The sequence below is a fragment of the Oreochromis aureus genome, unplaced genomic scaffold (assembly GCF_013358895.1).
Source record: "Oreochromis aureus strain Israel breed Guangdong unplaced genomic scaffold, ZZ_aureus HiC_scaffold_23, whole genome shotgun sequence".
In the NCBI taxonomy this organism is placed as follows: Eukaryota; Metazoa; Chordata; class Actinopteri; order Cichliformes; family Cichlidae; genus Oreochromis; species Oreochromis aureus.
In genome coordinates, this window is record NW_024108802.1 from 88,094 (window position 1) to 160,182 (window position 72,089).

Below are 72,089 nucleotides of genomic sequence, written 5' to 3' on the forward strand. Positions count from 1 at the left end.
TCTCCAAACACTCACACAAAAAGGGAATCCGCTCGGGGAATGCAGAGTCGGGTCCAGGGATCTATGTACAGAAGGAAACACACGTTAGAGGTTTTGCACAGGGAAGCAAAGAGAACTTGCTCAGAGCACTGACACGAGTCACACACAACGATCCAGCGATGAGTAGAAGCCACTCCCTGGCTTAAATGCTGGCTGCACTGATGAGGCCCAGGTGTTTCCTCTTCAGAGGGGCGTGGGCCGAGGGCGTGAACCCACCATGAGTAGAGAGAGAGAGAGACAACACTACTAGTCAGCGGCCTGCTGATCCCCTGGCCGTGACAGTGGGGTTCAAATCCCTTATTCAGATTAAGATTTTATGTGACATTACATTGGCAAAAATTAAATTTACTTGAATAATGTGAGTATTGGAGTAAGTACTTGAGTAATTTTTGAATAACTTTAATTTTGCAATGTGCATATTTTATGAATAATGATGTTTCAATACTTTAATCTACTGAATAAGTAAGAATTAGACTTAATAATCTTTTTACTTTAAAAAGGGAAATTGTGTACAATCTTTTATTCTCCAAAATGCACATAATAAAAATGTTTTGGGGAATGTATATGCTTTTTAAAAACCAATTGCTTCTTACCTGATGCATGCTATAACTTTCAGCAAAACTGAACTAAAATTTGTTAACAAGCTTACCAAATAAGAAATGTTTTGTGAATTTTCTTTGCAGAGCGACTGGAAAGTCGGCTGTTATCAAAGCCCACATGGCCTAAAAAGGAGGGCTGCGCTGGCCAGTAATGAGTTCATCACTAAGTTTAAGATAAGAGTTGATCAGAATAGAGGCGATGATGAAAGTCTGGAGCATCAGTTGGAGGCTGCCAACCTGTCTGATGAATCGTTCGAGGCCCAGACAGAAGTCAACGGACAAATATGATCACAGACATTTTAAAAGCGCGAGTTGAGAGTTAAGGGGAAAAATATTGTAATAAGTATATATTTGAATTGCACACTAAGATATAAAGTGATGGCAGCGAGCACAGTGTTGCAGGATTTAATTAAAACACATCTGACTAAGACCAACTGAAATTTAGAGTTGTGTATAATAAAGTTTATTCATGATTAATAAAACAAATCTGTAATATTTTTCTTTCTCTTTTGTCCATTTGAATCTCGCTACAGCTTAAATAAAAGAAAAGAATGTGTTTTGAATAAATTAAACTCTATTCTCTCTTTTTCTTTCTTTTTTTTTCTTGGTGGGTTTTCATTTGCAATCAAACGCAACATTATACAATTATATAGTATAGTAAGAAATATCCTTTAACTTAATTTCGTATTTGTTTTTTAATTTTGTTTTTATTGTTTCCCCTTCAGTTTTGTGCTTATAACATGTTCTAATCTGACATATTATGCAGTAAATTATTTTTTGCAATAACTTAACAGGCCATTGTGGGAGCCAACATTCACTTATCAAGGACATATTTGTATATTCTGTGGGCTGCTTTATGGTTGTGTCATTTAGAAACATAAGCCACAACAGACTTCCACCGGAGAGTACTTAAAAATGTATTTTTATGTAAAGATATTTTAATTAACTACTATATTAAGAGCGAACCTATTGTTACATGGATTAATTGTACAAACTGTAGAGAAATAAGTTTAAGCGTGCAACTTTTTATTCATTTTTAACTGTATTAATGTTTTGTTGATACAGCCGCCTCATATCTGTTTCCTCAGTGTTTTTTAAACCATGTACTCCATCTATGAGTAAGAACATGAATAAATTCCTTTCCAAATTTGTAGTTCTTTTTTCCAGCTGTTTTAGTATATATGTAACATTTCTTTACACACAAATGCAGGTATTCTTTTGCACCAAGACGTTAAAGAAATGCTAAGAAAAAATGAAAATACTACATTGCAACCTGTGTGTGTGTGTATATATATCTGTATCTATATAGATATATATGTGTATTCGCATACCCTTTTTCATCATCTAGTTTCCTGTGCCAGATCTTCTACTGATCCACTGAGGCAGACATGTAAAAAACATGAACTAAAGCATATTTCTGTATATAAACAGGACTTTAAATCTTTATCAACAGCTACTTTAGAGGAAATTCTTCAATAAACTGCAACCAAAGGCTCAACTCAGAGGACAAAATCCAACCTGTTATAAATAGTGTGACAGCAAACTTTCTCTTGTGTAAAGTTACAAATAGGAGTAATTATCCACAGGAGCTTTTATACATAATGAAGTTATAATTAGGTCCTGTAGAAATTGTACATTTAAGCTATATAGTTCCCGCTGTGATAACTCTGCTATGAATGCCTCTTATTAACTTTTATGCTTTTACAACCCACTATGAGCAAACACTCAGCAACAGTGGGAAGGAAAACTCCCTTCTTGAAGGAAAAACCTCTGGTAGAACCAGGAAATCTGTCTAAACTAGTTGGGGTTAGAGCAACAGATGCAAGTCTTCAGATCATTTGCAGTGTGACTGTCTTTGTGCACACTTTAACCTGATTCAGTTTTCTTATTTGTCAAAATGCACCATGGGTAAAACAAAACAAAAAAAAAAACAAAACAAAATAGTAATGAAGGAGAATCCTCAGCAAAGATGAATTAAACAAGTTTTATTTTGATCAAATTTTACTTTAAGTAAAACACATCTTTATTTTAAAGTCATCACATAAAGACGGTTTTGATGGAGCTCCTGACCCAGCCCAAGCTCTCTATGAAGACGAGGAAAAACTCCCCAGGGGCCAGATCGATGGGAAGAAACCTCGGGAAAGCCCATTCAAAGAGAGATCCCTTTCCTGGGATGGCTGGGGGTTACAGGAACTCCAAAAAGCTAAATTTTATTTATTTATTTTTGAAGATTGACCCATTCTATCTATTCCTGTCCAACAGAAAAAGAAAGGAAGTTACTACAATGTATCATACTTATATGATAAGGTGTGAATTGTGTGTTTGTGTGTGTTATCTTAGCCAGGGGTGAAGCTGGAGCTCCTCCAGTGTTGGGCGCTTCTCCGGGACTATAGCTAAACATGCGTCCAAGAAATTCGGCATTCTTGAAAGAAAGAAAAGATGAAAAGATGAAGATGATAGTTCTAGTGATCCAAGGCATCAGTGAATCTGGAAGTGTGAAGTTTTCTTACCTGTGGACAGACGCTTTTTGATGCTCAGTTTCTTTGTGAGGAACCTCGCGGTACTAAAGTATCGTGCATGAAGCGCTTCATACAACACCACTCCCATTTGCCACACCGTGGTGGGTCCACACCTGTAGCAGCTCCTAATGTACCACTCGGGAGGGATGTGAAGAGGAGTGCCTAACAAACAGACACAATTGCAATTTCTTCTAAAACAAATAACAACAAGTTGTTACATCTGTGAAAAGCAGGAGCAGAATATGTTACCATAGAAGATGCGATACAGAGATCGCTGTTTAACAAAGCAGCTCAGTCCAAAGTCAATGATGCGAACACGAGGCACATCTGAGCCGGTCTCAATCAGAATGTTTTGTCCCTTGATGTCCCGATGAAAGATGTGTTTATCCTCAAGCTCCTTTACAGCATCAACTAGTTGCTTCAGAATGACCTGGAAAAGATGAAAAACACAATAATGAGTTCATGCTTTTCTGCCTTGATTGAATGCTGTACAGTCTAAGGTTCTTCCAGTCAACCTACCTTGGCCTTGTCCTCTGTTAAAGTTCTTCCATTTTCTGCTTTGTATTTTTGCAGGTCCACAGCGGGGACAGGTCTCTCCAGCACCAGGATCAGCTCTTTGCCAAGGTCGAACCACTCCAGCAAGGACACAGGTGCAGATATTCCCACTGACCCTTCTGCTTCACCTGCAAGTTTAACCATAATGGCCACTTCCACTGAGAGCTTCTTCCCGCTTTCATCCTGAAATATTACAACAAAGTGGATGATGAGGAACGCCGCATTCAATCCAGTAATGTAAAACTGATTCAAGTGTTGGACGCTTACCGCCACTTTGCAGTAGACTTTATTTTTGGGAATGTGTTTGATGGCAACCTAGAAGACACAGAGCATTGGTGAGCATTTCCTCAGTATGACATAATGAAAGGTGGAAACACAGCAGACGTCTCAGTTTACGATATTATCCATTATCTGCGTTACTGCCTGTCTTACTACCATCATCTGAACACTTACTGGAAAACGATCTTCTATCCGGTAGCCAGCAAACACTGCTCCGCAGCCTCCTTCTCCGAGCTGGTGCTCCTCCACATATCTGGCTTGAATTCACCTGAACAGACAAAACAACAAATCTTGTTTTATTACAGCTGTGACACAAATTACTCTCCTCTGTAGCCTAAATGTTCCTTTTGCCCTTCCCGTGAATATAAAACCCAAGCTGCTTGCTACTTACGTTTTGGTCTGCCACTGATTTTTGTCCTGGTCCACATTCCTTTTTTTTTTTTCTTGGGTGACTCTCTGTTGTCTCCCCGCGGCCTTTCTTTTGCCATTTTTTTGCGCACACCTGTTTGTTATTCAAGTCTGGAGATGTGGAAAACACCAAAAGCACATCAGCTCACTGGATGATAGACACAAACACTAAACACTAATATCTTAAACCTAGCAACCACACTTAATTTACCCCCTTATTCAACTAATTAGCCTACCTTTACCAGAGTCCAACAAGGAGGATGCTTGCTCCTTGTCACCGCTCATATGGTCGAGAAGTTTAGCCTTCTTTGCTTTCTTTGTTGTGCCCTCTTCATCTTGCACAACCTTGCGCTTCACTCCTTTGACCACATCTGAGCTGGTGGAAGGACCAGCCTGCTCAGCGACCCTCCTCCTTTTTATTGGGGTCTTCTTTTCAGGACTGGCCTTTCTTTTAGCAGTCCTGCTCTTACAATCTATAAACGACAACAACACAGTGGTGAAAAAGAGTCCCCGACATCAGGACTGGAAGCAGTTTGGCAAAGAATTTGAAATTGCTTTTGCTTAATTATCACAAGTTTATTCTTGGGATAAAAAACTGACCAGTGCGAATTGATACTAGGTTTACTAAGTCTTAGATCTTGATGACACTTGTTGGTCTGTTTTTACTGTTGAGTCCAAGAATAAACTTATTACATTATTTTACCAAAAGACCGCTAACCTTTCTTTGATTAGACATCTTGTATTAAAGCTATTTTCAATCAAACATATGATTCAATTGCTCTAAAAATGATTCACACAGTGTCAACATTTCTAGGATTTGGATTTTACCAGGATTTGATTTTATTATTTTACTTACCTTGATCTCCTGAATCTTTCTTATCGGCTGGAGTGGTAATTTTTCTTGTTTCCTTTTTCATTGTAATTTCGGAGAACTTTTAAACTCGAAAATGTAAACCGTAATGAGTTAATATTGAGTTAATATTCCTTCAAATGTAAGCCCTTCAAATGCTTGACTTTTCTAACTGAATTCTGTAAGCGAGCTTTATAAGTAAACTCTGAAACTACGGCAACACAACATAGAATCTTGCCTTTCAGTGACTTCACTGACTGCCAGTAGTTCAAAGTAGTTTACAGAAAAACACTCTGGCAGACAAAGCCATAATATTTCATATAATTCAATCATTTCATATCAATTAAACAGTTTCTTTCATTATCTTTCATCGTTTGTATAAAGACCTCATGTATGGATGACAGTATGAAGAGTTGTGGTTGACCACACACTAATAAACACAGTGTCAGCTACATTGTCATCTGATTTAAAGTATTTATTATTGTACATTTAACTGTCATGGTACTGAGTCTGTGACCCAGTGTTTTGTGTTTGTTCATTTATATTCATTGATTATTCTTATGTATGTTTTGGTTCTCTTTATTGTTTTCTTCTTGTGTTATATTCTTAGGCTTTAGGTTTCTGTTACTTTGCCTTGCCCCTGTGTCCCACGTGTCATGTCTAGTCATTCTTCTTTCCATGTTCCCCAATTTCTCCCCAGTCAGTCATGTCTCTGTGTCAACTCTGTGTCTTTGTAAAAGTCTCTTGTTTGCTGTTTTACTTTGATAGTCTTGTGTGCCATGTTAGTGTTTTCATGTCTGTGAAGGTTCTCAGTCATCTAGGTCATCGTAGTCTAAGGAGTTTGGAAAGAAAGCGTCTGGACTTGAAGTTGCTTGAAGATGTTTCACCTTCTCGGATGAAAAGAACTTAAACTTTGCTTGAACGTCTTCAAGCAACTTAAAGAAGTCCAGACGTTTTCTTTCTAAGCTCCTTAGACTATGTTAGTGTTTTCAGTTTTCCTTCCCCATGGTCTTGTTGTTTGTGATTTGTGGCAGCTGTGCTCTCATCCTGTGTCTTATTCCCTCATTTATCCCTCTGTGTATTTAAGCCCATTGTTTTCCTCTGTTTGCTGTTGGGTTGTCTGTGTATCATCCATGACAATTAAATTAAATAGCAAATGCAACTACAATTTCAATGAGATTCATTCCTGGCATTCTACTGCGGTGGCTGAAAGTAGACACCAAGCATTATCACTGTAACTGATGTAAATATTGGACTTGGAGGGATTCATCTGATAGACTGATGCAAACATTACTGTCAGGAAAATTTTGAATCTCCCAATTTTCTTTTTTCTGAAAGAAAGAAAGTTGGTTACTGTATCACATTTGTATGGCAAGATGTGAATTCAGTATGCGTGTGTGTTTGTGTCAGAGAGGAGTTTATCTGAGCCAGGGTAAAGCAGGAGGTCCTCCAGCATTGGGCACTTCTCCAGGACTTTGTTAAAACTTGTTTTCAAGACGTCTGAAATGAAAGAAGGACAAGAGATATCGAGATGATAATTCCAGTGATCCAAGCGATCACATTGATTTTCTGCAAAATTTTCTTTTTGAGAGTCATTCGGCTGGGCAGGGGTATAACACATCTGCAATGCAGCAACATCTGCTCTCTGGGCCTGTGTGAGAGTGTTATCTCAATGGCGGGAATGAGGATGTTGGAATTTGGCATCTCAGGCACCAACTCATCTCTTTCCTTAACCAGGCTCACTAGAGATTGGTTTCAGCCCTCTCCATGCTTTAAGGAGGTTGAGTTGATAAATCTGACTGGCCCCTCCCTGTCTGACCATATCTCTTCATAGTCAACACCAATGTTCTCACCATGTGACCATGAACGGTCCTTACCACTTGGCAAGTAATTTCGAGCTAGAAGAAGGGAGTAAGACAAGCACTTTATGTCCCTGTTAAAATACAATTACATTTTATCAAATATCACTAAGCAGTCCTTACCTTTAAATACAGCCTGGTTTCTTTCTCTTTCTTTCTATATCTCTGAGTGAAGTTAGCTCTCATTCTTTCTCTTCCTGTGAAATACAGCAAGTGGAGCTTTAGCTAGCAACACACTGTGACACAGTTAGTGTTTGTTGAGGTGATAGAAATGCTGCATTTGAAATTACCTGCCACAACATTTTACTCCCTTTTATGTTCACTCCTTTTTTTCTGAAGTACCGCAAATTATGGGCACGTGGGGTTGTTCTGGTGTTGTGCTAAAATAAATAAATCAAAACTACGGTACATGGTTTGCTCTTTCATCTCTACTGATTAAAAACGCGACTGCCTTTCATGTGTCACTGTTTAGGCTCAAATCTCATTGTTTGAAGGCCTGCAGTGACGTGAAATATTAACTTCCCCAAATGCGTTAAACCCAAAGTAACGAGTTTGTTTTGAAAATATACGGAGTGGAAACTACATATATTTGTTTAAAAATGTAGGGAGTAAAAATTAAGTACAGCAAGGAAGGTTTTTTTTTACTTTTTTACTTCCTACCTGTGGAGCCAATTAAGCTAAATTTAAGAAGCGCATGTTTGTGTATACTTAAAAGCTCTCTTATAGTTATTTTCACTTTGTAGACAAATTAAAGCACAGAAAAGAAAAACACGATACATTAGAGCATGACATCCTTTGACCTGAGGTGGCGCTGCAGTGTGAAAGAGCCTGAACGTCAACCGGAAGAAGACGAGAATAAACTCCGTATAAACAACATGGCGTCTCCCTGTGAGGTGTCATGCCGAGCAGATGTCAGAGTTGAGTTCAAGCAAAGTTGACTCTTTCGGTGATTACAGTTTGTCCGGGCGGGCTGTGCGCCTTATTTCATCCGCAGACACGTCGTTGGATGAGGAACAGCTCATGTTGGCATCAGTGGCAGTCAGGATGGCAGCATCTTCCAGAGGGAAGGTCAGGTCGCTGGTCTCTCTGAGCAGGACGCTGTCCACCAACAAGCCCGGTTCCGCGGCTGGAGATTACCCTCCTCCGGCTGAAGCCCCCGCTTCTCCCCGAACAGCGAGCCAGCCGCGGCGCCTCAGCGGAGAGACCAAAAAGACCCCAGCGGCTGCTCCGTGCTCCTCTTCCCCGGTCAGGGCAGCCAGTTTGTGGGCATGGGCATAGGACTTTTGAAATACCCCAACGTTAAAGAAATGTTCACCGTAGCCCAGAAGATCCTGGGTTACGACCTGTGTTCCAGATCTACTGGCGTTTAGATCAACTGGCGTTAGTCGAACAGATGTGTGGCAGTCTTGCGTTTCAGGAGCTGCTACCGACAAACCAGCAAAAAACGCCAAATGTGTCACCTGTGACACTTGTGAGGTTATCTCAAACACACTCCGTCAGTCTTGATGCTGTTGAACAACAAAATGTTTAAAAATGTGGCGAGTTTACCTGGTGATATCCTCACGCGCGACGCGATCGCGAAAACAGCAAACAATTAACACCACGCCGATGTTGTTCACAGGACACCAAGAGTAAACGATCGGGAGACTCTTGTCGTCGTTATCGTTCCCCTCGCACGGTTTATTTCTCCGAATTCAGCGTTTTTGCTTCACAACTAAAGCGAGCAGTTTACTTTGTGCACTAACATGGAGTCGAGTCAACCAGCGCCACCTCTGGCCAAGTGCCACAGCCTACAGCCAGATCAACTTGTGACACACATCTGCAGCACGTTTGAATTCGTTTCATGCACAACACATTTGTACCTTTCAATTGTGTCTGTTTGTGCGTCATGCAAATAAACCTTTGAAAAGAATGAAATGACACTAATATTTCACTAGTGTTGTAACATCACATGTCGTTAGCGTAGTCTGTCTGTGTCTTTTCTCTGCGAACAAACATTTTAGAGTTGGTTGTTATATACAGTCTGTATAAGTGTGGTTAATCTAATAAACATTTGTAAGGAGATGTCAGTTACTGTGAATGTACAGCAGGTGATTAGTAATAAACAGTCAGACAATGACCCTGACAATCTCATTCAGTCTTGCAGATTGAATGCACCTTCTGTGGAAAGTGGTACCACACAGTGTGTGTGGACTTCCCTGTGCAGAAGGCGACTACAAATGTTGTGGGTGCTAAATAAACAGAAAAAGTGATCCCTGTTGTCTTTGCTTACTGATTGTTTTAGTGTTGACAATCCATATTGCTGCCATTGCATCTTTCAACATGTTTGTGGGTAGATTTGGATGTACCAGGGTAAGTGCAGCCACTCAGCCTCTACTCAATGTGATCATAGCAGCAGGTGCAGATGTGTCACAAGTTAATCTAGTAGTAGGCTGTGGTACTTGGCCACAGGTGGCAGCAGTGGACTGACCTCCATTGGAGACTGCTCCAGCTGCTGTGTGATAGTGGATCTGCTACAAATTGAAGATCATATGCACGTTTTGGAAATTAACCCTTGTATTATGTTGAAAAACAAAAAAATGACTGATTTTGTTGCGGGTCATTTAGATCCGTACTGTGTAAATCCACTCAGAATTATCCAAAAACTGCAATAAAACAATAGCAACGTAACCCTAACCCTTCTCACTCCCGACGCGTAAAATACTGACGATTTGTCACGTCCCTTAACTTCTCATGCTGACGCTGAAGGTACCCTTCCACGTTTTTATGCGACGCTGTGGGTTGTCAATTCATTCCAATATAAACCCGCTCGCGGTGATAAGAGACGCCGAGCAGAGGCTCCAGCCATCCATTTACTCCAATAATAACCCCGTCACGGCGAAACGTGACGCCTTGAAGTACAATCTAACTGGAGAACCGGGGACCCTCTCCACGAACGGGTTTTTCTCCCTAATTTAATGCTTTCTTTTAATGACATCGTTAACATTTCTCAACAAAAACACATGAAAGTAACACTGATAATTCAACAATAAAATCGCTTCATTTTCCAAAGTGATTCACGATCTGAAAGTGCGCAGATTTAACGTACATAATCCTTGGTTGGGTTTATTATTTTTATTTCACACGTAAAACACATTTATAGTTTTATTCACCACTCCTGTTAGTTTTGGATGCGCTCGGCTCCAACCAATCAGACCAATTTACGCTAACGGCGCACTAATCCCGTAACTGCACACTACCCATAAGCCTCAAGCACCGTTGCTATGGAAATGAAGATAATCAACAGCTTGGTGCTACCCGTTATTCCTTTATTTACTCTAAAATAATAACCAGCGATAATACGAAAATAAACTGGCCCAGTGTTTAATTATGTAATTACAAATTGCAAATTTTATTTTTTTTATTTTATTTTATTTATTGCAATATTTATCTACAGCGTGCCTTTAGCGACACGTCAACAGATCTTAAGCAAGGCGATTGGATGGTTTTTACTGCAATGCATCTTGGGAGTCGTAGTAAATAGATCTTTCAACTCACGGTCCAGCGAATTTTTCGACTCGACACGAGGCAGATCTTAGCTAGGTAAGTTGTGATAAACTGTGGGTAATTTGCATGTTCACTGAAATATTAATCAGCTGATATTAAACTTGAAATGTTTTCACAGAGCAGTCTGTGTACCAAGAGAACTACTTCTGCAAAAGTTTATTTAATTTTTTTGTGACGTATTCTCATGTGTAAGACACTTGCTTGGCCACCCAGCTAATGTTAGTACTGCTCTATTTTAGCAATGTATCTTTTCTCTAATTAATTCATTTTTTTTAACCCTATTCTCGTAATTAACTCAATATTAATGACTTTAATCTCGTAATTGATTTTTTTTTCTAAATATGGTGTAATACTGCCTCGTAATACAAGTTATTTCTTTGGTCACAAATTATTTTTGTAACGATTTCACCAAAACAGACCTGAAATAATCCCTACATGTTCCATTTTCATTTGCAGAAATGACAAAGCCAAAAACCAAACCATGCCCTTCCTGTCAGGCTCCAAATACCTGCAACAGGAAGACATGCAGTGGATGCCTGGGCAGCCTGAACGTAAAGGAGGGATTGAAAAAAAAAAAACAAGAACAGCAACTGGGCTGCCTCTGTTAAAATAAAAAAAACAGAAATGCGAGCAGGGTGGTTAATTCAGCCCAGTTATCAGTAAGGTCAGATCTAATAAGTGGTTCTTTATTAATCACAGTTGTCAATTTTTTCTTGTATATCATGAAGTAAGAAACTAACAAGACATGTATATACACATAACATATTTATTTATAAAAGAGCATAAATAAAAAAGTTATTCACATCAGAATAACATAATCACACTAAAGACATCAAACTAGAAAAAACCATTTTTATTTAAGCTACTTCTGATTTCTAATTTAATCAGCTATTAACAGAGAGACAAAACATTTCAAGATGGATTTTATCATTAATTTACAGGTTTGGTTACCATAATTACTTTTTAACTATTTACAACAATAAAACACCAAAGATGTGAAACTTAAAGGTTTGTTATACATCAATTTGCTTACATGAAAGACTGGCTGCATATGTTTTTCTTTGTTGTTCTTGCAGGTTTCAAAACTACATGCCCTGGGCTACCAGCCAATTCTGTTTCTTGGACAGTTTGACCGAAAGGGCCGTATAGTAGGGGACGTGATCACATAGAGCCAGCGGATGGTGCTGCATGTGACATCCTCATGAAGATGAGGAAACTTTATGAACACCTTCTGAGAAGTAAGATATGCTTTGTCCATTATCTGTGTCCTTATCAGGTAGCCTATCCTAGCTGTCTTTGGGTGATACTCATTGTACACCTTACATAAGTAGGCAGTTCACCACGAGATACATAGAGACCAACAAGATGGTGAAGATGAGGATAGTTAACAGTCACCAGCTATTCTATTCTATTCTACTCTACTCTACTCTATTTTGTTCTATTCTATTCTATTATTCAGCCAAGGTTCAGACCAGTAACCTTCTTGCTGTGAGGTGACAGCTGCCCTACATGTCCTGTTGCTAACATGAAAATAGTGTTATATATGCCGTATTACCTCCCCATGTGGCGTTCACATCACCAAAGCTAGCCATACTGAACCTCTGGTGTTACCCACCTGAACAATTTTGTGTGTGTGTGTGTGTGTATAGTATGGTCTTTCACACTCATATATATAAAAATGTAATTTTAAAATCTTCTCGAAAACCAGACCTGATAATTCTCTTGAGACTTTCTAGTATAACAAAAGTCATTAGCTATCTGGATTTATAGTCACACTCATTAATTTATTAATGTACAATGTAGAAAAGCACTACAGATGTCACACTACCCCGAGGGCACTTGTACTGAATGATTTGGGTCAGTGAGAGTGTGTGAGATGACTTATTTGATGCCAATATTTACAAGTTGTAACTTTAGTAAAAACCTAACTGAAAACATGCAAATCACTACTTATTATGTGTTTATGTGTACTGTACATTTTTCAACCCATTTTAATGAATATTTAATATTTAAAATTTTGCAGAATTACAAGCTTCACCTCCTGCTAAAAGTTCTACACCAGCAGCTGGACCATCCTCTGCTGACAGTGTCGATGCTGGACCAGTCCCAGACCCAGAGGCTCTAAACGAGGAATTTATTCTTCATTTAGAGCCTGAACCAACATCTTCCCTCTGTCAGCCTCCTGTATCCTCCTCTTCATCTCTGCTTTTTCCTGCATCCTCTTCTTCATCTCTACTTCCTCCTGCATCCTCCTCTCCATCTCTGCTTCCTCCTGCATCCTCCTCTCCGTCTCTGCTTCCTCCTGCATCCTCCTCTCCATCTCCGCTTCCTCCTGCATCCTCCTCTTCATCTCCGCTTCCTACATTTCCCTCAATTTCTCTGGCGTTCACCTCGGATGTCCCAAACAAAAAAGGACAAGGAAAGGTTAGATGTTACGGTATTGTAAATGTACTGAAACACATGACAGGTTCGTTAAGTTTGTTAAGATTTCTTTTTCTTAATTTTGCATTTTCTCCAGTTTTACAGATCTCATGTAAATATTTCATTTGTTATTTTTCAGAATGCCGAAAACACCGCACACAGAAGATTTTCAAATATGAAGAGATAGTAGACAGGAGAGTTGTAAATGTAAGTAATTTAGCCTGCTGTTGTGCAGATTTGTTTGCGTCTTTGGACTTCCCGGATTTGAACTGTGCCTGACTGACTATCCATGAGCTTTTGTATTTGATGAATCTACGCTAATTCAGCCATTGAGTCTGGATTTCGCTCCAAGTAGGGCATTAAATAGGAACATACCACCTGATACAACCTGGTCGTGCTGCCTTCCTGGTGTTTACGTTCTTTAAAGTCCTCCTGACATCATGCTCAGAAGGAGTGATTGATGTGGAGGTGCTCCTTCCCATTCAGTAACATCTGCTTCAGTTAGTTTTGCTTGTGAGCCACAATGTAAGCAGTGTTGCTTTGCTGACATGCACTCGATGCTGGCAGTACAAGCATTGTAGTGGTTCTTATGTTTTGTAAACTAATTGTATAATATATTGAGCCATTCAATAGTACACAAATGTTTATAAGCTCCTTTTGTATGCAACTTGCATGTCTTTCTTAATTAACTGTTTGTTTATATCATGTTTTTCAGGAAAAAGAAGTTAAAGTCAAGTGGAAGCCCTGCTCGATATGGTATGTAGTAACAACTTTGTTGGACCGGAACAGACATTTATATTGTTGATAAATAGTTATCACCTCAGTTTGAATTCATGTATTTGGACTAAAGTAAATTGGGAGCTTTTAGCTTTTAGCTGAGGAGCTTGATAGCAGTCCACCTCCAAAGTTCATTATGAGATTTGGAGGTGGACATGGTCAACACTTTTAAGAGTAGGCATAAGACTTTACTTCTTTATAGAGCTTATAGTTAGGGCTGGTTCAGGTCAGCCTTTAGCTATGCTGTCATAGGACCAGACAGTTAGTGTCCCCCCCCCCTCTCTCTCTCTCCTCTGTCTGTCTGTCTCTTTCAGGGTTATGCAGGCTCAGTATTGGTTGAAGATGCAGTCACATCTCCTTTTACTAAAAACTCTCCCCTCTCCTCACCATCTGTAAGCATACATGTTTCAGTAATGCAGTTCATGCATGTTACTAACTAAACTTCTTCCCTGGAGTTTCTGTGCTCTCTCATCCAGCAGGTTCCGATGGCTCGTGGCTGCTGCTGTGGTCCTGCTTGACATCTACTACATATATTATTACTCTCTGACTTGATTTGATTAATTTATATTACAATGAAGGTGTATAAAGCATGACATGAATATAGAAGATATTTCATCCTAAAAAATTGTCATATGTCACAACCTAAATTATCCTATTTTGTGTGTGGTTGTCGTTGTTGTTTGTTATGTTTTTCTCCTGACAGTGGCAAAGTGTGGGATGACACATGAGAATCTGCGCAGTTTTTCACACAGTAAACCAGATCCCTGTGTGCGATTGCACAGTTCAGTTTGTAGTTCAGCATAAAAGTTCAAAATAAAATATTTACTATACATTTCAGCCAGTGTCAGTCTCTGTTTCACTCTCTAATTTGTTTCAAGTAAAGTAAGTAACATCTTGTATGATGTGATTAGGGTAAGCAGTACTGTGTATGGGAGCCTAAAGCAAAGTTAACTGCACCAGTACCAGCTTCAGAACATATTGTATATTATGTTTCTACCTTTTGCAATATGTCATGTTTAGATGCAGTGACAATTGCACATTTGGAGTTGTGGTCATGTGGTTTTTATATACAGGGTATTAGAAAATAATTGAAATTTTTTCTTGTTTGTTTACACATTATTATTGTTAATATTATTATTAGATACCAAAGACACAATTTGATTAAGGGTTTTCCTGTCATTATTTCAATAAAAATGCAATTACACACGTAAACAATAGGATCAAAATAAACTTAAAAAGTCTATTATCAAATGCTGATTTTCAAAACATTCTAGAGGAAAATAGAGATAAAATAATCTGAATAATAACAGTGGTCTTGGATGATGATGGAGACTTCAATGGATTATTCTGTTTCAATCAATATTTTCATATCTATGACAATAATTTGATAAGATCAAAGAAGGCAATGACTCCAAAATGGGAGTTATGTCATTATATGTAACAAACCGTAGCATGCATTAATATTACATATCTCACAACAATACATATTTCAAACTTTTTGATCGTTGCGGTGAACAGACATGTTGCATTTAAAACCACATGCAGTGTGTGATCATGATCGGCACACTGTTCACTGAGACCATGAACTCAGTCAACTCGGCTCAACATTATTGACACTCGCTGACTTTTAATAGTCATTCTATAAATGCTGTCCGTTTAAATGGCCTTACCTGTAAACACTGCTGTAACCACCGGATTCCAGCCAGAGGGGATTTTGGAGTCTTCCCATGCTCCTGTTACTGATCCTCCATCTGGATGGTTGATGTGCTAACCCCCAAATGAAGGATGACAGTTTACTGATGAAGTTTTGAAGGTTTAATGGCAGTAAACCATCAATCTCACCGTAAGAGCTGGGGATGTATACATAGAAACAGCATGTAAGCAAAAAATCCACACTCTTACAATCGTAAAACTTATAACATAAAGTAAGTTTCAACATAAAATTTAACAAATGTAGCCTCTGTCTGCTTTAGTCCAACTGCCTCATTAAAGTTACACAACAGCAAGCCCATTACATACTCCTTCTGTGACCCCATGATCTCTTAAATTAACCTCTAAGGCTTCTTTTTAGATCTGAAATACTGTGCACATTCTGTGTATATGTAGTGGACAGCAATTTACCCAAAAAAGTGCAAAGTTTCCAAGTCCACCTCATTTAAATGACAAAGACAGATGTGATCATCTAGACCTGTGAAAATAAATTAATGACAAACCTGCAGTTATGGATGTTATTACAACCACAAGACCTAAACAGTCTGCTCCATTGCTTTTGTCAATTAATCATTTGTTGGTAACACGTCTGAATATTTAGTTTATGCCACCTGCATGCGATCATCAATAGTGCCATATTACTTCTTAAGAAGTACCCTGACACTACAATCTTTATATCATTTGTTCTACAGAGTTATTAAGTTACAATATAATCTGTGGTGTTTCCAGTATGAAAAAATACACAAATGATAACTTACCATTTGACTCCACTGACAAAAATAAATCCCCAGCATCAAGTTTGGCTCCACAGACCTAAAATAAGTAAAATAAAAATATATGTTATAATTATATTGTTGTCGCCATTTATGCGTGTTTGCTAATTTTCTGACATATAAACAATGTTAGTTTTGTTACAAAACAGGGAATGCAGTTAAATTAAAAGGTAAATTATGCAAAAATAAATAAATAAATGAATAAATAAATCAGAAACAACCCAAGGGACTTCTGCAGTATACCATGCCAAAAGTCAGTGTCTCTTATGCCAATTATTTTATCACTACAGCTCTTTCAGTATGGAAACTCACACAATTTGGTCATACTGATCACAAGAGTTCAAAAATAAGTCAAACTGGAGCTGTTGTTAAGCATAAAGCATTTCAGGGTAAGAAATAACTGCACAATATAATTACTGCAAGAAATTAACACACTGGAGGACTATCTGATAAAAACTAATATAATGCTGGTTTGTAGATGTGGGGATTATGTCATTTTTATATCATGTTTATTCTTTTATATCCTTTTTATTAAGCTTTGAGTAGTGGTATTTGATTAAAACATTTATTCAATATATTACACATATAGTTTCAATCATGTTATTACACATATTGCAAAATGTGCTTAGAAAAGTGGGCCTTCTGTCTGGTAAGAGGTTACAAGCTTTATCTGGCGAGGTGAGAGGTGAGACAGAGTGAGTGAGGTCGAGACAGCTCGCCTGCATACACAGACAGTATATAGATTCATTTCTAGGTAAGAGTTAAGACATATTTTGCTTGTAACTGCATTTTGTGCCTGCATAAGCAACAGTTTTTTTGTAGAATGTGCTTCTGATGTTCCAGAGATAAGCGAGAATAAGAAGATCGACAGGAAACACCTGGCGTGGAGACGGAGAAAATGTCTTTTTGAGTGTGTGTCAAAGGTTGTCAACAGAAGAGCTGTGGTTACTGTAACTTATGCATGTTATGTATCTGCTTGACGCAAGAGGGGCGTTATACCCTGACGTATAAAAACATTTTAAGTATGCTTTCTTGGGGATTTATGCTGAGGATTGTGACGGTGTATTTCTTCCACACGTGTTTAATAAAATCATTGTTTTGACGCACTTGGACCAGTGGTCGTTTGTCTCTCACCTCAATCACAAATTCGGGACATAGACCATATTTTGTCTCAGTCCTCAGTGCACTCTTGCAGCTTAGCATGCAGCAGTTAATAACAACTTGATTACATAGGGGTAAACAGATGACAACAAGCATAGCAGTCCTGCCAAAAATTATTTTTGAACCCAGCCAGTTATTGGAAATATTGCCAAAATGAACTTCCACCAAAATACAACAGCCTGTGAACTTGAAAGAAATTTACAAGTACAGAGACAATATGAAATAAGCTTTATTAATTAGCTGAGTTAGCTTGCTAATATCGCAACAGTGGTTGAGTGCACAACCTTAAAGCTAGCGGCACAATACTTGTGATTTGGTCAGTGCCACATTAAACCCATAAAAAAGGCCATATGTCAGTTTATTAGGTTTAGTTTGGTCATGACACACAAGCTGGACCTTGTCGGCTAAAGTTACATTAGCTAAAGCAAACATTTCGGAGAAAAACACACGTCAAGCCATAAATTCAAAACACGTTCCAACTTTTGTAGCTCTCTTTCCTTATAGTTATAACCAATGTTACTCACCTTGAAGCAGATTCCAATGAAGACGATTACAAAATGTCCAAGTAAAGTGAGCATGTCTTAACCGCCAATTCCCCATGATGCACCTCGACAGCAGTCACGTGAGGCAGTTTTGAATCCTGCTGTGCTCAACTTACCCACATTGTCAAGTTCACATAAGTTGCTGATTTAGCTGGACATGAGTTTTCAAGTTAGCTTTTTTTGGTGTAATTGGGACGTTTTTAACTTGTAATTCTATGTTATAACAACAACTTCAGTCATCTATCGTCAAACTGATATAGAATAATATGTTGAAATAACAAACAGCTAGAATTACATTTTACAGTGAACAAAATCAGGCAGGTGGATAAATTTGCAGCAAAAATTTCTGGCACAACTTCACCTACTTCCAAGGTGTATGGAGAGGATGAAAGAATTCACAATGCAGGAACTCCAGCAACACTTGAGGGAAGATGAACAACTTTAATAATTGACCAACTATTAAAGTTGTTCATCTTCCCTCAAGGTGCACAAATTTGGGCACCACAAAAAAAGAAATGAAATCAATATTTAGTAGATCTGCCTTTTGCAGAAATTACAGCCTCTAAACGCTTCCTGTAGCTTCCAATGAGAGTCTGGATTGTGGTTGAAGGTATTTTGGACCATTCCTCTTTACAAAACATCTCTAGTTCATTCAGGTTTGATGGCTTCCGAGCATGGACAGCTCTCTTTAACTCACACCACAGATTTTCAATAATATTCAGGTCTGGGGACTGAGGTGGCCGTTCCAGAACGTTGTACTTGTTCCTCTGCATGAATGCCTTAGTGGATTTTGAGCAGTGTTTCGGGTCGTTGTCTTGTTGAAAGATCCGGCCCCGGCGCAGCTTCAACTTTGTCACTGATTCCTGGACATTGGTCTCCAGAATCTGCTGATCCTGAGTGGAATCCATGTGTCCCTAAACTGTGACAAGATTCCCAGTCCTGCACTGGCCGCACAGCCCCACAGCATGATGGAACCACCACCATATTTTACTGTAGGTAGCAGGTGTTTTTCTTGGAATGCTGTGTTCTTTTTCCTCCATGCATAACGCCCCTTGTTATGACCAAATAACTCAATTTTAGTTTCATCAGTCCACAGCAGCTTATTCCAGAATGAAGCTTGCTTGTCCAAATGTGCTTTAGCAAACCTCAAGCGGCTCTGTTTGTGCTGTGGGCGGAGAAAAGGCTTCCTCTGCATCACTCTCACATACAGCATCTCCTTGTGTAAAGTGCGCCGAATGGTTGAACGATGCAGAGTGACTCCATCTGAAATAAATCAATAAATAATAAAATTGTAAACATGCAGCTGTATGTTAGAAGTCAAAGGGTCCTTAAGTCTTCTGTAAATTGACGGGGATCAAATGAAGGACACAAGTATCTGTTCTTACTCTAATAAATGCTGCTTTAATATCCAACAGACTATTTTCCTTCCTCATCAGCAGTAAACAGCTCGACTCCGTCTGTGCATTTGTGTCCTCCATACTTGTTCACACAGACATCTCAGGCTTGATGCCACGATGCAGTGTAGAAACCTGACAACCCTCTGACTCATGTTCAAATGTTCAAGGACATTTCTCAGGATCATGTATGACCCCTTTTTGAAATTTGGACTTTCATTAATAATATTTGTGTTTCTGGGTCCTTTTTGTGGAGACTTCTGTCCAACGTAGTGTCCAAATGAAGCCTGAAGCTTTTCTTCACCCTCTTGTCAGATGGTCAGCAACAAAACTGTGTTCCAACCAATGTCTGATAAGAGATGAGACACAGCAGCTGAGCAAATGATCATTTCATGCTGAAGACATCCTCAGACAGAATTAAATACATACATAAACACAGCCTGGTGCCAATAACACAGCTAATGACACTGCTGTATCACTGGCTTTACTGATTAAAGACCATATCTGAAGGAAATCTTTGAACACAACAGAAAGTGACCTTTTAAACACTGAGTGTCATCCTCACCTCAGTTCAGTCTTCAGCTGTTCTGTGGTCACCATGACTGTTTCACTGTACTCATCAACTAGTTGTTAAACTGTAAGAGACTTCATTTGAAATTATTTGTTGTGAACAAGTGTAATACTGTAGTTTAAATGTAGCCCATAAACACTACATTATACAAATCTGATGAGCTGCTGATGAAATATTTGAGTGGTAATTTCAGTCGAAACTAAACAAGTGACTAACTAATGATGCTTTGATCCAGTTTACCAGGATCTATGACACAATGCACTTTATGATAAAGGCTTTATTCAGCCTAAAAACATGTCAGAATATAAAACGTGGACAAACTGAGCTGAGGTGCTTTAACCTCCTCTACATCCCTGTTAGCAGGATGAAGGCGCCCTCTTGTGTTGTGCATCACTTTCAGATTTCACTTGTTAACCTGCAGGAAGACAAAACTTCACTGAGCCTTCAGCAGCTTCAACATCATCAGTAAAGACAGATTTAAATATGTGTAATATCACACTGTGTCAGTTTGTTCACAGGAGTCACAACCTGTAACACTGATGCTGCATTCAAGGACCATTACAAACATCTGAAAGGACTTAAGAACATGAAGAAAATGTGACTTGTTTCTCTGTAATGAAGCTGTTTTAGTGAAGAAAGTTGAAAGGTCACAGAGCGACTGCTGAATCTTCTGCTCTAAACATGAACTCTGAACTTTGTGATGCTTCAGGAGGAAAACTGCTTCAGTTATTCTCTCAGATTAGTTTCATATTTTCTGCATCAGATTTGAGTGAGATCCTGGAATGAAGACAGAAGAAAAGACTTTGTTCAAAGTTTGATTTATAGTTAAACCTTCCAGTTTATTCACACAATAAAACATCAACACAATATATGAATTCATTCATTAAAATCACAGTTTTTCCTCATTTGTTTGATGATTTTGACAAACACAAACACACACACATGGTCTGCCATACTCATAAAGAGAAATGTTGACATTTTTCAATACAAATATTCCAGAAACATTTAGAGGATAGAGAAGTTTACATTTTCATGTGGAGAAATATTTTAGTAAATCAAAATGATGATGAGCAGTGATAGCCTCCATAAACAGTCACAGGAAAGATCTCCTTTAAAAACTCAGAAACATCAAGAGAACAACTAGAAGATGTGGAGGTACCACCCATAATGTTTGACTGACAGCTGATCTCTGTGCAGAAATGATGGAGAGAAACTAAAATGAAACTAAAATACAGATTTAAACCCACAATATGAAAGACTTCAGTCTATTTCACTTTAATCAACTCAGCAGTGGCTCCATAATTGTAAACCCTGAGTCCAGCATAGAGCGGCTGAGTGAATGTGGTCTGGACTCTGTGGAGGAGAGTCATGGTTTCAGAGACGCTGTAGAAGGACAAAATACCTGCTCTGTGATCCAGGTACACTCCTACTCTGGAGGAACGAGGACCTGAGACACGAGTTTGGACGTTGTTGTACCAAAATGTATAACTGTTGTTGTTACATTCTAATGACCAAGATTTGTCATTATGTCCAAATTTAGATTCATCCCCAATCCCTGCTCTGCTGATATTCTTGTATGCGACTGCTACATAAACTCCTCCCCTCTCCACTCCACCTCCCAGTAACAACGTCCAGTCAGACTCTCTCTACTCAGGACCTGAAACCATTCAGTGAATCTGTCTGGATGATCAGAATAAGACTGTTGTTGATTCATTAATGTTACTTTTCTGTTCCCTCTGATAATAACATCCATGTGTTTGCTGTGTTTGGATCCAGTGTGATTTCACATGAATATTTTAAGAATCCTTCTCTGGTCTTTGGCTCTGGTGGATCTGACAGTAAAACATCCACTTCAGTGACTGTCAGTGAGATGTTTGTCCATTCCTCTCTCAGAATGTCCTGTAGTTTATCTCTGACCTCTGACACAGCTGCTGTCACATCCTCAAAGTACCTCAGAGGACGGATATTGATGCTGGATGAGTCTGTAGACTCACTGAGTGCTGACAGTGAGGGGTAGTTGTGTAGAAACTGGATGTGATCCTCTGTGTGTGAGAGCTGCTTCAGCTCAGCATCTTTCCTCTTCAGCTCAGTGATCTCCTGCTCCAGCTTCTCCTCAAGCTCTTTGACTCGACTCACTTCAGTTTCCTGCTGGGATCTGATCTGCTGCTTCACATCAGAGCTTCTTTTCTGGATGAGATGGATCAGCTCAGTGAAGATCTTCTCACTGTGCTCCACTGTTTGATCAGCAGACTGATTGATGGCCTCCACCTCCTGTTGAAGCAGCTTCACATCTTTCTCTCTGTCCTGGATTCTCTGCTGGATGTTTTGTCGACTCACCTCCAGCTCTCTCTGCCTCTCAGTCCTTTCTGCTGCAGCTGAGACTGTGTCGTGGCCTTTATGTTCATCCACAGAGCAGAGATAACAGATACTCTGCTGATCAGCACGGCAGAACATCTTCATCACCTCATCATGACGAGAGCAGATGTTCTCCTGGAGCTTCTTGGAGGGCTCCACCAGCTTGTGTTTCTTTAATGGAGCTGCTACATAATGAGGCTGAAGGTGTTTCTCACAGTAAGATGCCAGACAGACTAAACAGGACTTGAAGGCTTTCATTTTTCTTCCAGTGCAGACATCACAGGCCACATCTTCAGGTCCAGCATAGCAGTGATCAGCAGGAGCAGCTTGGAGTCCAGTCTTCTTCAGCTCCTCCACTAAATCTGCTAACATGGTGATTTTCACCAGGACAGGCCTCGCTGTGAAAGTCTGTCTGCACTGAGGGCAGCTGTAGATTTTCTTCTTTTCCTCTTCATCCCAGAAGCTTTTAATACAGTTCATGCAGTAGCTGTGTCCACAGGAATAGTCACGGATCCTTCAGTAGATCCAAACAGACTGAACAGCAGAATTTTGTTTGGTCCATTTGATTCATGTGCTGTGCCGTTTCACCGTCTCTCAGTGACTGTCAGACAGTTTGACTTTCTCTGAACAAAAACAACCTCTGTGCTCTGAAGGGAAACAGATCTCTGCTCTTGTTCACCTCCTACAGGAAATGAGGCTCACCAGCAACTGCATTTACACCATGTTGTTTAGACCCATCCTGATACAGACACATCTGTGAAGGGAGGCTCTAAAGAAATATTCCACCAAGAACTATTTAGATGATGACGGTCGTGGTCCACAATGTTTAAAAAAAAAAATCAAAGAAAATTAAAACAAACATTATTTTGTAGTTTTTCCTGTGTACACAGTCACAGTAGATTTTAAATTAAAACATCAAGATGTGCTTGAAATGCAAACTTTCAAGTTTAATTCAAGGTTTTAGTAAAATCTTGCATGAACTGTTTAGTGTCAGTATTTCATTCAAATGTATTTTGGTCTTAAACTGATCCAGTAAATGTAACTTTTCCTTACCTACAAAATATTTTGTTAAATGTCAGTATTTTTTCATGTGTGGGTAAAATACTTAAGAGTACACACTCCAGGACCGTTAAAATGAAGGTGGTGAGGAGATGTGCTGGATTGATCCCTGGCCAAAGGTATCATTCTTAATTCAGACTGCTGGATGAGCTCCATCAGGCTTTTGTGAGGTCTGTTTAAAGTAGACTCAAAAAAATTGACTGCAGCTTCCTGCAGTGGACTGTGTGCACAGAAACACATGGTCATACATGCAGCTGTAGCAAGTTTGCAGTCATTTTAAACAGACTTGTTACTCTAATGTCTGTCTCTCTGTTAGTGCTGCCACAGACTGGTGACCTGTCCAGGTGTACTCTACCCATAATTACTGGGACAGGCCCTAGCCCCCCACCAACCCTCCCACTGTGACCCTGAATTAAATATAAAGAAGAAAATGGATCGATAGGCTGACGTTTTTTAAAATTGTTCTAGAAATCTGAGCTGTTGCTGTGTCCTTGGATTTTGTGGTATTAATATTAGAGCAACCTTCCTCACAGAATTCCTACAATAAGCCATGTGACCTGAGATTATTCCTGTATTTACCTGAAGGCCCTGACAAATGTGCTGTTTACATGAAGGATGGGAATCAAATCACATCTTAACTGCTTACAGTTAAGGAACCTGTCCATATTTATTTGATAAACCAATGATTTTCTATAAATTTGTGATCCATCTTTGATTACTGATTCCAAGATGGTCTTTATGGAAATCCTGTTTGGCTTTTTTAGTTTTATTTCCCTTTTTCAGTTTGCCAGGGCAGCTCTCCACAGTCACTGTCTACATGGGTCAGTGGGAACAAGAAGCACTCTGCTAATGTGTGTGACCAGCAAAATCCAGCATCCACCCAGTCAGCGTTTTCCATCGCCCCGCTGGAGTCACTCTAAACACATGCCATCCACTTTCTAACTCCTGGTTACTGGTTACTTTCTGTCAGTTATTTTAGACCCAACACTGTTTCTTCTTGTTCGCCTCAGTGTTGAAGTGTCAAATGTCAAGCAGCAGGAAATGAAACTACACCAGTGTACTGTGATGTTTCACCAACATGTAGCAAACGCTGTTCCTGCCATTCATGGTGACATCACCAGAGACAGCCCCGCCCACCTCAGGACCTCCCCCTGCCATGTGTTGATCATGATGATTATGAAGATGACAGCGAGCGCAACTAAGACTGTAAAAATCCACGACCAGGATGTTTAGATGTTTTCTAATTATTAATGAATATTAAGAGCCTGTTTGTATGTTTTGTCTTTATTTTTGTGTCATTTGTTACTAACAAAGTTCACAAACTCAGACAGTTTACATTCTGTATGTGTTTCCATCTTTCCCAGCCACACTCTAACTGCAACTAAGAAAACAAACGTTAGAAACTATTGACTCAGTGACTTTATAAAATATTTAAGTGGTTCAGGTAGAGCCAGCTGTTGGATTCCCATGAACATTTACCATATTGTACCTGTACAGCATGTTTTTGTATGAGACAGATTAGTAACAGAGGCCTTGCTCTCAGTAAGTTTGAAGTCATTTCCTGTTTTGTTTTTTTGTAATCTCTGCTCTTTCTGTATTCTGCTCAGTTTGAATGCTGCCTTTATAGTTTTTCTCCTTTGTAATTGATGATAATTAAGTGAATATATTCAGCTGCTTCACTTTGTTCCCATTGCTTTAAGTTTTAAGTTAATTCCAGTTATTTTTCACTGCTGTTTGAATTCTCTGCATGTTTGACCCTGTAGACTGTTTAATGGACTGCTTGTCTTCCTGTTTGTAACCACTGCCTGTGTTTGACTAAAGATTTGGATTTTTGACTTTATTACAGCCTCTGTGTGTCCTCCATTTGTGTCCTCTTCCTCTGTGAATGTGCTACATGTGTCACAGATGTTTTCATTTAATAACACAGCTTTCCCACAGTGAGTCACCTGCAGCATTTATTCACAGCACATTTGAGAAAGATTCATGTGTAACTTTTAGTGTTTTTGCATTTTAATTATACTCAAATAGAGATGGTGACCCTAACTGCACAGAAGCATACTAAACAAGTACACAGCTGACAGTCTAACATGCATTATTGGTCTAAGTCATCATAAATAGTGAGCCTGATGCTTTGCTGTGATAGGAGCCATTTTTCTGTGTAGAACGTTGGGAAGAAAATGACATCATAATGTTAAGCTTTTTTTCTATTTTGTTTTTTTCTCTTTGTGTTTTCTTTTTCTTTTATGATTGAAACTGTGCTCAAAGCTCCTCATGTTCACAGCATGTAATAATACTGACAGTCCAGGGCATTGTTGTTAGGGTTAGCAGTTCACACATATGTAATCCATATCACTCTTTTCGGCATCTAACAGCTATCTAGGAATTTGCATTATAATTCAGTTTTTCTTTAATATTCAGATTCAGTATTAGTCCTTATATTTTATAATTGAATGTGAGCGTGAATGAATAATGGCATTGTAAAGCGCTTTGGGTGCCTTGAAAAGCGCTATATAAATCCAATCCATTATTATTATTATAAGCAGGTATCCACCCAGGCTCATGGTGGGCGGGGCTCTGTCCTGGGAACCTTGAGTGAAAGCCAGTGTACACCCTGGCCTGGTCTCCATTCTATCATAGTTGTATTCAAAAATATAAATGTAAACAAAGATCAAAATAGGATTCTTGGAAATGAAAAGATGTCTGTGTATTTTCAAGTCTTTGACTGTATCATCCACCTGATCCAACAAAACTTATTCATGACATATTTGAAGATTACAAGTTAAAAAATTAAACAGTAACAGTGTTTTGTTTGGGTTTTTTTGCCACCTTCCCTTTTGGTTCTTTAGCCATCAGAATTATTGTCTGAAGGCCAAGAAAGATGCCCAACGGATTTACTTCACCAAGTGGGTCATCACAGCACTTTATGCAGGTAGGGGAACTGAACATAACCAGCATCTATGTCAGAAGTGGTAAAGTGTGTGTTTAAAGTAACTGAACCTTAGGTGAGTGAATGTAACAAATTCTCCATGAAGTGTGTTTCTCTACTATTGCAGGTGTATAACTGAACTTCTGGGAGGGGAGAAGTTTGTTTCCTGCTCAGTGGTGTTGCCAGCTTTGTGTCACCTGATGTGAGTGATAGAGGTCTCTGAGGATGACCCAGCTTACATGGTTAAATTCAAGGAGACCTTCAAAGGTCGCGCAGGGAAAAAAATAACATCATGTGGCTCAGGGTTGCAACAGCACTGGATCCTAGGTTTAAGGATCTGAGGAGAGAGGGGGAGAGGCCTGCACAGCCTGAACAACCAGCAACATACGAGCCATCTAAGAAAAGATCAGCTCTCATGCTTGTTTCAGAGTTTTCATCTGATGAAGAGGAGGACTGTACTGAGAAATGTGTGGGCGATACAGGACAGAGCCAACTACTGACATAGAGGACTGTCCCTAGAAATGGTGGCCCAAACATGAACACACAGTGAGACACACAGTGACATCCATACCATGTGAGAGGTTATTTTCACCTTCTGGGCATGTTGTTCAGAAGAAATGAGCCCTGTTATCTGAAAGTGTCACAAGCAGCTGGTTCAGTGCAAAGAAACAAAAAGTAATAGGGACGACCCATGTACTGTATGTTTTAGCTCTTTTCTTTTGTTTCTGCTTTGTGGTGTTTCCATGTTCATGTTTCTTTAGGAAAACAGAAGAAGTAAGAAGCTTGGGTTGCTCAGCCTCTGCTAAAAACAACTGGAGAGCATAAAGAAGCTTAGCCAAACTGTTTTATTCAAAGACAGCGGGAGTGTAAGCTATAGCCTGACTGCACTTTATAGGCTTATGTATTACACTCGCCACTGTTACATATGCATTTTATTTATTGTATATATTTTATTGTGTATTGTGTCTCCCTGTTTTTAACCCACTTAGATGGGAATGTGTTTTGTGAGCATTATGTGTCTAATGGTAAATTAAACAGTGACATTGTGTGGGAGTATGTGCTTAAGTTTCCTTTCAGCATATTTTTGAACGTTCAGTTCCTTTGAGGTTTTTCTGAAGAATATTCTGGACAGTTTTAGTTAGGAAATGAAGTAAAAACACTTTCGTAACCAATAAGGACCTGAGACGAGCATCACTGCAGTGAAGTTCATTTTATTCTTTGGTTTTTAACTGTTATCTTTGACATTTCTGTGGCAGTTTTCCAGCTGACGTCACATAGCTCCACCGCCCGACTGAGGCAGGGGAGCCATCGGCAGCCTTCCAGGAGCTCGTAGATCCAGGACATGGGGTGATCATCAAACTGTGACACCCTCATTCACTTTGCAGTATTCAGCACAGAACCGTGTAGACCAGGGTGTCCAAACTTTTTCGCTGAGGGCCACATACATACAAATATAGGAGGGCTGGGCCACTTACTAGAAATTAGGTATATAACCTTAACTTTACTGTATTAAAAATCACTTAAAAGTGGTCAAATGTGTTATATTGTTGAATATAATTAAAGACAAAACTGCCTTCATCACAGCTTTCCATAAATGGATCTTTATTGATTTATTCAGAAAAAGCTTTGGTAGCTCATTCTCAGAACAGCAGCCTCAGATTTCCTCTTGGACAGAAGATTTACAGCACAGAGAAAAAACAATAAAGGGAAAATGGGACGGGTACATTTCAAGTTTGTTATTTACGTTATTAGGCTTAGCAAAACATCTATTAACGTTCGTTTGAAACGGTTATCAACATTAACAGACTGAACTGGACTTAATAACAGGAGTGCATATAATTTTAGTGAATTATTCTGGTGAGTATCAGCTGCGCTGGGTATGTAAATCGGGCCATCCAGCCGCGGTGCTGATCGCCACTCATGGCAAAAAATCCAGACAAATGTCACTTGATCAAGGAGCAGATCTGCATCAGATGAGATCAGCTGACTTTGCGTGTGCGTGCGCTGTACACAGCGGTGTGTACTCTGTGTGTTAACAAGAAAACGCATATAAGAAAGTGGTGCGCAAAAGCAGGGTAGTGACAGAATTGATGCGCATTATTCATATTTGAAGCATGTGTACCTGCACATGCATGCTTAATAACACACGGGTACTGTGGAATATATTTTTACTCACCTAAAGCGCTCGTGCTCTCGTCCACTCCCGCAAAAATTAGCAGCTGTGCGGTGTCTGCGGCAACGGTGCTCGGATCGCATGCGATGGAGTAAAATCAAAAGCACAGCTTTATCAGACAGTTGCAGTTTAATGTTGGCTGACGAGTCTTCAATGCGTCGCACAACTGTATTTCTGGACATGCTGATGTTGTTGAAGTCCTGCACTTCTTTCGGGCACGTTATTTCGGTGACTTTAACGAGGCCGTGTTTTATGAGGTCTCCATCTGAAAAAGGCTTGCCATGTCCTGCGATGAGTTGGGCGACCTCATAGCTGCTATTGGAGCCTTTTCCTGGACAATTTGAGCATGAAAAAAATACTGTTGCTGACCCCGCAGGATAGCTACCCTTTGCTTTAATTTCTGCTCTCGCTCAGCACCAGTGTAGGATGCATAGGTCTGATGTTTGGTTTCATAATGACGTCGTACATTATACTCTTTCATAACTGCCACAGTTTCAGTGCAGATCAAACAGACACACGTCCCCTTGAATTCTTTGAAGAAATATTCACTCTCCCACCGTGTCTGAAATTTTCTGCGCTCACTTTCTACCTTTCGCTTCTTTGGTTCTGCCATGTTTAGTAACTTGGGATAAATTTCTTCTGTGATTGTCCTTTTTGGTGGAGCAACTGCCTTGATCAACAGCAGCTCCCCCTGGTGTTAAAACTAAGAAGTGCAATAAACTCAAGCAAAAGTTGAAGTGCGGGCCATATTCTATTCTATTTATAAAATTACTTGCGGGGCCCCGCGGGCCGGACTTTGGACATGCCTGGTGTAGACCCATCTGTCTTCACTTACAAGGACTATGGGGCTACACAACGTGCTGTGTGACTTTTCTATTACTCCCAACTTCAGTATTTTAGTCAATTCTCTCTGAACAATTTGTCTTTTATGTTCAGGTAAGCAGTAGGGCCGTGAACACAGCGTCACACCAGGGCGGGTTATAAAATGGTGCTCTGTGAGAGTTGTAACGGCCGGGCAGGGGGAGAACACATCTGCATAACACTGCCGCAATGCAGCAACATCTGCGCTCTGGACCTGTGTGAGATGGTCATCACAATGGACAACACAACTGAAAAATTACAACACATATTAAAAATGTATGTAGCAGTCTCATCTGCCATATGTTTGTTTATATACTGATCAAGAAACTGTCTCAGTGTTTCTGTTTATTTCCATCCTCACAGTCAGTCACAGCCATCACTCAGCATCAGGAAACATCTCTATGATTTAGAAAAAACACTTATTCTGAACACAGTGACAGACGACTGATTAGCTCACAAATTGTACACATATGTACATGCACTGTGTTGCATAGCACATGAAAGACACAGCTTATTAAATATAAATTTCATTGGAATCAAACAATTTATGACCCTCAGATTAAAATTGAAGGGTTTTACATCCACGGTTGATTACAGAGTCAAAGTACTTTATACACAGTCCTTCAAGTACAGACAATACAGGAAGATAGAGATCCTAAAAACACAGTTAAAGTAGCCAATAATGTGTTACATATAATTCATTTTAAGTTTATGTTGAGTTTTAAAATGTTCTCTGTAATAAAAGTTGTTACTCTCTGAAAAACCATCAGAGCTTCAACACCTGGTATATTACTCAGTAAACAAAACCAAAAAGTTAAAGGCAGACATCTGAAAACAAGACGTCACTGATCAACAACGTGACAGAACGAGAGTCAACAGTTTACTGTAAGAGTTTGATCATTAACAGGGAGCAGCAGGTAACAAAAGTCATGCAGAGTAGCTGAAAGTATCCAAGTACATGTAAAACTGTCCTTTATACTTTCAGGGACTTTACTCGAGAATAATTTTTTCTGCTTGTGTGCTGTTTTGCACTTCTTGTAGCTGAAATTGTGGCACAACCTTAAGATTAAGTTTTACATTAAAAAAAACAACTTGTTTTTCCCTCTCACAATAAAGCATAGACTGGGGGGAAAAAAAACAAAGGCACAAAGTTGCCAGTTCTCCGTCCCTCTGTAGCAAAATGCTGCATGCTTTGCACTGAGTTGCCAGGTTCCCTGCATTAAAAAAATAAATAAATAAAATTGGCACCAGTTGCCAGCTTTTCCTTCATCCCCCATTTGCAATGCAGCATCAAGCTTCTCTACTACAGAACTGCCAGTGTCTCCACTTCTATCATCGTGAGGCAGCTACAAAACTTTATAGCACTGTGGTTTCAGGTTCTTGCTATATCCGTCATTTGCAAACTGCAGCAACAAGCTTCTAACACCCGAGTTGCCAGTTCCTGTGCATCTACCACAGCAAAAGCAACTGCAAATCCTTCTAGCAGGTTGCTTCTATATCATTCCATAATCGCAGCAGCAAGCTTCCTCCACCACGGTGCCAGTTTCTCTGCATCCATTATTGCAAAGCAGTAATAAACCCTTTCTACACCAAGATTTCCGGTTCTTTCTTTGTCCCTGATTCGCAAATGAAGCAGTAAGCTTCTATAACCAAGTTGCCAGTTTCTCTCCATTCATCATTGCAAAAGCAGCAACGAATCCTACGAGCACTGGGATGCCAGGTTCTTTCTATGGCCGTTAGTCCAACAATAAAAATAAATGCAGCCCTTCTGGCAGAGATGCCAGGTTCTCTCTTTATCCCTCATTCGCAAATGCAGCAGCAAGCTTCTATTAATGAGGCCAGTCTCTTTACATTTACATCACAAAATTAGCAGTGATTCCTAGCACTGGGACGCTCAGGCTCCCTATTTCTGTCATTTGAAATTGCAGCAGCAAGCTTTGGCACCAGGATGCTAGATTCTCATTCCTTGTTCTTCTTTTGCAAATGCAGCAGCATGCTTATGACTTTCAGATTCACGGTTCTTTCACGGTTCTTTCTCTGCAGTTATTATGGAAAAGCAGCAATGAATACTTCTAGCCCTGGATACCAGGTTCTTGTCTCTCATTCACAAATGCAGCAGCAAGCGTCTTTTTTTTTTTTTTGCCTGTCCCGTTTGGTTTTTAGCCATCAAATTCTTGTCTGAAGGGCAAAAAGATGCCCAACCGACTAACTTTACCAAATGGATCATCATGGCCTTGCCATATTGGTCCATTGATTGACTTTGTTATTATTATTTATTTATTTTATTTTATTTTCAGTTGTTACAGATGAGACAGACATGATTGGGGGATAGTAAAGGGAAAAAGAAAGAAAGAGGGAGGAAAGAAAAACACAGGGAAGAGGGACAGGGGAAAGGGTACTTGAAAAAGAAAAGAAAAGATCTCCTGGATCACCTGTTGGGAGAAATTGAATGTTATTGTGCAGCACACAATACCAACACCGCACAATGAGCTTTGAGGTAGCAGCCAAGAAAGGAGTAGTTTGTGTCTGTGAGCACCCATGTGTACATCTGTGTGGATGAGAGTGCTTGTGTTCAAAAGGTTTCTCCATGTAACAATCTGCTAGGGTGGTGTGGGGAGCCATAGCCCCATCCCCAGGGCATGGAGGAGATCCAGGCCCCAGACATCCAGAGGCCTCCAGAGATTGAGAACCCAAGGAGAACCACTGGAGGGCAGCCGTGCCACCCTCCTGGGAAGAGCTGAGGAGAGCTCCAGAGGAGGGTGACCCAGCAGCCACGGAGCAGAAGCCAGAGGGGCTGCAGTGGCGTGCCCGCATGCTTGGCCGACAGCCACCTGCGCCAGAGTGGACCGATCCCCAGGCCCAGAGGTCTGAGGGTCCCCACCCCCGGAAGGGCCCAACCAAGCCACAGGTGCCAGGCCCGTCAAGCAGCCACCGGGAGTGAGACACAAAACCTCAAACCTCCCTCCGCCTGCTCATATGTAGCGTTGCTGCGTCCTGTTCTAAAGTGCATTTAAAACACTGGAGGTCATGTTGCTTCCTGCCAGAGAGCAGCAGGCCTGTCCTGAGAACCCTCATTGTCTACGTGCATTTAAAATTGAGAGGTGGGCACTGGCACCAGAGGTGAGGTTGAATACACAGACTGTCCTCTGGACGCCGTATAAAGTGTCCACCCCCAAGTCCCTGTATGTATGTGTTATGAGAGTGTGAGTAATGTGGATGTCTAGGTTGTAGAATAAAATTAACGCACTGGTGGCCAGAAGGGGACAGATGGGGAATGCCTCCCCTGCACCCCAAGGCCCTGTATGTGTGGTTGGGTGTGGTGGAGCAGGAAGAGGGAGGCAGCTGGGGATGGGGAGGGATGGAAGGAAGGGGCAAGTAGCCCCTCCCTGGGGCATGCTCCCCCGCTGAACCCAGTAGGCACCCCTGCTCTCTGTAATCCACAAGGCCATGGGGGCGAACAGGGGCCCACGGCAGCAGCACAGCCCAACCCCAGCGAGAAGCCAGGTTCCTTCTTATCCCTCCAATGCAAATGCAGTAGCAAGCTTTTGCGCCGTGATGACTGGTTCTTTCTTTAGCCCTCATTCACAAATGCAGCAGCAAGCTTTCTAATACAGAGTTACCAGGTTCTCTGCATTTATCACAGCAACAGCAGCAATGAATCCTTCTACCACTGGGATGCTAGTTTCACAGCATCTAGCTCTCATATGCTAAGCAGCAGATGTTCCTTTTGGCAGCAAAAGGCCAGATTCTGTCTCTATTTCTTATTTGCAAATGCAGGAAAAAGCTCTTTGCACCGAGACGCCAGGTTCCATTCCCTAAGCAGCTCACCCTTCCGGTACTCGATTGGCAAAAGTCATTCGAGACTCTCCAAGCTGACTCACGGTTCTAACTATGTCCAAACTGCTTGTCATCTCCCATGAGGTTCGGTGGACTCATACTCCGCTCTCTGACGATTTTGGGAGTTATCATTATAGAAGGCGATTTTTCGAGTCTAGAGATCTGAACCAATCTTGTGATGGCTTACTCGGGATCACTGAAAATAAATAGTTTGTTTTGGCAAGACCATCATTTTATAGCGGCTACCCTTCCCATGAGTGATATGGGTAGAGATTTCCATCTAGCCACATCGCCTTCTACTTTCTTTAAAAGTGGGATGTAGTTTAATTTAGTTAAATCCGCAAGCTTAGGAGAAACATTAATACCTAAATATTTAATATTTCCAGATTGCAGTGGGGTAGATGAAGAATTACAGAAGGAGCAATTAATCGGAAGAAGTGTAGATTTTGACCAGTTAATTGAATAATCTGAGACTCTTGAGAAAGAGTTTATCAATGCAATTATCCCAGAGAGACTGTTTTTTGAGTTTTGGAGAAAAAGCAACAGTCTTTCAATTCATCAACTCTTCCAAAGCTGCTTACCGGCACTTCTGTTTGTAACCTGGACGTGTGTCCCTCTAGAGAGATAATCTATACTGCTGGCCCAAGTACAATGTCTACAATATCTGAATCTAGGGATTGTATAAAAAAAAAATCTCAGACCTTAGGCCTTCTACTTCAGAGTTATAACAGGTTTTCTCAGATTCACGCTCAATGATCTCCTAGGTTTGGGAAGGAGATTGGCAGTAGCAGACTCCTTAAGAGTAAATAAGACCTCCAACCCACACAGCACACAGGACCACAGGTTTGTGAAACAAAAGCTAACTTTATATAAATATTTTGTTCAGTTCCATTTGCTTATTCTTAAGGTAGGAATACTTTCAAATAAAGTAACCAACTCGAATATATGACTGGTTTACTGGTTGTCAACCTTCAGTTTTTTATGATGTCAGTTTCATTTAGTTACCAGTTTATCTGGGTTTGAGAACAAAAACAACCTGAATCTCAGGCGAAGAAAAGTAGCAAAGAAAATAATAAGGTAGCTCTCAGGTGGACTTCCTTTGTATTTTCCCTACCGCCCTCCTGGTGCGGCAGGCATCAACGTGTTGGCGTCCTCAATCAATCAATCAATCAATCAATCAATCAATCAATCAAAGCTTTATTCGTCACATGCAGGTTGCCCTGCAGTGAAATGGGACCCCCGACCTTACACATACAACACAGACATTACATGGGGATACAGGTCGGAGATTGGTAGCATTAGAAAAAAACATTGAAATGTACATTACAATGGGAAAGTACAAGAGGAAAAAAAGACCCCTACTCATGCTGTGCTTCCATGGTAGGACAGCATGAGAACAGGAAACAAAAAAACTCCTCTGCACAAAAAGCACATGAATGTCCACAGCACAACATTATGAAGGACATGACAAGCCACGTTGGGGGTGGGGGTGAGGAGTCATCGAAGCGAACACAGCAGCCGCCCTGCACAGCGCTATCATTCCAGCGCGGCACATAGACCCGCCGTGTTCCCCGCAGGAAACAAGCATCGAAAGCGTTTGGAAAGGGAGGGGGATCAGTGTATGCTTATCAGTGTAAGTGTATGTGTGTGCGTGTCCATAGTTCAGCGGAGACAGTATCCTTCGCCCTGCCAGGCTAAGTAAACAGTCTACCAGCCAACCCAGGTGGCCTTGCATGGGATGGGAAGGAACAGTCTCAACATAGTCGTTATCAGGGATTGTTTTGATCGGCTCCAGCCTTGAGCCGCAGCTGGCGCCGGAGGGTAGCCACATTATGATTGCGATTTTCTTTCAACAACTCATGAGAATTTCGAGCTGTTTCTTTTAGCACTCCGACACTGGTCCTCCATCACCCGTTGGATAGCTGCGAGTTTTTCCATGATGTTATTTACCTTCAATTCCGTGATCTTGTCACTCTTTTGCTCACAGATCAGATTCTGAGACCTCGCGACCGCAGCCAACTGATCCGTGATGTATTCCAGCTTCCGCCCATAGTTGTTGATTTGGCGGATTCTTCCTGATGTGTCCCAATATCCGCTCAGAGATGTTATTCTGAGTATTCACTGCAGCCGCAATTGCCTCCAAGCTCTTGACCATGTCCCCGTCTGTGAGCCCTTTCTGAAAACCCACACCTCGTCCCGTCAATTCAATCTCAGCAGGCAGCTTTGTGGGGGTTTGGACAGCCGGTTCCGCTTTCTTAATACTTCCGCTCCGCTTTCCTGACACACAGAAGGCCTCCAGAGCACCAACAGCGTCTTAGATCCACGATACCAGCTCCTCACTAGGCATACATGGTATTGCCTCAAAAAAAAAAAAAACAGTCTGCATAGAAGTATGCAGAACGTTGAACTTCCACATTCCTTAAATGTCCTTGTTCCTAATGGCCTTGGTTCTTTTTAAATATTAAAATAAATTTGCATCTTGTGGCACATTAAAAGCAAATACATTGGCATTACTCTGCATCACCCGCAGTTACAGCTACAACACAGCTATTGCGTGAACTGCGCATAACCACTTAGCTGGCCGCAGCTGAACTAGCAGGCCCAAGAAAAGGAAAAACGCTAAACACTCATAACAAACAAAATAAACTGCCACAACATCGCAATACTATGAAAACACATCTTAAACATCATTAAACAACATTTACTACTACTCTGACTGATTAGTTATTTTTTCACTGCATTGAACTGCCATAGCGGTGCTAAGGGAGCTAGGCTAACTCATCGGAATAGTTCAAAAAGTTTGAAGAAATACTCAGACCCCTTCGAGGTAGGTACTCATCTGTGGTTCACCGCTAACGGCAGCTCTCTCACAAATGTTAATGGAACTTCTTTTTCCCCTTTAACTGGAAAACGGTGCTTCGCGGCAGCATGGAGTTTTTCCTTGCCATCCTTTTCCCTCTGCACCACACCTTCAGCGCACTGAGCTGCAGGTGATGCCTCCAGGGCAAGCCGGAAATTAAACTACCAGACGAGAAACTACGATGCATTCAAAGAAAGTTGTCTTTCTGCGTGCTGTAAATTTTATCAGGGTTACATGTTCATTTCAGAAATGAGCACAGTAGTTATCGCTACTTTACCCGAAGTAATTAACCAGCTAAGCACCCTCTCTCCATCTTATACTCAAAGACAAGCTCACGCAAGCTTTTACAAGTTGTCAAGTCATTACCTTGAATCCCAGTTCCTATTACACAGTATTTACACACTCCTAGTGCACTATATACAGGTGAGGGGGCAAAAGGGTCCAGGGTTTCCAGGGGTCCAGGGGAGAATCTGGGAAACAGAGTCTTCTCTCACACAGCTTCACACAATCAGCTCACTTCACATGAGAGTCTTCTTCCTCACACACACACCACACCTGATCGCCGCACTCACGTACAGATTCCAGTAACCAGGGTTCCAGACAGGGCGCGAATGATCTATACACAACAACAGGATAATTAACACAAAGAAAAACACGAAGAGAACTCGAAACTTTTGTTAAGGCCAGAGCTACACTGACGAGCGTTACACAATAGTCCAGCGACGAGTTGCTCCCAGCCACTGCCTTAAGTAGTGACAGCAGACAAGGTGATGAACTGCAGGTGCGAGGGGGAGGGCCAGGAGCTCGCAATGAGCTCCGCCCAGGCAGGGCAATAGTGAGTGAGAGGAGGAAGAGAGAGAGAACCGAAACACATGTAGCCACACAAGGTCAGCTGAGCAGACACTGGGACCATGACAAAGATGGCTAAACAATTTGTTTCACTAACTCTTCTAAACAAGGCATTTTGTAGAGGGTTTAACTCTCAGTTCACTGGAAACTCCTCAGTCACCTCTCTCTCTGGACGCTGGTCACTACTACAAAGTTTGCACTCTCCTGTATTTCAAGAAAGTGCTTTGCATCGTGTCTGCATCTTGGTCTCATTTTACGTTCGGCCTTGTGACATATTCAATATGATCAATACTTTGTTTTTTTTTAATGTGGCTCTAATGCTCATTTTTATATGTTTCACTACAGCATTCAGTAACAAGTCTGGTCCATATAAACTTTAATAGTTTAACTTTAATAGGACTCACTGTGTAATGAGAAGTGGTGGGTTGAGTATCCAAAATTGTACTCAAGTAAAAGTAACATTACTTTAAAATATTATTACTCAAGTAAAGTGAAAAGTAGTTGTCCAACAAATTAGTCAAGTATGAGTAACTGGTTGTAATGTCTGATTTATTTTTAAATAAATGCTATCAGACAAACAAAAACAAATAAATATACAAATTTTAGTATTTTCAAGTAGAATATATATAAAAACATTAACAAATTAAGGCACAACATTTCTATTTTCCAGATTTCAGTTTTTCACAACATAAAGCTTTTTAAACCCATAACTACAGTAAATAATACAAATATATAAACAGTTGAGATCATTTCCAGTAACAGGATATACTGTATGCTTTATATTCACTTTTACTCCAAATGGCACCGCAGCTTTAGAAAACATTTGAACGAGGCAACTTCAACATCTGTACATACAAAGCACTTTACTTTACAATAAACTATATGGGTGTGCATGTATTTCTGCATATTTAGCAAAAAATGTGCCATTTCTTCACTCAGTATAATGATGGTTAAGCTTCAGCAGCAGTTTGCTCTCAAGGTTCTTGCTGTGAAGCTGTCAATAGAAATTGTATTTTTAGTCAGTATAAGCTTTTAATGATATAAGTTTACTTGTGATAGAATGCTGCATGATGATCATTTCCTAGCTTAGAACTGATTGTACTTTTCATTGTTTTGGACTGATTGTTCTTTATAAAACGTGTTCTGATATCTGTATCTGAACCTTCCCACAGCGATAGTAAGAAGTCAAACAAGCAGTTCTGACCTTGCGCACACACACACACACACACACACACACACACACACACACACACACACACACAATCACATACGCACATGCTCACGTCAAATGTATTCATTTTTCTTATGTATAAATAAAGACAAGTGCAAGAACAGAAGCGCGCATCACAGAGCCCCCACTCTGGTGTGAGCGTTCTGTGATTGCCCTGTCTAAAGTAAATGCTGCAGCGTCTGTGTGTGTTTCTCCTCTTAGACTCTTAGCTGAAGAAGTGTCTTTAGAATAAATCTCTTGACAGAAGCTATAACTGTTTAGCAGTGAACAGGAGTCCTGCCTGACAAAGCGTCACAAGCTCCAGATGCAGGAAGAGCTGTATTGATTTTGATGGACAGCTTCTGGATGTGAGGAAAACTATGCAATAGATCCATAACTCCATGATAGGTACCTCTCCAGCTCCCCTGCTTCTGGCTTTCCTGACCCCATGGATCCAAAAAGTAATTTTCATCAGATAGGCTGCTGTTTGTGCTCGCCTCATCCAGCTCTCAGGTGATGTCTGATGAAGCTGAGACCTGTGGAAAGATGTATGGTTTTCAAAAGAACTGAATTTTGGACAGAGAAGACAGAAGGTTTGAAAGAGGAGTAAAAGAGGCCATTCATGTCCACTGTGAGCGACCATCTTTAAACAGAGGCGGTGAAAACTTACACCCGTTTTCACACCTTGGCTCATGTGATTAGGTAGAGGATCCACCATTTGACCCTAGAAGTGAAGAAGCTTCTCGGATGAGAGGTGAACAGTCTTCAAGCAACTTAAAGAAGTCCAGACACTTTTCTTTCCAAGCTCCTTAGACTACGATGACCTGGATGACTGAGAACCTTCACAGACAAGTTGAACCAATGATGGTCTTTATGGAAATCCAGTTTGGCTTTTTAAATTTTATTTCCCTTTTTCAGTTTTCCAGGGCAGCTCTCCACAGTCACTGTCCACATGGTTCAGTGGGAACAAGAAGCACTCTGCTAATGTGTGGACTCCAGCATCCACCCACTCAGCGTTTTCCATCACCCTGCTGGAGTTTTCTGTTTGTCTGTGACTGGAGAGTCAGATTGTTGTTGAGGCTGGAGGAACAGCCTCACACTCCCAGAGGTTACAGTCTGATGATGGAACCACATGCTCAGCATCTCAGAGTTTGTTTCTTGGTTATTATTCATACACAGTAATGTGATGTATGGTGATATCTAGTAGTGGTGGGCGGATCGATCCAAATATCGACAGTATCGATCCCAAGTCGGCATCAGTATCGGATCGATACTAGCCTGGTGAGATCGATTCTTTAGTTTGAGTTCTGCTTGTTTACAATGATGTGCTTTGTAAACAAGAAAAAACGAAAAACGAAACAGCCAGGTCGCTGGACTCGCCGCTGCTGTGTCAGCGAAGAGCAGGCACACTTTGCTCCCTCTCCCCAAATCTTATGTTTCGGTGTTGCGCTGACACGTCACATGACTTAGACACTTGGGGGTTGTTAAGTTGTTTACATATTAATTATATTTTTACCGATTGTTTTGGTTTTTGAGAATTTTAATTGTAATGTTTGTATTATAGTTTATCAACAGCATTTTTTAAAATTTGTTTACTGGTTTGCGTGCACTTAAGATAAAAAAAAAAGAAAGAAAACAGATCGCCACCACGGCAGACCCGATGGCATCTTCATGCTTCGCAGCATCATTTATTCTTACAATAATCACACGGTTGCTGTAACAATACATTCAACGGCTGCAGCTCTCCCGCTGGCAGCCATACACGTCACCACCACCAAACCTGCAGCGGCATTGCAGAACACGCCCCGCCACATCCCCCCATCGCTCGCTTCACCCCACCCCGCCAGCAGGCGAGGGAATCGGTATGGCGATACGGCCATCGGCGAGGCATGATTGTAGATGCAGTGAAGGTGAGTCCATCTCACCTGCAGCGGCATCGCAGACCACGACCCGCCACAATAATAAAGCTTTTTTTTTTATTTATAAATAAATTATTTCTTCTAATTATATCCTGTGTTTTAACTAATTAATAATAAAAAACACTTAAGGTCATCAAAATTAATTGCGATTTAGCAATACTGGGGCCAGTATCGGCGATACTGGCCCATATTTACTTGGTATCGGATCCATACCAAAATATGCAGTATCGCACACCACTAATATCTAGTATAATTGGACCAACCTGGTGCTCTTCATTGATGAAGGCTGTTTGAGTCTGAATGTTGGACCTTGTGTATCTTGTGTTCTCTGGGCTTTGCTGACCTCAGTTATTTTTTTACAGGATCAGAAAACAAAACCAGGATTACTGTAAATGTTTCTTCTCCAGGTGGATGATGATAAGACTGTGTGACACAGGATGCCACCTTTAGTCTTGCGAGGAAGCAAAGCTCAGAAAGAAGTTTGACTGAGTTGTTATGTTGTACCTACATGTGTGCTGCTGAGAAAGATGTTCAGCGACACCTGCAGCCAAATCCAAGCCTCCTCAGGTTCGTCGTAGTTGCAAAACGCTATAGAAGGATTGAGACAGCTGAGGTTTAAAATGTTTAATTCAACGGATGAAAAATAGATTTTCTTCAATATAATTATCACTTTTTAAAATCTTTGGCAACTTCAAGTTTGTCAAATTACTTTGACACCTGAATTGAAAATGATAACATACTGTTTTCATTAATAATCAGGAGATGCTCCATCATGCAACATCTCATTGGCTGTAATTTTGAAATATAACACCAACCTGTCCTCTAATCTCCTGTCTATTCACTGGATTGCTGAAATTAAGAGCTAGTTTGATCTTTTTAGATCTAAATGATCCAAACTTGAGCTCTAATGTTTAATAGTAGTAATATTCTACACCTCTTTAAGTCATTTTCACTATTAGACTGTCCAACCAGCCAACTTCAACAAAAGAACACAGCAGCACTCAGTGATCACCACAGATGAGCGAGTTCCTGTAACATTCAGCATCTGATCTCTGTTGGTCTGTGTGCTTTTGGTAACTATAGTTACCTAACTGTAGTAACCATAACACAGTCACTATAAACACATGCTACTCTACTGGTTACTTCCTGCCAGTTATTTTAGACCCAACACTGTTTCTTCTTGTTCGCCTCAGTGTTGAAGTGTCAAATGTTAAACAGATGGAAATGAAACTACACCAGTGTACTGTGATGTTTCAGTAACATGTGGCAAACACTGTTCCTGCCATTCATGGTGACATCACCAGAGACAGCCCCGCCCACCTCAGGACCTCCCCCTGTCATGTGTTGATCATGATGATTATGAAGATGACAGCGAGCGCAACTAAGACTGCAAAAAATCCACAACCAGGATGTTTAGATGTTTTCTAATTATTAATGAATATTAAGAACCTGTTTGTGTTGTTTATCTTTGTTTTTGTGTCATTTGTTCCTAACAAAATTCACCAAATTCAGATAGTTTACATTCTGTATGTGTTTCCATCTTTACCAGCCACACTCTAACTGCAATTAAGAAAACAATGTTAGAAACTGTTGACTCAGTGACTTTATAAAATATTTAAGTGGTTCAGGTAGAGCCAGCTGTTGGATTCCCATGAACATTTACCATATTGTACCTGTACAGCATGTTTTTGTATGAGACAGATTAGTAACAGAGGCCTTGCTCTCAGTAAGTTTGAAGTCATTTCCTGATTTGTTTTGTAAACTCTGCTCTTTCTGTATTCTGCTCAGTTTGAATGCTTTGTCAGCAAAACAAACAACAACTGAACAATTTTGAATAACAAACTGTAACATGCACTAATATTACACATCTCCAAACAACAATCCACTGAGACCATGAACGCCACTTCTTTGAAGCATTCTTCTTCTTTTTGGCATCAAAAAGAAAGCAGAAACAGCACGAGCTGCTTTGAGCTACCAAAAGGAAAAAACAAGATATCTGAGGTGAAATCAATCAGGTGAAATAATTAAGATATAAACAATAATTCAATGCAATGTCTCAGGTAGCTTAGTCTGTTACAACTGTTGATAAAAACTGAACAAATTAACACAGTGTCAGGGAACTGTTGTGTGGGAACTATAGTGGCTTTATGTTTTTAGTCATTTAACTTGCATCTATTCATTTAACTCAGGGGGAAGAAATGTCAGGTTGGTGCAGGCTGGTTAGATGCATTTGGTCCTCTGTTGTTGTAACTAAATGAGTTGGTTCACTTTGTGGCTCAGCTGTATGTGGGGTTATATCTCGGGCTGGGTATCGATTTTGATTTCCACAATCATTTTGATTCCAATTCACAAGGTCCCGATTCGATTCGATCACCATTTCGATCAAATTTTGACTCAGCATATGAAGATTACGTGATGCTGCTGAAGTGAAGCAGAGCAAAGTTACAGAGGTTTTACTAGAGACACAGCTAAGGGTTTTGCAATTTGGCATCATTTTAAAAAGTTTAGATTTCTTCAGTACTGAACAGCCGAAATGAGGCTTTTTTTGTCAGAGGTTATTTTATAAAAACAACACCTGTAGACTGGTGCATAATAAGCAAGTGAATAATGCAGAAAACAGATTTGAGATGGGAAACTGTTCTTGAAGTACACTGAGAGAGAGACAGCTGTGCAGGAAGTGAGATTTTGCCCTGGTGGAACCAAAACAGCAAAGGTAGGAGGGATTTTATGATGATGTTTATCAAATGCGAAGCATAGTTTTGATCTTCTTTTGCTGCTCGTTCAGTGAATTTTGGTCAGAGAGTGACAAAACCTGCAGCTTCAGAAAATGTGAGATGTCGGCATTCAGCCCCGACAGCGTGTCTGTGTACGTGCCATCGGGTGAACGATCCACGCTTTGTGTTTACATCTTTGTGCGGAATCTGTTTAGCTGCTCTCACTAGCTGTAGGTTGCCTACAGCAAGCCCTGCTATCTGAGGAGTTTCTTTTCTGCAGCTCTACATTTGCAGTTATTTTGTCTAAACTTTGTTTTATGAAACTGACCTTCCTCACCTCTGCTTGTTAATCCTTTCACACATAGTAGTCACTACAGTTGACAGCTATTCAAAGGCTGTTTTCTTGTATTTGTGTCAGTGTTGATGGTATACTTGCACATAAACACAACACACAGTGTCAAATTCATAAGTTGAAACATATGTTGTCCACCTAAGAGGACATGTAAAAAACTCTTTGAAAACTACGTTTAAAAAACTCAAGTTCAAAAATCTTTTTTTCATGACTAAAGATGAATAAAAATACTTAAGAAAACAATCCTGATTGAGGTTGTCATAATTCATCCATGGTAAATGGCCTGTATTTGTATAGCGCTTTACTAGTCCCTAAGGACCCTAAAGCACTTTACATATCTAGTCATCCACCCATTCACACACTGGTGATGGCAGCTACATTGTAGCCACAGCCACCCTGGGGCGCACTGACAGAGGCGAGGCTGCCGGACACTGGCGCCACCGGGCCCTCTGACCACCACCAGTAGGCAACGGGTGAAGTGTCTTGCCCAAGGACACAACGACCGAGACTGTCCAAGCCGGGGTTGCCTTCTAATTACAAGGCAAACTCCCAACTCTTGAGCCACGATCGCCCCCATCATTCATGAAAGGGTTAATAACGAGCTCGTGTGCCTTTTGTAACTGTTACGTTTGCACTGGCTATTGTAACCTCTCCTGGGGTGTAACTTCCTCCCCAGGTGGCGCTGTCAAAACCATCTAGTTGCCTTTACCTGTTTTCCATCTTTGTGCCACCACATTTGCATATATCTCTATCAATTAAATCTGGTTTGAGGTCTGTCATATTTAAAATTCAGTTATTTCTCTCAGAAATAACTGACAAATCTGTTATAATGTCACTGTTTAGTGTGAATGACTCAGTGGGAGAAAATTAAAAATGTTAAAATTTTTATTAAATCGCATCACCTGATATCGAGTGTCCAAGAATATCAAACCTGTAAAAATTGTTTACGGTCAGAATTTATAAAAACTAATTGTAAGTAAATTCAAACACGTGAGCTTTTCTTTGTGTTGAATATCAACACTTAAGACTGTGAGTTTTACTTTAGAACAACCAACAACTGAGTTGAGTTTGCTTTATGTTACATTGTAAATATGTTAGGTTCTGGTGTTTATTATTAGTTAGGGTTTAGTTGAGATTTAACCTAGTTTATGTTTCTCCTTCGTCTCCTTGTTTGAGTCTTTTTCTGTTTTTTATCTCCTCGTCTGTAGGTTCCCTCTCTGTCTCGTGTCAAGCTTGCGTGTCCCAGTTCATGTCTCAGTGGTTCCTGTTTTATTGTGGATTCTGTTCCATGCTCAGTGTGTTTAGTTGTACTTTTCCTGTGGCGTTCAGGTTCATTTGTGTCAGCTGTGTTTCCACTTCCCTCATTACCCTTCTGTGTATTCATGTCCTCTGCCTTCCCCTGTTCTTTGTCAGGTTGTGTGTTTTCTCCATGTCAAGTCACGTCTGGTCACAGCGTTTTATTTCTACTTCTCAGGTTCATGCTCATGTTTTTTTTTTCTTCATGTTCCTGTTCAGTTTCATGTTTCAGTCATCATAGTAATTTAGCTGCTCCCAGTTTAGTTCGTAGTTTAGTTTGTCCCAGGACGTTTTGCCCTAATAGTTTTCCATTTTTGACTTCAGCCCAAAAGAAACGGTTCACCTTTTTTTACATTTTTTTTTTTAACTTTGATTTTCTCCTTTGTCTGCGTTTTCAGTCCACGTCATAACACTGTCATTCCAAATGTCTATTGATAACAAGAAAAACTTTTTAGTAAAAAAATCTAGATTTCTCCCCGACTTTGGAATCTGTCGGCTTTGTCTGCTGGTCTGAAGTCAGTAAACCACAAGAAAGATGATTTTAGTCATTTTATTTGCATCGTGCAGTTTGACTGTGTCCATTCAATTAAACTTTATTTATATAGCATCAAATCACAACAACAGTCGCCTCAAGGTGCTTTATATTGTAAGATAAACCCTACAATAATACATACAGCGAAAAACCCAACAATCATATGACCTCCTATGAGCAAGCACTTTGGGAACAGTGGGAAGGAAAAACTCCCTTTTAATAGGAAGAAACCTCCGGCAGAACCAGGCTCGGGGAGGGGCGGGGCCATCTGCTATGACCAACGACATTCCAACCAATGTCTGATAAGAGATGAGACACAGCAGCTGACCAAATGATCATTTCATGCTGAAGACATCCTCAGACAGGATTAAATACATACATAAACACAGCCTGGTGCCAATAACACAGCTAATGACACTGCTGTATCACTGGCTTTACTGATTAAAGACCATATCTGAAGGAAATCTTTGAACACAACAGAAAGTGACCTTTTAAACACTGAGTGTCATCCTCACCTCAGTTCAGTCTTCAGCTGTTCTGTGGTCACCATGACTGTTTCACTGTACTCATCAACTAGTTGTTAAACTGTAATAGAATTCATTTGAAAAAATTTGTTGTGAGCAAGTGTAATACTGTAGTTTAAATGTAGCCCATAAACACGACATTATACAAAGCTGATGAGCTGCTGATGAAATATTTGAGTGGTAATTTCAGTCCAAACTAAATAAGTGACTAATGATGCTTTGATCCAGTTTACCAGGATCTATGACACAATGCACTTTATGATAAAGGCTTTTTTCAGCCTAAAAACATGGCAGAATGTAAAACATGTGGACAAACTGAGCTGAGGTGCTTTAACCTCCTCTACATCCCTGTTAGCAGGATGAAGGCGCCCTCTTGTGTTGTGCATCACTTTCAGATTTCACTTGTTAACCTGCAGGAAGACAAAACTTCACTGAGCCTTCAGCAGCTTCAGCATCATCAGTAAAGACAGATTTAAATATGTGTAATATCACACTGTGTCAGTTTGTTCACAGGAGTCACAACCTGTAACACTGATGCTGCATTCAAGGACCATTACAAACATCTGAAAGGACTTGAGAACATCAAGAAAATGCGAATTGTTTCTCTGTAATGAAGCTGTTTTAGTGAAGAAAGTTGAAAGGTCACAGAGCGACTGCTGAATCTTCTGCTCTAAACATGAACTCTGAACTTTGTGATGCTTCAGGAGGAAAACTGCTTCAGTTATTCTCTCAGATTAGTTTCATATTTTCTGCATCAGATTTGAGTGAGATCCTGGAATGAAGACAGAAGAAAAGACTTTGTTCAAAGTTTGATTTATAGTCAAGCCTTCCAGTTTATTCACACAATAAAACATCAACACAATATATGAATTCATTCATTAAAATCAGTTTTTCCTCATTTGTTTGATGATTTTGACAAAAACAAACACAAACACACACACATGGTCTGCCATACTCATAAAGAGAAATGTCGACATTTTTCAATACAAATATTCCAGAAACATTTAGAGGATAGAGAAGTTTACATTTTCATGTGGAGAAATATTTTAGTAAATCAAAATGATGATGAGCAGTGATAGCCTCCATAAACAGTCACAGGAAAGATCTCCTTTAAAAACTCAGAAACATCAAGAGAACAACTAGAAGATGTGGAGGTACCACCCATAATGTTTGACTGACAGCTGATCTCTGTGCAGAAATGATGGAGAGAAAATAAAATGAAACTAAAATACAGATTTAAACCCACAATATGAAAGACTTCAGTCTATTTCACTTTAATCAACTCAGCAGTGTCTCCAAGTGCAGTGTAGTAAAATGTCAGTCCAGCATAGAGTGGCTGAGTGAATGTGGTCTGGACTCTGTGGAGGAGAGTCATGGTTTCAGAGACGCTGTAGAAGGACAAAATACCTGCTCTGTGATTCAGGTACACTCCTACTCTGGAGGAACGAGGACCTGAGACACGAGTTTTAATGTCGTTGTATCGAAATGTATAACTGTTGTTGTAACAATCTAATGCCCAAGATTTGTCATTACGTCCAAATCCACAGTCATTACCCTGTCCTTTTCTGCTGATATTCTTGTATGCAACTGCTACAAAAACTCCTGTTCCTCTCCACTCCACCTCCCAGTAACAACGTCCAGTCAGACTCTCTCTACTCAGGACCTGCTGCCATTCATTGAATCTGTCTGGATGATCAGAATAAGACTGTTGTTGATTCATTAATGTTGCTTTCCTGTTCCCCTCTGATAATAACAGCTGTTTGTGTACTGTGTTTAGATCCAGTGTGATTTCACATGAATATTTTAAGAATCCAGCTCTGGTCTTTGGCTCTGGTGGATCTGACAGTAAAACATCCACTTCAGTGACTGTCAGTGAGATGTTTGTCCATTCCTCTCTCAGAATGTCCTGTAGTTTATCTCTGACCTCTGACACAGCTGCTGTCACATCCTCAAAGTAGCTCAGAGGACGGATATTGATGCTGGATGAGTCTGTAGACTCACTGAGTGCTGACAGTGAGGGGTAGTTGTGTAGAAACTGGATGTGATCCTCTCTGTGTGAGAGCTGCTTCAGCTCAGCATCTTTCCTCTTCAGCTCAGTGATCTCCTGCTCCAGCTTCTCCTCAAGCTCTTTGACTCGACTCACTTCAGTTTCCTGCTGGGATCTGATCTGCTGCTTCACATCAGAGCTTCTTTTCTGGATGAGATGGATCAGCTCAGTGAAGATCTTCTCACTGTGCTCCACTGTTTGATCAGCAGACTGATTGATGGCCTCCACCTCCTGTTGAAGCAGCTTCACATCTTTCTCTCTGTCCTGGATTCTCTGCTGGATGTTTTGTCGACTCACCTCCAGCTCTCTCTGCCTCTCAGTCCTTTCTGCTGCAGCTGAGACTGTGTCGTGGCCTTTATGTTCATCCACAGAGCAGAGATAACAGATACTCTGCTGATCAGTACGGCAGAACATCTTCATCACCTCATCATGACGAGAGCAGATGTTCTCCTGGAGCTTCTTGGAGGGCTCCACCAGCTTGTGTTTCTTTAATGGAGCTGCAACAATATTATGAGTCTGAAGGTGTTTCTCACAGTAAGATGCCAGACAGACCAAACAGGACTTGAAGGCTTTCATTTTTCTTCCAGTGCAGACATCACAGGCCACATCTTCAGGTCCAGCATAGCAGTGATCAGCAGGAGCAGCTTGGAGTCCAGTCTTCTTCAGCTCCTCCACTAAATCTGCTACTATGATGTTTTTCACCAGGACAGGCCTCGGTGTGAAAGTCTGTCTGCACTGAGGGCAGCTGTAGATTTTCTTCTCTTCCTCTTCATCCCAGAAGCTTTTAATACAGTTCATGCAGTAGCTGTGTCCACAGGGAATAGTCACCGGATCCTTCAGTAGATCCAAACAGACTGAACAGCAGAATTTTGTTTGATCCATTTGATTCATGTGCTGTGCCGTTTCACCGTCTCTCAGTGACTGTCAGACAGTTTGACTTTCTCTGAACAGAAACAACCTCTGTGCTCTGAAGGGAAACAGATCTCTGCTCTTGTTCACCTCCTACAGGAAATGAGGCTCACCAGCAACTGCATTTACACCATGTTGTTTAGACCCATCCTGATACAGACACATCTGTGAAGGGAGGCACCAACGAGTCATAAAATGCTTATTTTATGAGTGCCAGGGTGTGTTATGTTTGATTTACAGTATGCAGTAAAAACTGTGACCTAGTTAACTTTGGTAACTTGTAACTTATCTTCTACAAAATGTCTTGTTTAGTTGATTTAATGAAATTGTATTTCAGAATTGGTTTTAGTCTTAAGGACGTAATTTTTCTTTCAGCACATTAACACAGGTGGTGATAAGTATGAGGATGCTGGCAGGATGGTGTATAAAGCTGCATCTGGTCCGAAGGAAAAAAAAGAAAAAAAAAACACACAAACTTGGAAGAGTTGGCCGGATTGTACAAAATGAAATGGGTGAGAATGCACAGATGGAAGGATAACAACAGTTACATCCGTTTGTATTAAAGAGGATGCATTTTGTATCACAGGACAGGATAAAACGGGTAATCGTTTTTTTCCACTGACTCTTCTAAACAAGGCATTTTGTAGAGGGTTTAATGCTCTGCTCACTCCAAAGTTCTCAGTCACCTCTCTCTCTGGACGCAGCAACAAAGTTTGCATTCTCCTGCATTTCAAGAAAGTGCTTTGCATCGTGTCTGCATCTGAGTTCACTCATGATCACTTGGAGAGTTATTACTTTGTTACAGGGAAATTTTTTTTAACTATTTAACTGTCAATGGAAAATTGTACTGTATTTAGTAGTCAGCATAACCTTTTAATAATATAAGTTTGCATATGGTAGAATGCTGCATGTAATCATTTGTGTTTAGAAGTATGTAGTTGATAGTATCCTGAAAGAATGTCTCATCCTAGGAAGCTTGTGTGCATTCCAGAGCTCTCTGACTTTCACACCCACATCCTAGGAGCATGGGAGAGGTCGTACCTTCTTTTATTGTTTTATGATAGGATAAACGTATCTATATCTGTTTTACTCTAAGTGCATTTTGTTTAGATGAACTGCTGGACTTCCAGGCCAGCAGGTTTAGGAAGTCATTTTATGGGTTCACATACATACACACACCTAAACATCCACATTCCAATGTAAAGAACAAACACCCACTGATGTATAAATAAAGAACAGGGCAGTGGCACGGCGCGAGTCTCAGAGCCCGCACTTCTGTGCAAGTTCTGTGGCTGCCCTTGCTTGCAAGTAACTAACTGCAGTGTGTGTTTCTCCTCTCTGATTCTCAACTGAAGAAGTGTTTTAGAATAAATCTCCTGACATTTGTTTTGGTCCTTCGAGCCGGATGTTGAGCAAACTTAATATGCAAAACACACTAACATCTTTTATAGGGCTTTGGAGCATGATGTCACTGGAGGTGGGCCACGCCCCCTTCCGCCATGACAGTAGGCTAGACACAGGATACAGCTTCAGCTATGGTTCGTACGTGTTGTGTTATCAGTTGCAACGTTTGATCACACGATCGTGAAGGCAAGATGCTGGATAATGGGCTCTCTTTTCATCGTTTTTCAACCTGGAGGCAACGTGAGGGATCCCATGTATCCGATATTACTAAACAAAGACGTCAGGCTTGCATTGCAGCGGTGAGACGAGCGGATCGAGTTCTGTGCAATCCCCAGCTTTTTGTTGGTTTGGTCTCTGCATCTTCTTTCCGGTGAGTTCTAAATTAATTCATATCACTATTAAAATGCTTTTAGTGTTATTTTCAATGTGCTGAGGTCATAGATAATGAGATAAAACATCCTAATTTGTGATGCTGCAGAACCACGTCATGTCATCATGTCGACTGAGTAGCTTATGATTTAGCATTATTGCAGGCAAACCAGCATATGAAATGGATGTAACAAATCCAGACTGGGCACCAACACTGCTCATGGGCCTCTAAAAACATACTAAATTGCTCTCATTGTACACTAATCCGCACATAACTTCCAGATGAATCACACACCTGTCATGTGCACTAATTTTATCTTACAGGCTTTTATTATGCAGCTGCAGAGTCTGAAGGTGTGCCCCGTGCAGAAGTAATCGATGAAGATCTGACAGAAGAACAACAACAAAATTACAATGTCTTAGCTGTGGACAGCAGTTGTGTTGGACAAGTGGAGGTTGAGGTACCACCTGTAAATGTGGACAGTGGTGATCGGACAGACAGCATCACAGAAGCTAAAGGGCAGACGAAGCATTGTGTGTGCAATGAACAGGGCAGAGCAGAAATAAACACAACACTGCTTGATAAGATTGTTAAGGTTTGCTGTGTTTTGGTGAATATGTGCCCCAGTGTGGTTGTCAAACCAGCGCCAAATGAAACTTGCTCTTGTTGAGTATTCATAAAGCTGTTGTGTTGCATGTGTAGTTCATTGTAAATAATTGTACTTTTGTGTGAAGTAGTTTCAATAAAACAGAAAAGAGTAGTATACATGTTTTTTTTTTTTTATTCTTGATCTTATCACATGTACTTAGCAAGTACATAAAATGAAATGCAAACTATTTACATGGCAACACACAGCTGGCATCAATCTTGAACCACAAAATGAAACATTACAGGCTATTTAGAGCAGCACATTGTTTGGAGAAGTATTTCCCAACAAGTTCAGGAAGACACACTTTAAGAAAGAAGTCTTGTGCTTGCTTTAAACGTGGTTCCCAGAAATCCACATCAGGAAGATGCGATGACAGAAGGTCTCTGTGTCCACACAACGAGGTCACAGTGCAGTTTCATTCAGTCGTTGTGAGTGCAGTACCTGAAACACACAAAAACCACTTTTAATAAAAGGTCTGTAATGAACCAAGGCTAATATAGATGGGTTGGCTGTACGTGCAAATCAAAAACTGTAACAAGGAAGTTGTTTAGAAAGTTATCATGTTCAAACCGACTTACATTTTGTCTTAACGACAACGTACAGTTGTCATAGCGTGAGGCATAAAGATGGACAAATCTTGCACCCAGCCGTTCGTGAATTGGATGTGGGCCTCCAGGGATTTATAATTCTTAAACTGGTTTGCTGTGTATGCGCTGACTCCACAGACAAGGTATGCAAAGATCGGGATAAGACAAAGGCGGTAGGTCGTCTGGGTTTCCACTCCGCTTCCTTATTTCATACGGGTCCACATAACCGATGCACGCAATTTTTGAAAGTACCGTCTCTTGGCGTCTGGGCGCAATCGGTCGCGATACAGCCCTTTGTCTGTGGAGTCAGCGCATACACAGCAAACCAGTTTAAGAATTATGCTTATTATTATTAATAAGAACCTTCAGACTCTGCAGCTGCATAATAAAAGCCTGTAAGATAAAATTAGTGCACATGACAGGTGTGTGATTCATCTGGAAGTTATGTGCGGATTAGTGTACAATGAGAGCAATTTAGTATGTTTTTAGAGGCCCATGAGCAGTGTTGGTGCCCAGTCTGGATTTGTTACATCCATTTCATATGCTGGTTTGCCTGCAATAATGCTAAATCATAAGCTACTCAATCGACATGATGACATGACGTGGTTCTGCAGCATCACACATTAGGATGTTTTATCTCATTATCTATGACCTCAGCACATTGAAAATAACACTAAAAGCATTTTAATAGTGATATGAATTAATTTAGAACTCACCGGAAAGAAGATGCAGAGACCAAACCAACAAAAAGCTGGGGATTGCACAGAACTCGATCCGCTCGTCTCACCGCTGCAATGCAAGCCTGACGTCTTTGTTTAGTAATATCGGATACAAAAACGATGAAAAGAGAGCCCATTATCCAGCTTCTTGCCTTCACGATCGTGTGATCAAACGTTGCAACTGATAACACAACACGTACGAACCATAGCTGAAGCTGTATCCTGTGTCTAGCCTACTGTCATGGCGGAAAGGGGGCGTGGCCCACCTCCATTTGACGTCAACTCCAAAGCCCTATTGCAGGGTTATAGGTCCGTGGTGATGCTGCTCCAGAGGGGGAGACGCCCGAATGTTGCCTGGGACGTGATCTAGCTAAGCTTTTTCTTTTAGACAGGAATCTAGGTTTGATGAGTTGACTCATGGGATTGTCCATGTGTCAAGAGGAGGGGTCCAGAATTACATGAAACTATGTTTTTTATGTTTTCTAAACTATGTTTTTATGATTTTTGTGTGATTAACAGTTCATTTACAGGTATTAAACCTATGCAAGTGGTGCATCTATGTTTAGATGAGGCTTTGATGGTCCATAGATGGAGCTCACTGAACTAAAGAATGTGGTTTGATGATGATTGACATGCTTTCCAAGTAGGAGTTTTCCCTCCTAGCAAGGAAATACAGGTGCAGCAGTTAAAGTATTGCTGAAAGGAATCTCCTGAGAAATCTTCAGAGGCCCAGTGAGAAGCAACCCATTCCAGGCATAACTGCGTCCAGACAGTGGTTGAGGTCAAAGGTCGAGCAGTTTGGGGCCCATTGGGAGATCAGATTCCACAGCCACAGCAAGGACCACGAAGCTGCGTTGGAATGAGAGCTGTGCCAAGGGGGCTTTCCAGAGACCAACAGAGGAGATTGTGGACGACATACGGGCACCTGAAGGATGAGGGGAGCGTGCCAAGCTCCATCGACAGCGCAGGCGGAGTCCAAGGATGGCATCATGATTCTGTGAGAAGCACAGGAGCCAGAAGCTATGGTGGTGATGATAGCAGTTTCCTATGAACATCACCTAATGCTGTGTCACTATACTGTGCATACGATGACATTCTGAAGACTGCTGGGATCATAACAGCAGTAAGATAACTGGATCCAACACCCTTTCCACAGAGGGTTTTCCTGCAGAGGATGGACAATGGAGTAGTCATATGTATCCCCCACAGTACAGAGGCCTGAAGTGAGGTGATGGGGGTTGGTAGAGGCCATAAAACTAGAGTGCTGAAGAGGTCTGCAGCTTTCAAGATAGCTGAGACCCATGTTGACAAACAACAAACTCAACTGGTATGTTTGAATGTCTATTCTACATACATTTGGACTCTGGTCCTATGGACAGTGATGGGAAGAACTGGAAGACACATTTATGAGGCACTGCAGAACTTAACTGCTGTGCAGAAATATGTGGCGGACCACACATCAGAAGGATGACTCTGAAGTTACAACAAGAAACAATTTTGCTGATAAAGCTGCAAAAGCAGCAGCCATAGCACCCACAGTCTTATTAACAACCCATGAAAATCACACTATCCCACTGTCTGTACTGCAGAATGAACAGAAAGCAGCACCGTCAAAAGAAGAAATGCAATGGCTAAAACACGGAGCAGTGTTAGACACTGATGACATAATAAAATAGCAGGAATTCCCATTCTTCCCAAACCATTACACAAAACAGCCGCTCTAGTGAGCCATGGTTTAAGCCATGTCTCAACAGGAGGGGAGATGATCTCTATAATAAATCAACAATTTTACACTTTAAATTTTTTTTAGCAAAAGAATATGTGAGAACATCTATGACCTGCCAAAAACACAATACTTAAGGTTGAAGCCAGGTGCTAAAAAGACTACTTATTAGAGTTGGACTATTGTTTACTTTTATTTTGTGTTTTTGTAACATGTATCCTGCCATGTCTAAAACTCATGATTAACCGCATAATATTTTCCACTGTTGCTGCATACATAGCCGTGACAAATGATGATGATGACTCCGACCTGTTGGACCATGAAGACTTTGTGTGATTAATGACGATGTGACAGAAAATGTACAAGATGTTACATACTGATATCTCACTTAAAAGTTACACTGACAACAGGAGGGAATGTCAATGGAAAATTGTACTGTATTTAGTAGTCAGCATAACCTTTTAATAATATAAGTTTGCATATGGTAGAATGCTGCATGTAATCATTTGTGTTTAGAAGTATGTAGTTGATAGTATCCTGAAAGAATGTCTCATCCTAGGAAGCTTGTGTGCATTCCAGAGCTCTCTGACTTTCACACCCACATCCTAGGAGCATGGGAGAGGTCGTACCTTCTTTTATTGTTTTATGATAGGATAAACGTATCTATATCTGTTTTACTCTAAGTGCATTTTGTTTAGATGAACTGCTGGACTTCCAGGCCAGCAGGTTTAGGAAGTCATTTTATGGGTTCACATACATACACACACCTAAACATCCACATTCCAATGTAAAGAACAAACACCCACTGATGTATAAATAAAGAACAGGGCAGTGGCACGGCGCGAGTCTCAGAGCCCGCACTTCTGTGCGAGTTCTGTGGCTGCCCTTGCTTGCAAGTAACTAACTGCAGTGTGTGTTTCTCCTCTCTGATTCTCAACTGAAGAAGTGTTTTAGAATAAATCTCCTGACATTAACTAACAATGAAGTTAAAAAGTAAAAATTCAATTCTATCATCTATTTTTACTCAAAGGGAAGTGAACATTGTGCTATATTACAGTTTTTCTCAAATGCTAAAACACATTTCACAAACGTTTCCACCATGTTCCCCAATGTCTAAACACAACACCCTTTTCTAAAGCTACATAAACACAACCACACCTTCCCACTGCAAAACTCAAACACTCACACCAAAAGAGCAGCTCGAAGCTTTCAAAAATGTAAACTGTTACAAAAGCAGTTTCACCCCGGTTCGTAGATTCGTCAGACTTCCAGAAAGAAGACCGGGACTCAGTAGTCAATTAACCATACCTTTATTCATACACACTTATTGATTATACCTTCTAGAAGGGAGATGTACAGAACCCCGGACTTTCTCTGCAGATCTCAACCCCTTTGTCCATTACATGCAGTTTTGTATAAGTGACCCCCCTTCTAATCCCTCTACGAGGTGCCATAAACTAAGTGCTATGTTTACCTACTTTTACTTGTGTGTGTGCGAGCACGTGAATGCCTACATGTGCGCGTTCCCGCGTGTCTATGTGAGTGCTCGTGAGTGACAGTGTGTGCATACCTGATATATGCGTGCACGTGAGTGAGTGTGCATATAGGTGTGGGAGTATATCAGTTAAGCACTGTGGGTATGTCTCTTCCTAGGGGCCATAAATACCATCTCCCCTCCAGACCACAGTTATCCAGTTACAAATCTACTTCTAAGCTCACGACACAATCAGGCCTTTATTATATTGAGGGCAGTGTCAGTGTCTCTACAATAATTCTACATTCTATCTTAACACATTTCTAAACTCTAAAGCAAACTAAACATTCCTACGTGTCTAAACTCTAAAATAAGCTAAACATCCCTACAAAACACTATACACATTATACACTACAGCAAAACAATTGAAAACACAATGCTCAATTTGTGAGAAGGTTCTTTGTTTCATAACTGCCAATGCATATTGTTAGAAACTATACAGTAACGGATCATCGTAGATCTCTGCAGAGGATTAGGCATTTAGATTTGTGAGTTTCATATGAAGAGTATAAGTCTATAGAAAATCCTGCATGTACGTACACTACTGTAACACAACTCAATGCAAAAACAAAATCTATTGCACACAACAGTACTCTTGAAAACATGATCAGGGTGTGAAGTTTTTTTATTTACTTTATTCACACCACAATCACTGTGCGGCATCATACATACCTCATACCTCACATACAAGGTCTTAAATAATCAGGCCCCATCTTATCTTAATGACCTTGTAGTACCATATCACCCTATTAGAGCACTTCGCTCTCGCTCTGCAGGCCTACTTGTTGTTCCTAGAGTATTTAAAAGTAGAATGGGAGGAGAGCCTTCAGTTTTCAGGCCCTCTTCTGTGGAACCAGCTTCCAGTTTGGATTCGGGAGACAGACACTATCTCTACTTTCAAGATTAGGCTTAAAACTTTCCTTTTGCTAAAGCATATAGTTAGGGCTGGACCAGGTGACCCTGAATCCTCCCTTAGTTATGCTGCAATAGACGTAGGCTGCCGGGGATTCCCATGATGCATTGAGTTTTTCCTTTCCAGCCACTCACTATGTGTTAATAGACCTCTCTGCATCGAATCATATCTGTTATTAACCTCTGTCTCTCTTCCACAGCATGTCTTTATCCTGTTTTCCTTCTTCACCCCAACCGGTCGCAGCAGATGGCCGCCCCTCCCTGAGCCTGGTTCTGCCGGAGGTTTCTTCCTGTTAAAAGGGAGTTTTTCCTTCCCACTGTCGCCAAAGTGCTTGCTCATAGGGGGTCATATGATATGATTGTTGGGGTTTTCTCTGTATTTACTATTGTGCGATCTATTGTACAATATAAAGCGCCTTGAGGCGACTTTTGTTGTGATTTGGCGCTATATAAATAAAATTGAATTGAATTGAATTGAATTGAATGTCGCTGAGCTGCATCGGGCCACATCACCTCATCCACATCGCAGGCTATATTGTCTCTCGCCAGGCACCGCGGGAAAAACGCCCTGGAATGGCGAATCCATCCTTGGAAGGCCTCCGCTGGGATGTCAACACAGGCCAGCTCCATTGCCCTTAGGAGGTTCTCTCCTGTGTATGGTTGTCTGTCATAAACCTTCCATCTCCACGATGAGAAAAACTCCTCTATAGGGTTCAGGAAAGGGGAGTAGGGTGGCAGACAGACGTTTAAAAAGTGGTCACTGTTGGTGGTGAACCACTCTCTGATTTGGTTTGTTCTGTGGAAGCGGACATTGTCCCAAATGATCACATAAATGTGATGTGCGGGCCCAGGATGGTGTTGTTGGCAGTCCAGGAGGATGTCTTTTAGCTCCTCTAGGAAGGTGAGGAGACGTTGGGTGTTGTAAGACCCAAGGACAGCATGCCGGTGGACAAGCCCCTCCGAACCCATGGCCGCACAAAGGGTAATATTACACCCCCCCCCCCGTTGGTCAGGGACCTCAGTGATGGCTCTTTGGCCAATGATGTTACGGCCTCTTTGCCTTCGTTTCTGCAGGTTGAAGCCAGCCTCATCCAGGAAGAGGTACTCATGAGGTCTGGCCATCGCGTCCAACTGTAATATCCTCTGTGAAAATGTGAAAGTGCACAGGTGTTCAGAACAACATTCAATCAGGTAGCACAGTATTGTCCAGAAGTAATGTAGGCCACTGAGCAACACAGTATGTCCACTAACTGTACTGTGAACATGGATGTATACTTACTTGCACATACTCGTAACGTAGGTCTTTGTGTCGCGCAGAGTTGCGCTCAAAGGGAACCCTATAGACCTGTTTCATCTGCGTCTTTTGGCGCCGGAGAACTCGGTCTATTGTGGCCGAGCTGACATCGTTAATGCTCTCAAAGTTGACATTATCGGTAATGACTTTGTCTCTGATCTCCCGGAGTCTGATGAGGTTCCCACGAACCATATCCACAATGAGGGTTTCTTGTGCCGCTGTAAATATGGCAACCCTCCCACCTCTATGTGGCATTCTTTCAACTCTAAAGAAAGAAACATGTGTTGTCAATTGACATGTGTTACAATACAGTCACAACTGATTTGAAACCAATAGACTACTTTCACAGGTTTGTAAAACTGTATTGTGACAAAGAAAGCAATAGAGTACAATACCTGTTGTGTTGTCTGAATGCCCTGATAATGGTGGCCACAGTGAACCTACTCTTAGTCCTGCTTCAGCCACTGTCATGCCATGGACAATGACATGGTCAATGACTGTTGCTCGCATCTAGTCCGTAATAATGGTGCGAGGTTGTCTTGCTCTCCCTCCTGGACCTTCTCCTCTCCCATGTTGGCCTCCTCCTCTTCCTCGTTGACCTGCTCCTCTTCCTCCTCTCATTTGAACTCCTCTTCCTCGTTGGCCTGCTCCTCTTCCTCCTCTCATTTGAACTCCTCTTCCTCGTTGGCCTGCTCCTCTTCCTCCTCTCATTTGAACTCCTCTTCCTCGTTGGCCTGCTCCTCTTCTTCCAGGGCCAGCTCTTCTCCCTCCTCTGCATCGAATTCCTCTTCCCCTGACTCTGCCTTCATCCATTGTGTTTGTTTGGAATCTTCAGCAAGCTGTGCACTCTGAACTTGCTTTTATACATGTGGTCACAGCATTAGCAACATGTGTCTTCAATTTTGAGTCGTTGTGTGTAATGAATGACGCCAGGTGTGTTCATTGTGTTCAAATATTGCTGACTGTGGCAAGCATGTTGCATCACATGAGCTTTCATTTGAGAATATGAGCAGAGTTCTTTTGCAACTTGTGTTTTGGCAAGGGAAGATGTGTTTAGATTTATGACAATGGAGGATTGTGTTCTGTGAATTGTGTCTTCATGTGACGTGTTTATGATATTGGTAAATGATGGCTAGATTTAGTAAATGTGTTTAGACAACTGGTCATTTGGTTTAGAGGATTGGCTTTTGTGTTTTAGCATTTGAGAAAAACTGTAGTATACTGACTAACCAGCAGCAACACTCTGACTCAGTGTTTCCATCTGTGTTTATTTCCATCGTTACAGTCAGGTATAAACATCTCACAGAAGCTGGAAAAACCAGTGAGCACATTTTAGAGGAAAAGTTTATGTTCAACTGTAAAATGTTCTCTGTAATGTAAATTGTTCTGCTCTCTGACAAACCATCAGAGGTGCAGCACGTGTATCATTTGGCGTTTGAAGCAGAAACTGTCACGGCTGCGAAGGCAGACGTGTGGAGGTGAGGTAAGGACCCAAACACAGGCACTGACTTTAGTGAAACGAGTGAGCTTTATTGTAGCGACGAACAAACAACGAAAGGCGAGGGTGGCGAGAACATAACTGAGAAAACCTAAACTGTAGTGATGGGACGTTCTGTATCAAGGCTTCGAAGCTTGTGTCGAGTAATGGAGGGGGCGTTTCCGCGATGCGTGCATCGAGGCTTGCTTCATTTATGGGAGGAGCTGAAAATGATGACGTCCGAAGCCTCGCTGCCCGGCTGTACCACATGACTGGTTCAGGAAGTGGTTCGAACTTTGTTCGAACTGTGTGGGAACATTTTGATCTTATTCCTCTCAACAAGGTGTGTAAATTTCTACAGAAGATGTATTTTCATAATACTGATTAGTGGTGCAACGGATAAAAAATCTCACGGTTCGGATCACGGTTTTAAAGTCACGGATCGGATCAATTTTCGGATCAGCAAAAATAGAAAAAAAGACAAAAATTCTACTCGCCGTTAACTTATTTAAGTATTTTTTGTCTATTAAAAAAACATTCAACTGAAGACTCATTCCACGCACTTATATAAAAACAAATTAAGGTGCATATGGACATTATGGGCCATGCTGGGCATCCTCTGCATCCTCTGCACACAGCCATAAACAACCAGAGGAGTCTGTTCAGTGACAGGTTGCTTCTCCCAAAGTCAAGGACCAGCAGACTTAAAAATTCCTTTGTCCCACACGCCATCAAACTGTTTAACTCCTCGCTGGAGGGGAAACGGGGACAGAGGAGGGGGGAACAAGTAGCTGTGGTGCCTTTTCACTGTGCAATAGTTTTTGTTAATATCCAACGGTGTAATAGACTCACAATACTTGAAATGTGCCGTTCCCTTGTATTCTTATTCCTATTTATTCTATTTATCCCTTTTGTATTCTCTGTATTTATATATGTGTAAATATGGTATATTTCTGCTCACATTCTGCAACTTCTGTTGGTGCTGTGCTACTGGAAACTGAATTTCCCGGAGGAACCCACCTGAGGGATAAATAAATTTTTATCTAACCTAATGTAATCTATAGGGCAGTGCAGGGCTTTGTATCTACCACTCCGCTGTGATATAACGAGCAGTCACGGTCACGTGGCTTTCCGTTGCCCTGGAGCTCCACCCATTTGTAGTTTGAGCAACAGAAGATGCCTGGGACAGTTCAGCCATAACTTTAAACTTCTCCTGCTCATACATGCTTGGAACGATCTTGTCACTGAAGTGGACGCCAGCGAGCGAGATATCATAGCGTGGCTCAAGCACGTTCATCACAGTTTAAACTCCTTGTTTTGCACAACAGACGACGGCCTCCCGTCTGCAGCTAAACACCCCATTAGCTTTTGTAATAGCTTTAGCCTGGTCGGATTGGGCAGCAAAGGGCTGTTAAATGCCGCAAACTCCTCTGCTCCGCTACTTGGACCGCTAGCGCTGATCATAACTACCGCTTGACAGACTGACCGCGCGCACCATACACATACTTCTTTTTTTTCTTTTTCGAATCTTCGGATCACGTGCGTACCGAACCGTGGAGTGGGATCGGTTCGGATTTCGGATCAACCGTGATCCGTTGCACCACTAATACTGATGGTGCAATACAATTTATGTTAAGCTGTCTTTACTTGTGTACAAGGTGAAGTGTTTGCTATGTGCCAGGGAGCTGGGATATAACAACAACACCTCATCCATGCTTAGGCACTACAGAGCTTTGCATGAGAATAAGGGGAACACCGATTGTGGAGCAAGACCAGGTGAGCCATCAAATGCCATGATACTATAGCATGCCGTAATGTTACTAAATGATATAACAATATTATACAACTGTAATAAGTTACGTGTGTGATATTTATATTTGTGCTTTGTTTTTTTTGTCTTTCCTCAGGAGAACAATCTCAAATAGATGAAGACCTGGTTAGCATGGTGATTGAGGACTCCCAGCCATTTAGCATTGTGTGATTTAAAAGATTTGTTAAATCATTAAATCCTAGCTATGTTCTCCCCACTAAAAAGGCCATAAAAGCAGTGAAAATTTAGTTTTTACAGAATAAAATGTGAACAGGCAGGAGTGTGTAGCTGTCCATACCTCAACGTTACATACCCCAACCACACCACCTCACAGTAAATGATCATTTCCATTTTTAGCATTTCCAAATAATCATTTTCCATACTGCCAGCATAAATATACACAGTATACTGCCATCACTACAATATACATGTTTTACACACTCCTTTTGTTGTTGACATTTACAGGCTGTGTGCAAAATGCCACACTCTTCAAATTCATGCCAATGTTACAGGCCCCACTATGATGGGCGCGTAGCCAGATTACGATCCTGTAAAACAGGAGAGAAAGTGAACACAGGAGACACGCTGCTGTTCGCCTGGTCAGTCTTGCCAGAATTTATTCATACAACACGAGCATATCTGCTCCACTCTTTTGGTAACTCAATTGCACTATAACTGCTCATTCTCTCACATGGCTTGTTTTCCACCAGTACATTTCAATTAATCCACACCACTGGCATAAAACAACAAAGGGTTTAAATGAATGAAACAAATGAAAACTACACCTCTTTTCCCGTAAAACAGATAAACAAAATAATTCACATCATCATGGTAGTGTCTTATCATAGAAAGGAATCTCTACTTTCAACATTACTGCACTACTGTCCTTGCCAGCATTTTTGTTGGCCGTACTCTTATTAGCTCTCTCGCTTCATATGTCTTTTTCAGACCAGTTAGATTCTAACACTGAAACAGCAAGTTTACACATGACTTCAGGCGGGCTCAGAACACTTTACAGACACGTTATACAAAACATTTGCCATGAACACAAAGCTACAAGTTTATCAGGAACTGTAAACCCAACCGGGTTGGTGCTTCTTATTATTATATGGAGTATTATACGCAGTTGCAACAGCTTGCCAGCGTTACCCAGGCATACAGCCTAGCTATAACATCCTACAGAGCTAAAGTAGCTCACACAGCGATGTGTGATCACATATCACCAGTGTTGGGAAGGTTACTTTTAAAATGTATTCCATTACAGAATACTGAATACATGCCCCAAAATGTATTCTGTAACGTATTCCGTTACGTTACTCAATGAGGGTAACGTATTCTGAATACTTTGGATTACTTAATATATTATCTTGTTGTTTACAACCACGTGAATGTACTATTGCTGTGATTTATTACTGTTACTGAAGGTCCGCGGCTCCGAACCGTAGTAAAGGGACCTCTGGCTAATAAGGTGGGTTCCGTGTCGGGCTCGTAGCTGAAAACTACCTTTACTTTGTTGTCTGGGTCAACTTTGCTAGCTAGAGACAGAGAGAGGCGTTGAAAGACTGCTCCAACGGAACTTATTTTTTTCCGAAGGAAAACACGAACACAGTGTACAGTTGATTCTTAATAGCTTACTTACAGCTGGGCTCGTCAGGCACTCTTCTTGGCTGCAGTGGTTATTATTATATTTACATGCTTCCAGCTCCCGTTTTTGCTCCGTGACAGCTCGGACTTTTCCTTTCTCTCCCTCCCTCGCTCACAGACACATAACGGGTATGGCAGCCCATTCTCGCTGCAGCACGGACTACACTGCCCATGATGCTACATTCTGCATTCTGCCTTAGCTTAGCACAACAACAACAACAAAAGGCGCTCTCTCACCCAGGAAACACGCAGAGCGAGAGCGTCACCCTGTAACCATGGCAACCGTAACGCTGCCGCCTGGAACAACATTACGTAGCTGTCAAACAAACCCAAACAGTCCTGACCCGCGATAATATGAAACAGGAAAGTACCGCCGTGTAATCCATTTATTTCAACAAAGTAACTGTATTCTGAATACCACCTTTTTAAACGGTAACTGTAACGGAATACAGTTACTCATATTTTGTATTCTAAATACGTAACGGCTGTACATGTATTCCGTTACTCCCCAACACTGCATATCACAGACCCGTCTTATGTCATGAAAGTCTAAGTATCACAGTGTCCAGCTGTGTATTTCTTTATGTTTTTGACCACATTACTGACCTGTAAAACAGGAGAGAAAGTGAACACAGGAGACACGCTGCCGTTCGCCTGGTCAGTCTTGCCAGAATGGAAAACTTATGGCAGCTATGCACCCGACTCAGTTCCGAAAGCACGCTGCTGCCCCCTACTGTCCAAAGTGTTATACACTCTCCTGGCAACAGGGAACTTACATGACATTAGGGCTGGGCCATATTATACCGTTCACGGTAATACCGGTACAATGTTGGGCAATGATAAGAAAATGAAATATCGCGATAGAATATGGGTAAAACGCGCATGCGCAATGCCTTTGTTTTCGTACGCACATGTTGTTGAGTGAAACAGATGAACCAGAATTGGTTTGTAAAAATGGTGCAACTTCAGTGATGTGAAACTGGTTTGGTGTTTGTCCGTCAGATACACAACAAAGCACATTTTTTTGTAGAACATGCAAGGGGGGCGTCGTTATTACCGTATTTGTCGGACTAAGGTGCTCATAAATCTGGGAGTAATCTGGGTCCTAAACTCCGTCCGCTTCAGGTCCCAAAGTCAAACGAACACACAGCATCACTGAGAGTTAAAACTGTCTAAATTCTTTCATCTTTAATAAAGCGATCAGCATTGCTGCTTTACCAGGTGTTTAACATCCAGGCATCCATGAAAACAGAATTTATTACATTTAACGGAGTTAGAAGTTAGCAGGAAGCTAGCGGAAGTTAGCTCGCTAGTTTCGCTAGTTACCTAAGCATGATATAGCATGTTCTGACTGAGAGATTTCTGAAAAAATTCAAACGTACAGCTCTGCTATCACTTCCAACATAAATGAAGACAGGAAACTAAACAGCAGTGACGTTTGTAGGGTTACTGAAGTTGGGCTAGGTGGTATATAATGCTGTGCTACGTGATCGCTAGCGACACAGCTATGCTAGCATAACATAAACAGTGAAGCTGGAGGATGAACGCTAACACTTTTCCACTCGATAAAAGTTAACGTGAGGGTTCCTGGTGGTTAGGGACAAATGCAATCGCATGGCAGGATGCTGTAAACGGACCAAACTAAAGTCAGGAGAACAACTGAGATAATCCATCCACAATATGAGGTTAGTCATTAATATACTGCAACAACATGGGAATAGAGCAGCTGTGATAGAATACAGCATTAATGAATCAATAGTACAGAAGTGGAGGAAGCAAGAAGAATGAGTTGAATAAAGTTTGATTTATCTGACTGCTTTGTTTCGCTTAATGTGCCTTATAATCCCGTGCACCTTATGGTCCGAAAAATACATATTTGGCTTTTTTATTTGGCACACTGCAGTTTAATGTTGCAAAGCACCTCTTTTTAACTACAGTGGATATTATACATGGTTATGCTCAGGATATGTCATCCCATTTCTACTGGAAATGCCTCTTGGTTAAACTTTCAGCAAGAAATTTGCATTTGCACTGTTAAATTTGTATATAGCTTTAATGCATATAAAAAAACAGCTGCTTGTTTAAGTGAAAATATATGGATGGAGGTTTTTTTTTTGCACTAGTAAAGTTGTGGAGTTGTATTTTGTCTCGCATCAATTATATCGTCAGTTATATTGTTATCGCAAATTTTCAAATATATATCGTGATAAATATTTTTGGCCATATCGCCCTGCTCTACATGACATTGTGGATTTAAATTACACCAATAAACCAGCAAAATAAAACATGCATAATAATCTCCATATATCACGACACTTAACTCACAATTGTGACCACATATCTGTGTGGATCACACCAACTAATATTTTTACGTCCACTAGATGTCCTACTAGAGCAAATGAAGCTTCAAGAAGCTTTGCGCTGGGGTGAACCAATTGGATGAAAAGCTTCAGTGCTTCATGAAGCTTCATCTGCCCATCACTACTAAACTGGGACAAACTAAGAATTAACCAACAAACCTAAATACAAGGAGACAGAGAGCGGCTGTACATAAAGCACAGAGGAAAACAGAAAGACTCGGGGAGAAAACACAGACAGACCAGCAAACAGCAGGAGAAAACACAGGGTTTATATATTCACAGGGCAATCAAGGAATGGGAAACAGGAGGGGAACACAGCTGCGGGAAATCAGGACTGACGAGACAAGGAAGCAAAGCAGAATACAACGACATAAGAAACAGACCTTCACAATAAATCAGGAAACTCACACATGCGAGGACACAGACCAAGAAACACAGACTTTACACAGAGGGAACACATGGGCAGAGAAGACTAAGCACAGAACAGAGGGGGCACAGAGAAACATGAGGGGCAAGGGATCAAAACTAGAAACCATAGAATAAATTACACGTGAACTCGACAAAATACAAAAATCATAAAGAACTATAAACGCTGGGTCAGGAGACCCAGGACCCTGAAAGAAACAAAAGCAAAGAGTTAAATGAAGACATATTTGAAGAAGAAGGAAAATGAAAACAAGACGTCACTGAGCAACAACCTGACAGAACGAGAGTCAACAGTTTACTATCAGAACTGAGGCTGATAGTAAACTGTTGTGCCGTGTTCCAGATCCACCACTCCGGCATAAGTGCCGTCGCCGGGGTCGCCGGGCTGGCTTCCTGGTGAAGCTGAAAGCTTCTTTAAGGTATTCTCTTAAGCCCTTATCCAGAAAACAAGGAGCGGTGCCAAACCTCCGTTTCTCTCGGCGATCGTTGGATCCTGTCTGTGCCTGGCTGGTACCTGTCCTCGGCCTGGATGGGACGTCCCAGTCCCGAAAACCCTGCTCTCCTCATCCCCGCCGGCGTGGTGTGAATCTGCGGAACCTGCGGCCTCTGTGTTGGGCTTCTAGGACGGCTAGCGACGGGGATCCGCCGCTCACCGCCAGGATTGGCCTGGTAAATGCTAGGTCCCTAGCGAATAAAACGTTTATTCTGAAGGATTTTTTCACATCCCGAGGACTGGATTTTCTCTGTGTGTGCGAGACGTGGCTGAGTGCCGGTGAGTGCAGCATCTTCTCAGATCTTCTACCTGGCGATTGCTGCTATTTTAATTCCCCGCGTATGTTGGGCCGAGGAGGAGGAATAGCTACGATCTTTAAAAGTCATTTTAAATGTAAGCAGCTATCAACCCCGTCGTTCACCAGCTTTGAACTGTCTGTGTTTGAGCTGGGCTGCTCTCACACAGTGTTGTGTGCGGTGGTTTATCGGCCTCCAAAATACAATAAGGACTTTTTTGGGTGATTTTGCTGACTTCTTGGCTGAATTCATGCCAAAATATGATCGTGTTCTTATTGTTGGGGATTTTAATATTCACGTGTGTTGTCCTGATATGCCCATGGCGAAGGGCTTTTTAAACCTTATTGATTCGTTTAATCTGGTGCAATGTGTGACAGGTCCCACACATGAACGTGGACACACACTTGGTCTTGTTTTATCTCATGGCTTTTCTGTTTTTAACATAGAGATTTGTGATGCTGTGTTTTCTGACCACAGTCCTGTGATGTTTGAAGTTCCTCTTGCCTGTGCCTCAGTTAAACCTCGCGCTGCTGCTCAGCGCTGTCGTGTTTTTTAACTCCTCCACTGCTGAACACTTTTCAACAGTCTTTGACCAGATCTGTCAGATCCCGGATTTTTATGCAGCCAGACTGAGGAACTGAGCTCATGGTTTTATTCCACCTGTCGGACTGCTTTGGACACTGTCGCTCCATTAAAACCAGGCTGCCTAAAACTAAATCTGAGCCCTGGCTGAACGACATGACCCGAGCTGTCAGGCGCGATTGCCGTCGAGCTGAGCGCAAGTGGAAAAAGGACAAACTACAAGTGTCATTCCAGATGCTGAAGGACTGTTGGCGTCAATATCAAAGAACTGTAAAAGATGCCAAAAGAAAACACTTATCTGACATTATTTTGTCAAACTGCCACAACCCGCGTGTTTTATTTAAAACTATTAACTCTGTTCTTAGTGCACCATATACTGACTGTATCGAGCCCTCATCAGAAGCCTGTGAAAAATTTTTACACTTTTTATTGAGAAGGTCTCCTCCACAAGGGCTCAAATCTGTCCTTGTGCTCATGACCCCTCAGTCTCTGTTTCCTGCTCTGCTGTCTTTGACAGGTTTGAGCCTGTGACTCTGTCCTTTTAAAGGAGACTGTTGGTCATCTTAAGCCTGCAGGGTCTCCAAATCATGCTGTCCCTCCTCGACTTTTAAAAGAGGTGTTACCTACAGTTGGTCCTTTTGTTCTTGAGCTGGTAAACCATAGTCTGATGTCAGGCGTTGTCCCTAAAGATTTTAAGCATGCAGTAGTCAAACCCCTGATTAAAAACCTGCTCTTGATCCTACGGTTCTTGCAAATTACAGGCCTATCTCCCAACTACCTTTTCTTTCTAAAATTCTTGAAAAGGTAGTTTACAGCCAAATAACGGCCTTCCTGGAAAAGCAAAATGTGTTAGAGGTTTTCCAATCTGGTTTTAAACCCTTTCATAGCACTGAATCAGCCCTTTTAAAAGTTTTTAATGACATATTTTTAGCAACTGATGCTGGGGACTGTGTTGTTCTTGTGCTTTTAGATTTGACAGCTGCGTTTGATACTGTGGATCATGCCATTTTATTCTCTCGTTTGGAGCACTGGGTGGGCATTAGGGGCACAGCACTGGAGTGGTTCAGGTCCTACTTGGCGGGGCGAACTTTTTGTGTCAGTCTCGGTGACTATGTGTCATCCTCCGCTCCCCTCTTGTGTGGTGTCCCACAGGGCTCAGTTCTAGGCCCCCTCCTCTTCTCTTTATATCTGCTTCCTCTTGGTTCTGTACTGAGAAAGCATGGCATTGCTTTCCACTTTTATGCTGATGACTGTCAGATCTATGTCCCTCTAAAGAAAAAAGGCAGATACCTTACACAGCCATTACTTCAGTGTCTCGACGACATTAAGGCTTGGATGTCTGTTAACTTTTTAAAATTCAGTGATAAAAAGACAGAGGTGATGGTTTTTGGTAGCCCCACTGAGACCCCCAATCAGGGGCGATTCTAGGATCAGAGCTTTGGGGGTGCCGAGCACCCAGAGAGCTGCCCATCCAGGCAAGGTAAACTTTACTCGTCACGATGAGACTTCTTCCCTGTCTCTGTCAGTCCCTGCATCCTTAAATGTCTCCAGTTGTCCCGAGTTCCCTCTGACTGTCTCGTTGGTGCATTTAAACCTGTTCCTCCCTGTCCTCGTCGTCTGTTGTCTTCATCTCCATTATCAGTCATCATAATTTTACCATCTCTATGCAAGTCTGCAAATTTCTTCATTAAATCATAAGATTCTTAAATTCATCAAGTCTCTCTGTGCCTGGGTCCTCGTCACAAAACATGACATCACTGTTTTGTACATTTTAACACAATTTAATCCCCATATTTGTGAAAGAAAAGCAAAACACTTTTTTTGAAAAGTTTGTAACAAAACCATCAAATCTGATAAAGGTTATTTAAATGCTGCTAAAGTCGACTACTGCTAAAGAAGAATGGATTGGAATTTGAAAAAAAAAAAAAACATATCCTAACCTTAATTACTGCGGAAGAATAATGAATGATGCTCATAGTGAGTAAAAAGTAAACTGAGTGCATTTTTTGGACAGAGATTCACTTTTAAAATGTATGTGTAATATAATACAGATACATAAAAATACACTCCAAAAATAGAAGAGTCCTTGAAATGTACAAAATATTATTAAAAAATTTGAAAAATTGAGACACCTTGGCCTATGGTACAATGTATACAATGTATGAAAAGATCTTTAGTGCAGATTCTACTATGGCTCTGCAGATTTTTTCTTTTCTTTTAACCTATGTTGCCTCACCTTGAGGTTGGCAAATCTGTCTATCACATTTTGGTGGTCAAGTCTCTCAAGCATCTCTTTCTCAACTGACATCACAGCCAGGTGCTGGAGTCTGCTTTGACCCATGGTACTTCTCAGCCAGGTATGGAGCTGACTCAAGACACTAAAAGACCTTTCACAGCTACAGCTGCTAACTGGGTTTGTTAGGGCAACCTGAATAACAGTTTTCAGTGTGTGGAAGATCTGATTATCCAGAATATTGTACAATGTTAACATATCTGGGATGGCACCAGCCTCACTCTTGAGCTTCAAAACGTTTTTGGCAACCGTGACTTCCTCTGACTGAAGCTCAATATGGTAATGCAGTGCCAGGGCTGACAACCCAGTTTGCTTTGCAGATTCTGTATAGCAGCTTTAATATAGGGAGAACACAACTTCCAGATTGTATGAGTAAAATTAGTCGGGTTTTTTTCTTTGCCAGTTTAACAGTTTCTGTTTTGCCTGTTAGTATTCCCTGTCTGTTTTCTTACCTGGTTCTTCCTGACCTTGTACTTTCTCCTCATGTTCCCCTCTTTCCTCTCTCCTCTTTGGACTGACAATCACACACAAATAGATTGTATTCAATTAGATTAAATAAAATACTATTAAGATCACTAATAAAAAAAGTCCTCTCTCAGTGTACTTTCAACCAAAAGGCAAATAACCAAACCACATGTACATCTAATAAAGGATATAAATACTGAAACACTGATCCAACATTATCCTTTATTGATGGATCATTTGATCCTACACTTTTACCTGAATGTGGCTCCTTTTTTGAAAAACTTCCTCATATCCATTATGAACCTGGCTGTCTCTCTACACACAGACACACACACACACACACACACACACACACACACACACACACAACAGGAGTTATAAGGTTAATGGGCATCCAGTCAGTTAGCTAGTTAGTACCTTGGGTTTAATATCGGCACATGCACATATGACAAAATAACCAGTTTCTCTCATTTACATTTCAAACAGGACAGTGGTAACAACAGCAGGCTACGGACAATGTTAAGTTTTAGATTTTAAACAGGCTGTATACATTTCAATGGGAGCAACAGGACGATCAAATATTGCTGATTTTACTACAGAGTAGGACGGATTATAGGGTAGCAAACATAGTCGGGAAACACGTTTTCAACACTGCAGGTTACCTGGGTGTAATGTTTTTCAGCTAAAAAGAAACATGGCCTGACTCCTACCTAACTATATAAAGAGTAACTGAAGGTTAAATGCAGCTAATATGTCCTGTTTTAAGGCAGGCGCTTCCACGTCCGCTCCGCTGCGTCTCAGACACCATCGCTCGGGCAGCAACGGAGCTAGAGCCAGAGTAGGGGAAAGACGAGCTGGAACAAACCATTTTCGGAGGGGGGAGGGGTTATCTGTACTTCTGTTGTTAAAATGTTCCATCTCAATTACGTACTGTATGCTTTTTATATTTTTAGTAGTGTGTCCCACAAACAGCAAATATTGTCAAAAAAAAAGTAAGAAATCTCTGGGGGTGCTTTGATTCATTGGGCTAAAATCGCCCCTGCCCCCAATGTGTATGTAGATTCCTTGGCCCAGTATGTTAAGCCAACTGTCACAAACCTGGGGGTCAAAGTGGACTGTGATCTGAAGTTTGAAAATCAGATTAAGGCAGTGGTAAAATCTAGCTTCTTTCACCTCAGGCAGCTGGCAAAAATAAAGCCAATTCTTTCACGGCAGCACTTTGAGACAGTGATCCACGCCTTTGTTAGCACTCGGCTGGATTACTGTAATGCACTTTACATTGGGGTCAGTGCATCATATATTAGTCATCTACAGAGGGTGCAAAATGCCGCAGCTCGTCTTTTAACTGGCACTCGAAAGTTTGAGCACATTTCCCCTGTTTTAGCTTCACTTCACTGGCTGCCCATTTCTTTTAGGATTCATTTTAAAATTCTTTTATTTGCTTTTAAAGCTCTCCATGGCCTCGCCCCATCTTATCTCTCTGAGCTGCTACAGCCTTATACACCCACCCGCTCTCTCAGGTCAGCTGATCAGCTGCTCCTGAATGTACCCAGGACTGGGCGTAAACTTAGAGGGGATCGTGCTTTCGCTGTAGCAGCTCCAAAACTGTGGAACGAGCTTCCTTTAGAGATTAGACAGGCCAGTTCTTTACCTGTTTTTAAGTCACTCTTGAAAACCCACCTCTTTACCCTGGCCTTTGACACCACTTGAGATGTTGGTGTATATTTAAATTTTATTTTTATTTCAGTTGTTTTTAGGTGATTCGATGCTGTTTTATCTTGTTTTTATTTTAATATGGGGCTGTTTTAATTTTATTTATTATGTGTTTTATTTATTTATCTTTGCTGTTTTCTGTTATTCTATTGTTTTAATGTATTTTCTGTACAGCACTTTGTTCCTGTGCTGGGTATTTTAAAGTGCTTTATAAATAAAACTGGATTGGATTGGATTGGATCATTAACAGGGAGCAGCAGGTAAAAAGGTCATCAGCAGTGGAGGAAAGTATGGAAGTAATACTCAGCTTCATAGTTTAAGATACTCGAGTATCAACGATAAGGTAAGGCAACTGCTGCATCACAAACACAGACCTTAGAATAAATAATCATTAATAAATATTTAAAACACAACAAAGAAGAAAAGCTAAACCTGCAAAATTCAAGCACCCAGAAATTGCCCTCTGTACTGTGATGTATTATATATATGAAGATGTTTGGGAAGAGGTGCGGTTATTGTTCATCAGTTTTGAAGTGATGTTCATTATATGTCTTTAATCAGTAAAGTCTCGCTTTGCTAGAAATAAATAAATGAGTAAATAATAAAATTGTAAACATGCAGCTGTATGTTAGAAGTCAAAGGGTCCTTAAGTCTTCTGTAAATTGACGGGGATCAAATGAAGGACACAAGTATCTGTTCTTACTCTAATAAATGCTGCTTTAATATCCAACAGACTATTTTCCTTCCTCATCAGCAGTAAACAGCTCGACTCCGTCTGTGCATTTGTGTCCTCCATACTTGTTCACACAGACATCTCAGGCTTGATGCCACGATGCAGTGTAGAAACCTGACAACCCTCTGACTCATGTTCAAATGTTCAAGGACATTTCTCAGGATCATGTATGACCCCTT

The 72,089-nt window shown here is 41.0% G+C and overlaps 3 protein-coding genes and 1 long non-coding RNA gene across 6 annotated transcripts; 1 reads left to right on the top strand and 3 right to left on the bottom strand.

Annotated features, from left to right (window-relative positions):
• Window positions 1-3,103: 3,103 nt before the first annotated feature.
• LOC120436787 (serine/threonine-protein kinase pim-2-like) lies at window positions 3,104-5,390 on the bottom strand. The gene is made up of 8 exons (XM_039607648.1): window positions 5,256-5,390; window positions 4,636-4,872; window positions 4,379-4,510; window positions 4,166-4,248; window positions 3,980-4,027; window positions 3,677-3,895; window positions 3,407-3,587; window positions 3,104-3,319 (listed from the first exon to the last, which is right to left on the bottom strand). The coding sequence occupies exons 1-8, from the start codon at window positions 5,314-5,316 to the stop codon at window positions 3,117-3,119; spliced, it is 1,164 nt and encodes a 387-aa protein (XP_039463582.1). The 5' UTR covers window positions 5,317-5,390; the 3' UTR covers window positions 3,104-3,116.
• A 4,587-nt stretch (window positions 5,391-9,977) lies between these two features.
• LOC120436801 lies at window positions 9,978-12,966 on the top strand. Of its 2 annotated transcripts, none has more exons than XR_005610607.1 (3): window positions 9,978-11,318; window positions 11,731-11,892; window positions 12,678-12,966. It is a non-coding gene; the product is annotated as an uncharacterized LOC120436801 (long non-coding RNA). The 2 variants fall into 2 exon arrangements; XR_005610606.1 differs by having other exon boundaries at window positions 9,978-10,690; window positions 11,111-11,892.
• A 7,839-nt stretch (window positions 12,967-20,805) lies between these two features.
• On the bottom strand, window positions 20,806-48,587 carry LOC116312436 (E3 ubiquitin/ISG15 ligase TRIM25-like). Of its 2 annotated transcripts, none has more exons than XM_039607655.1 (2): window positions 46,965-48,587; window positions 20,806-21,507 (listed from the first exon to the last, which is right to left on the bottom strand). In XM_039607655.1, the coding sequence occupies exons 1-2, from the start codon at window positions 48,406-48,408 to the stop codon at window positions 21,269-21,271; spliced, it is 1,683 nt and encodes a 560-aa protein (XP_039463589.1). In that variant the 5' UTR covers window positions 48,409-48,587; the 3' UTR covers window positions 20,806-21,268. The 2 variants fall into 2 exon arrangements, with proteins under 2 accessions (XP_039463589.1, XP_039463590.1); XM_039607656.1 differs by lacking the exon at window positions 20,806-21,507 and adding an exon at window positions 46,079-46,242 and having other exon boundaries at window positions 47,614-48,587.
• Window positions 48,588-53,986: 5,399 nt separating this feature from the next.
• On the bottom strand, window positions 53,987-57,705 carry LOC120436788. The gene is made up of 3 exons (XM_039607649.1): window positions 57,604-57,705; window positions 56,830-57,467; window positions 53,987-53,993 (listed from the first exon to the last, which is right to left on the bottom strand). The coding sequence occupies exons 1-3, from the start codon at window positions 57,676-57,678 to the stop codon at window positions 53,987-53,989; spliced, it is 720 nt and encodes a 239-aa protein (XP_039463583.1). The 5' UTR covers window positions 57,679-57,705.
• Between the last annotated feature and the right edge of the window lie 14,384 nt (window positions 57,706-72,089).

Coding starts and splice junctions, on each gene's coding strand:
- LOC120436787 (XM_039607648.1), bottom strand. CDS start 5,316: ATGAAAAAGGAAACAAGAAAAATTACCACTCCAGCCGATAAGAAAGAT. Junction 3,896..3,979: donor AAGTCTACTGCAAAGTGGCG/GTAAGCGTCCAA, acceptor GTAATATTTCAG/GATGAAAGCGGGAAGAAGCT. Junction 3,588..3,676: donor TAACAGAGGACAAGGCCAAG/GTAGGTTGACTG, acceptor CATCTTTTCCAG/GTCATTCTGAAGCAACTAGT.
- LOC116312436 (XM_039607655.1), bottom strand. CDS start 48,408: ATGAATCAAATGGATCAAACAAAATTCTGCTGTTCAGTCTGTTTGGAT. Junction 21,508..46,964: donor ATTAGATTGTTACAACAACA/GTTATACATTTC, acceptor CTTGGTCATTAG/AATGTAACAACAACAGTTAT.
- LOC120436788 (XM_039607649.1), bottom strand. CDS start 57,678: ATGAAACAGGTCTATAGGGTTCCCTTTGAGCGCAACTCTGCGCGACAC. Junction 57,468..57,603: donor TACGTTACGAGTATGTGCAA/GTAAGTATACAT, acceptor ACATTTTCACAG/AGGATATTACAGTTGGACGC.